Source organism: Heterodontus francisci, unplaced genomic scaffold (genome assembly GCF_036365525.1).
Source record: "Heterodontus francisci isolate sHetFra1 unplaced genomic scaffold, sHetFra1.hap1 HAP1_SCAFFOLD_786, whole genome shotgun sequence".
Lineage (NCBI taxonomy): Eukaryota > Metazoa > Chordata > Chondrichthyes > Heterodontiformes > Heterodontidae > Heterodontus > Heterodontus francisci.
The window spans coordinates 95,241-166,700 of record NW_027142184.1 but is presented as its reverse complement, the minus strand read 5'-3'; the positions used below and the strand labels follow the sequence as shown (position 1 = coordinate 166,700).

The following is a 71,460-nucleotide window of genomic DNA, read 5'->3' as shown; positions in this document are numbered from 1 at the left end:
TTTGTCAAGATGCCTCTTAAACGTCGCTATCGTACCTGCTTCCACCACCTCCCCCGGCAACACATTCCAGGCACTCACCACCCTCTGTGTAAAGAACTTGCCTCGCACATCCCCTCTAAACTTTGCCCCTCTCACTTTAACCCTATGTCCCCTAGTAACTGACTCTTCCACCCTGGGAAAAAGCTTCTGACTATCCACTCTGTCCATGCCACTCATAACTTTGTAAACCTCTATCATGTCGCCCCTCCACCTCCGTCGTTCCAGTGAAAACAATCCGAGTTTATCCAACCTCTCCTCATAGCTAATGCCCTCCAGACCAGGCAACATCCTAGTAAACCTCCTCTGTACCCTCTCCAAAGCCTCCACGTCCTTCTGGTAGTGTGGCGACCAGAGTTGCACGCAATATTCTTAAGTATGCTCTAACTAAAATTCTGTACAGCTGCAGCATGACTTGCCAATTTTTATACTCTATGCCCCGACCGATGAAGGCAAGCATGCCGTATGCCTTCTTGACTACCTTATCCACATATGTTGCCACTTTCAGTGACCTGTGGACCTGTACGCCCAGATCTCTCTAAGGGTTCTGCCATTTACTGTATACTTCCCACCTGCATTCGACCTTCCAAAATGTATTACCTCACATTTGTCCAGAATAAACTCCATCTGCCATTTCTCCGCCCAAGTCTCCAACCGATCTATATCCTGCTGTATCCTCTGACAATCCTCATCATTATCTGCAACTCCACCAACCTTTATGTCGTCCGCAAACTTACTAATCAGACCAGCTACATTTTCCTCCAAATCATTTATATATACTACAAACAGCAAAGGTCCCAGCACTGATCCCTGCGGAACACCACTAGTCACATCCCTCCATTCAGAAAAACACCCTTCCACTGCTACCCTCTGTCTTCTGTGACTGAGCCAGTTCTGTATCCATCTTGCCAGCTCACCTCTGATCCCATGTGACTTCACTTTTTGTACCAGTCTGCCATGCAGGACCTTGTCAAAGGCTTTACTGAAGTCCATATATCCACTGCCCTTCCTTCATCAATCATCTTCGTCACTTCCTCAAAAAACTCAATCAACTTAGTAAGACACGACCTCCCCTTCACAAAACCATGCTGTCTCTCGCTAATAAGTCCATTTGTTTCCAAATGGGAGTAAATCCTGTCCCGAAGAATCCTCTCTAATAATTTGCCTACCACTGACATAAGGCTCTCCGGCCTATAATTTCCTGGATTATCCTTGCTACCCTTCTTAAACAAAGGAACAACATTGGCTAAAATAAAAGCAAAATACTGCGGATGCTGGAAATCTGAAACAGAAGAAGGGTCAGTGACCCGAAACGTTAACTCTGCTTCTCTTTCCACAGTTGCTGCCAGACCTGCTGAGTGATTCCAGCATTTCTTGTTTCTGAACAACATTGGCTATTCTCCAGTTCTCTGGGACCTCACCTGTAGCCAATGAGGATGCAAAGATTTCTGTCAAGGCCCCAGCAATTTCTTCCCTTGCCTCCCTCAGTATTCTAGGGTAGATCCCATCAGGCCCTGGGGACTTATCTACCTTAATGCTTTGCAAGACACCCAACACCTCCTCCTTTTTGATAATGAGATGACTGAGACTATCTACACTCCCTTCCCCAGGCTCATCATCCACCAAGTCCTTCTCTTTGGTGAATACTGATGCAAAGTACTCATTTAGTACCTCGCCCATTTCCTCTGGCTTCACACATAGATTCCCTCCTCTGTCCTTGAGTGGGCCAACCCTTTCCCTGGTTACCCTCTTGCTCTTTATATACGTATAAAAAGCCTTGGGATTTTCCTTAATCCTGTTTGCTAATGACTTCTCATAACCCCTTTTAGCCCTGCTGACTCCTTGCTTAAGTTCCTTCCTACTGTCTTTATATTCCTCAAGGGATTCGTCTGTTCCTCGCCTTCCAGCCCTTAGGAATGCTTCCTTTTTCTTTTTGACGAGGCTCACAATATCCCGCGTTATCCAAGCTTCCCGAAACTTGCCAAACTTATCAAGTTCATGAAAATTACCAATTCTATTTTAAATAATGTTAGGAAGGTGCAGAAGTTCATTGAAGAAGATCGAAAGGAAAGAAGGTGAGAGATTGTTCACACTGGTCCGGGAATCGGGGACACAGTCACAGGGATAAGGGGCTGATCGTTCAGGACTGAGATGAGGACAAATTACTTCACTCAAATGGCTGTGAATTTTTGGAATTATCTATTCCAGAAGCTCTGGATTCGCCGTCAATGAATATATTTAAGGCTGGGATAGATAGATCTTTGGTCTCACAATTTGGGAGAGGGCGGGAAAGTGGAGTTGAAACCCAAGATGGGGAAACCCAATGGGGAGAACTGGAGGAGGGGAAACAGTAATTGGGAGAGAACACCAGAAAATGGGGGGATAGGGGGAGAGGAATGAGAAAATGGGGTGTATTGGGGGAGGGGAACCAGTAAATGGGGGGACTGGGGGAGGGGAATGAGAATGTGGGGGGGATTGGGGGAGGGGAACGAGTAAGTAGAGGGGATTGGGGGGAAGGGCACCAGAAAATGGGGGAATTGGGTAGGAGAACCAGAAAATGGGGGAATTGGGGGAAGGGAACCAGTAAATGGAGGAATTGGGGGAAGGGCACCAGTAAATGGAGGGATTGGGGGAGGGGAAACAGTAAATAGAGGGATTGGGGGAAGGGCCCCAGTAATTGGGGGAATTGGGGCAAGGGCACCAGTAAATGGGGGAATTAGGAGAAGGGCACCAGTAAATGGGGGAATTGGGGGAAGGGCACCAGTAAATGGGGGAATTGGGGGAAGGGCATCAGTGATTGGGGGAATTGGGGGAAGGGCACCAGTAAATGGGGGGATTGGGGGAAGGGCACCAGTAAATGGGGGAATTGGGGGAAGGGCACCAGTAAATGGGGGAATTGGGGGAAGGGCACCAGTAAATGGGGGAATTGGGGGAAGGGCACCAGTAAATGGGGGGATTGGGGGAAGGGCACCAGTAAATGGGGGGATTGGGGGAAGGGCACCAGTAAATGGGGGAATTGGGGGAAGGGCATCAGTAAATGGGGGAATTAGGGGAAGTGCATCAGTGATTGGGGGAATTGGGGGAAGGGCACCAGTAAATGGGGGGATTGGGGGAAGGGCACCAGTAAATGGGGGAATTGGGGGAAGGGCATCAGTAAATGGGGGAATTGGGAGAAGGGCACCAGTAAATGGGGGAATTGGGGGAAGGGCACCGGTAAATGGATTGGGGGAAGGGCATCAGTAAATGGTGGAATTGGGGCAAGGGCACCAGTAAATGGGGGAATTGGGGGAAGGGCACCAGTAAATGGGGCAATTGGGGGAAGGGCATCAGTAAATGGGGGAATTGGGGGAAGGGCACCAGTAAATGGAGAGATTGGGGGGAAGGTCACCAGTAAATGGGGGAATTGGGGGAAGGGCACCAGTAAATGGGGGAATTGGGGGAAGGGCACCAGTAAATGGAGGGATTGGGGGAAGGGCATCAGTAAATGGCGGAATTGGGGGAAGGGCACCAGTAAATGGGGGGATTGGGGGAAGGGCACCAGTAAATGGAGGGATTGGGGGAAGGGCACCAGTAAATGGGGGAATTGAGTGAAGGGCACCAGTAAATGGGAGAATTGGGGGAAGGGCACCAGTAAATGGGGCAATTGGGGGCAGGGCATCAGTAAATGGGGGAATTGGAGGAAGGGCATCAGTAAATGGGAGAATTAGGGGAAGGGCACCAGTAAATGGAGAGATTGGGGGGAAGGGCACCAGTAAATGGGGGAATTGGGGGAAGGGCACAGTAAATGGGGGATTGAAGGGCACCAGTAATTGGGGGAATTGGGGGAAGGGCATCAGTAAATGGAGAGATTGGGGGGAAGGGCACCAGTAAATGGAGGGATTTGGGGAAGGGCACCAGTAATTGGGGGAAGGGCACCAGTAAATGGAGAGATTGTGGGGAAGGGCACCAGTAATTGGGGGAATTGGGGCAAGGGCACAGTAAATGGGGGAATTGGGGGAAGGGCATCAGTAAATGGGGGGATTGGAGGAAGGGCACCAGTAAATGGAGAGATTGGGGTGAAGGGCACCAGTAAATGGAGGGATTGGGGGAGGGGAACCAGTAAATGGGGGAATTGGGGGAAGGGTATCAGTAAATGGAGGAATTGGGGGAAGGGCACAGTAAATAGGGGAATTGGGGGAAGGGCACCAGTAAATGGGGGAATTGGGGGAAGAGCATCAGTAAATGGGGGAATTGGGGGAAGGACACCAGTAATTGGGGTTATTGGGGGAAGGGCATCAGTAAATGGGGGAATTGGGGGAAGGGCATCAGTAATTGGGGGAATTGGGGGAAAGGCACCAGTAATTGGGGGAATTGGGAGAAGGGCATCAGTAAATGGGGGAATTGGGGGAAGGGCACCAGTAAATGGGGCAATTGGGAGAAGGGCATCAGTAAATGGGGAAATTGGAGGAAGGGCATCAGTGATTGGGGGAATTGGGGGAAGGGCACCAGTAAATGGGGGGATTGGGGGAAGGGCACCAGTAAATGGGGGAATTGGGGGAAGGGCATCAGTAAATGGGGGAATTGGGAGAAGGGCACCAGTAAATGGGGGAATTGGGGGAAGGGCACCGGTAAATGGAGGGATTGGGGGAAGGGCATCAGTAAATGGTGGAATTGGGGGAAGGGCACTAGTAAATGGGGCAATTGGGGGAAGGGCACCTGTAAATGGGGGAATTGGGGGAATGGCATCAGTAAATGGGGGAATTGGGGGAAGGACACCAGTAATTGGGGTTATTGGGGGAAGGGCATCAGTAAATGGGGGAATTGGGGGAAGGACACCAGTAATTGGGGTTATTGGGGGAAGGGCATCAGTAAATGGGGGAATTGGGGGAAGGGCATCAGTAATTGGGGGAATTGGGGGAAAGGCACCAGTAAATGGAGGGATTGGGGGAAGGGCATCAGTAAATGGGGGAATTGGGCGAAGGGCACCAGTAATTGGGGGAATTGGGAGAAGGGCATCAGTAAATGGGGGAATTGGGGGAAGGGCACCAGTAAATGGAGGGATTGGGGGAAGGGCATCAGTAAATGGGGGAATTGGGGGAAGGGCACCAGTAAATGGGGGAATTGGAGGAAGGGCATCAGTAAATGGGAGAATTAGGGGAAGGGCACCAGTAAATGGAGAGATTGGGGGGAAGGGCACCAGTAAATGGGGGAATTGGGGGAAGGGCATCAGTAAATGGAGAGATTGGGGGGAAGGGCACCAGTAAATGGAGGGATTGGGGGGGAAGGGTACCAGTAAATGGAGGGATTGGGGGGAGGGGAACCAGTAAATGGGAGAATTGGGGGAAGGGCACCAGTAATTGGGGTTGGGCACCAGTAAATGGAGAGATTGTGGGGAAGGGCACCAGGAAATGGAGGGATTGGGGGAGGGGAACCAGTAATTGGGGGAATTGGGGCAAGGGCACAGTAAATGGGGGAATTGGGGGAAGGGCACTAGTAAATGGAGAGATTGGGGGGAAGGGCACCAGTAAATGGAGGGATTGGGGGGAAGGGCACCAGTAAATGGAGGGATTGGGGGAGGGGAACCAGTAAATGGGGGAATTGGGGGAAGGGTATCAGTAAATGGAGGAATTGGGGGAAGGGCACAGTAAATAGGGGAATTGGGGGAAGGGCACCAGTAAATGGGGGAATTGGGGGAAGATCATCAGGAAATGGGGGAATTGGGGGAAGGGCACCAGTAATTGGGGTTATTGGGGGAAGGGCATCAGTAAATGGGGGAATTGGGGGAAGGGCATCAGTAAATGGGGGAATTGGGGGAAAGGCACCAGTAATTGGGGGAATGGGGAGAAGGGCATCAGTAAATGGGGGAATTGGGGGAAGGGCACCAGTAAATGGGGCAATTGGGGGCTGGGCATCAGTAAATGGGGAAATTGGAGGAAGGGCATCAGTGATTGGGGGAATTGGGGGAAGGGCACCAGTAAATGGGGGGATAGGGGGAAGGGCACCAGTAAATGGGGGAATTGGGGGAAGGGCATCAGTAAATGGGGGAATTGGGAGAAGGGCACCAGTAAATGGGGGAATTGGGGGAAGGGCACCGGTAAATGGAGGGATTGGGGGAAGGGCATCAGTAAATGGAGAGATTGGGGGGAAGGGCACCAGTAAATGGAGGGATTTGGGGAAGGGCACCAGTAATTGGGGGAAGGGCACCAGTAAATGGAGAGATTGTGGGGAAGGGCACCAGTAATTGGGGGAATTGGGGCAAGGGCACAGTAAATGGGGGAATTGGGGGAAGGGCATCAGTAAATGGGGGGATTGGAGGAAGGGCACCAGTAAATGGAGAGATTGGGGGGAAGGGCACCAGTAAATGGAGGGATTGGGGGAGGGGAACCAGTAAATGGGGGAATTGGGGGAAGGGTATCAGTAAATGGAGGAATTGGGGGAAGGGCACAGTAAATAGGGGAATTGGGGGAAGGGCACCAGTAAATGGGGGAATTGGGGGAAGAGCATCAGTAAATGGGGGAATTGGGGGAAGGACACCAGTAATTGGGGTTATTGGGGGAAGGGCATCAGTAAATGGGGGAATTGGGGGAAGGGCATCAGTAATTGGGGGAATTGGGGGAAAGGCACCAGTAATTGGGGGAATTGGGAGAAGGGCATCAGTAAATGGGGGAATTGGGGGAAGGGCACCAGTAAATGGGGCAATTGGGAGAAGGGCATCAGTAAATGGGGAAATTGGAGGAAGGGCATCAGTGATTGGGGGAATTGGGGGAAGGGCACCAGTAAATGGGGGGATTGGGGGAAGGGCACCAGTAAATGGGGGAATTGGGGGAAGGGCATCAGTAAATGGGGGAATTGGGAGAAGGGCACCAGTAAATGGGGGAATTGGGGGAAGGGCACCGGTAAATGGAGGGATTGGGGGAAGGGCATCAGTAAATGGTGGAATTGGGGGAAGGGCACTAGTAAATGGGGCAATTGGGGGAAGGGCACCTGTAAATGGGGGAATTGGGGGAATGGCATCAGTAAATGGGGGAATTGGGGGAAGGACACCAGTAATTGGGGTTATTGGGGGAAGGGCATCAGTAAATGGGGGAATTGGGGGAAGGACACCAGTAATTGGGGTTATTGGGGGAAGGGCATCAGTAAATGGGGGAATTGGGGGAAGGGCATCAGTAATTGGGGGAATTGGGGGAAAGGCACCAGTAAATGGAGGGATTGGGGGAAGGGCATCAGTAAATGGGGGAATTGGGCGAAGGGCACCAGTAATTGGGGGAATTGGGAGAAGGGCATCAGTAAATGGGGGAATTGGGGGAAGGGCACCAGTAAATGGAGGGATTGGGGGAAGGGCACCAGTAAATGGGGGAATTGGAGGAAGGGCATCAGTAAATGGGAGAATTAGGGGAAGGGCACCAGTAAATGGAGAGATTGGGGGGAAGGGCACCAGTAAATGGGGGAATTGGGGGAAGGGCATCAGTAAATGGAGAGATTGGGGGGAAGGGCACCAGTAAATGGAGGGATTGGGGGGGAAGGGTACCAGTAAATGGAGGGATTGGGGGGAGGGGAACCAGTAAATGGGAGAATTGGGGGAAGGGCACCAGTAATTGGGGTTGGGCACCAGTAAATGGAGAGATTGTGGGGAAGGGCACCAGGAAATGGAGGGATTGGGGGAGGGGAACCAGTAATTGGGGGAATTGGGGCAAGGGCACAGTAAATGGGGGAATTGGGGGAAGGGCACTAGTAAATGGAGAGATTGGGGGGAAGGGCACCAGTAAATGGAGGGATTGGGGGGAAGGGCACCAGTAAATGGAGGGATTGGGGGAGGGGAACCAGTAAATGGGGGAATTGGGGGAAGGGTATCAGTAAATGGAGGAATTGGGGGAAGGGCACAGTAAATAGGGGAATTGGGGGAAGGGCACCAGTAAATGGGGGAATTGGGGGAAGATCATCAGGAAATGGGGGAATTGGGGGAAGGGCACCAGTAATTGGGGTTATTGGGGGAAGGGCATCAGTAAATGGGGGAATTGGGGGAAGGGCATCAGTAAATGGGGGAATTGGGGGAAAGGCACCAGTAATTGGGGGAATTGGGAGAAGGGCATCAGTAAATGGGGGAATTGGGGGAAGGGCACCAGTAAATGGGGCAATTGGGGGCAGGGCATCAGTAAATGGGGAAATTGGAGGAAGGGCATCAGTGATTGGGGGAATTGGGGGAAGGGCACCAGCAAATGGGGGGATAGGGGGAAGGGCACCAGTAAATGGGGGAATTGGGGGAAGGGCATCAGTAAATGGGGGAATTGGGAGAAGGGCACCAGTAAATGGGGGAATTGGGGGAAGGGCACCGGTAAATGGAGGGATTGGGGGAAGGGCATCAGTAAATGGTGGAATTGGGGCAAGGGCACCAGTAAATGGGGGAATTGGGGGAAGGGCACTAGTAAATGGGGCAATTGGGGGAAGGGCACATGTAAATGGGGGAATTGGGGGAATGGCATCAGTAAATGGGGGAATTGGGGGAAGGGCACCAGTAAATGGAGAGATTGGGGGGAAGGTCACCAGTAAATGGGGGAATTGGGGGAAGGGCACCAGTAAATGGAGGAATTGGGGGAAGGGCACCAGTAAATGGAGGGATTGGGGGAAGGGCATCAGTAAATGGGGGAATTGGGGGAAGGGCACCAGTAAATGGGGGAATTGGGGGAAGGGCACAGTAAATGGGGGAATTGGGGGAAGGGCACCAGTAAATGGTGGAATTGGGGGAAGGGCACAGTAAATGGGGGATTGAAGGGCACCAGTAAATGGGGGAATTGGGGGAAGGGCACCAGTAAATGGAGGGATTGGGGGAAGGGCATCAGTAAATGGGGGAATTGGGGGAAGGGCACAGTAAATGGGGGATTGAAGGGCACCAGTAATTGGGGGAATTGGGGGAAGGGCACCAGTAAATGGAGAGATTGGGGGGGAAGGGTACCAGTAAATGGAGGGATTGGGGGGAGGGGAACCAGTAATTGGGGGAATTGGGGCAAGGGCACAGTAAATGGGGGAATTGGGGGAAGGGCATCAGTAAATGGGGGGATTGGAGGAAGGGCACTAGTAAATGGAGAGATTGGGGGGAAGGGCACCAGTAAATGGAGGGATTGGGGGAAGGGCATCAGTAAATGGAGAGATTGGTGGGGAAGGGTACCAGTAAATGGAGGGATTGGGGGGAGGGGAACCAGTAAATGGGAGAATTGGGGGAAGGGCATCAGTAAATGGAGGAATTGGGGGAAGGGCACAGTAAATGGGGGAATTAATGGAAGGGCATCAGTAAATGGGGGAATTGGGGGAAGGGCACCAGTAATTGGGGGAATGGCATCAGTAAATGGAGAGATTGTGGGGAAGGGCACCAGGAAATGGAGGGATTTGGGGAAGGGCACCAGGAAATGGAGGGATTGGGGGAGGGGAACCAGTAATTGGGGGAATTGGGGCAAGGGCACAGTAAATGGGGGAATTGGGGGAAGGGCATCAGTAAATGGGGGGATTGGAGGAAGGGCACTAGTAAATGGAGAGATTGGGGGGAAGGGCACCAGTAAATGGAGGGATTGGGGGAGGGGAACCAGTAAATGGGGGAATTGGGGGAAGGGTATCAGTAAATGGAGGAATTGGGGGAAGGGCACAGTAAATAGGGGAATTGGGGGAAGGGCACCAGTAATTGGGGGAATTGGGAGAAGGGCATCAGTAAATGGGGGAATTGGGGGAAGGGCACCAGTAAATGGGGCAATTGGGGGCAGGGCATCAGTAAATGGGGAAATTGGAGGAAGGGCATCAGTAATTGGGGGAATTGGGGGAAAGGCACCAGTAAATGGAGGGATTGGGGGAAGGGCATCAGTAAATGGGGGAATTGGGCGAAGGGCACCAGTAATTGGGGGAATTGGGAGAAGGGCATCAGTAAATGGGGGAATTGGGGGAAGGGCACCAGTAAATGGAGGGATTGGGGGAAGGGCACCAGTAAATGGGGGAATTGGAGGAAGGGCATCAGTAAATGGGAGAATTAGGGGAAGGGCACCAGTAAATGGAGAGATTGGGGGGAAGGGCACCAGTAAATGGGGGAATTGGGGGAAGGGCATCAGTAAATGGAGAGATTGGGGGGAAGGGCACCAGTAAATGGAGGGATTGGGGGGGAAGGGTACCAGTAAATGGAGGGATTGGGGGGAGGGGAACCAGTAAATGGGAGAATTGGGGGAAGGGCACCAGTAATTGGGGTTGGGCACCAGTAAATGGAGAGATTGTGGGGAAGGGCACCAGGAAATGGAGGGATTGGGGGAGGGGAACCAGTAATTGGGGGAATTGGGGCAAGGGCACAGTAAATGGGGGAATTGGGGGAAGGGCACTAGTAAATGGAGAGATTGGGGGGAAGGGCACCAGTAAATGGAGGGATTGGGGGGAAGGGCACCAGTAAATGGAGGGATTGGGGGAGGGGAACCAGTAAATGGGGGAATTGGGGGAAGGGTATCAGTAAATGGAGGAATTGGGGGAAGGGCACAGTAAATAGGGGAATTGGGGGAAGGGCACCAGTAAATGGGGGAATTGGGGGAAGATCATCAGGAAATGGGGGAATTGGGGGAAGGGCACCAGTAATTGGGGTTATTGGGGGAAGGGCATCAGTAAATGGGGGAATTGGGGGAAGGGCATCAGTAAATGGGGGAATTGGGGGAAAGGCACCAGTAATTGGGGGAATTGGGAGAAGGGCATCAGTAAATGGGGGAATTGGGGGAAGGGCACCAGTAAATGGGGCAATTGGGGGCAGGGCATCAGTAAATGGGGAAATTGGAGGAAGGGCATCAGTGATTGGGGGAATTGGGGGAAGGGCACCAGCAAATGGGGGGATAGGGGGAAGGGCACCAGTAAATGGGGGAATTGGGGGAAGGGCATCAGTAAATGGGGGAATTGGGAGAAGGGCACCAGTAAATGGGGGAATTGGGGGAAGGGCACCGGTAAATGGAGGGATTGGGGGAAGGGCATCAGTAAATGGTGGAATTGGGGCAAGGGCACCAGTAAATGGGGGAATTGGGGGAAGGGCACTAGTAAATGGGGCAATTGGGGGAAGGGCACATGTAAATGGGGGAATTGGGGGAATGGCATCAGTAAATGGGGGAATTGGGGGAAGGGCACCAGTAAATGGAGAGATTGGGGGGAAGGTCACCAGTAAATGGGGGAATTGGGGGAAGGGCACCAGTAAATGGAGGAATTGGGGGAAGGGCACCAGTAAATGGAGGGATTGGGGGAAGGGCATCAGTAAATGGGGGAATTGGGGGAAGGGCACCAGTAAATGGGGGAATTGGGGGAAGGGCACAGTAAATGGGGGAATTGGGGGAAGGGCACCAGTAAATGGTGGAATTGGGGGAAGGGCACAGTAAATGGGGGATTGAAGGGCACCAGTAAATGGGGGAATTGGGGGAAGGGCACCAGTAAATGGAGGGATTGGGGGAAGGGCATCAGTAAATGGGGGAATTGGGGGAAGGGCACAGTAAATGGGGGATTGAAGGGCACCAGTAATTGGGGGAATTGGGGGAAGGGCACCAGTAAATGGAGAGATTGGGGGGGAAGGGTACCAGTAAATGGAGGGATTGGGGGGAGGGGAACCAGTAATTGGGGGAATTGGGGCAAGGGCACAGTAAATGGGGGAATTGGGGGAAGGGCATCAGTAAATGGGGGGATTGGAGGAAGGGCACTAGTAAATGGAGAGATTGGGGGGAAGGGCACCAGTAAATGGAGGGATTGGGGGAAGGGCATCAGTAAATGGAGAGATTGGTGGGGAAGGGTACCAGTAAATGGAGGGATTGGGGGGAGGGGAACCAGTAAATGGGAGAATTGGGGGAAGGGCATCAGTAAATGGAGGAATTGGGGGAAGGGCACAGTAAATGGGGGAATTAATGGAAGGGCATCAGTAAATGGGGGAATTGGGGGAAGGGCACCAGTAATTGGGGGAATGGCATCAGTAAATGGAGAGATTGTGGGGAAGGGCACCAGGAAATGGAGGGATTTGGGGAAGGGCACCAGGAAATGGAGGGATTGGGGGAGGGGAACCAGTAATTGGGGGAATTGGGGCAAGGGCACAGTAAATGGGGGAATTGGGGGAAGGGCATCAGTAAATGGGGGGATTGGAGGAAGGGCACTAGTAAATGGAGAGATTGGGGGGAAGGGCACCAGTAAATGGAGGGATTGGGGGAGGGGAACCAGTAAATGGGGGAATTGGGGGAAGGGTATCAGTAAATGGAGGAATTGGGGGAAGGGCACAGTAAATAGGGGAATTGGGGGAAGGGCACCAGTAATTGGGGGAATTGGGAGAAGGGCATCAGTAAATGGGGGAATTGGGGGAAGGGCACCAGTAAATGGGGCAATTGGGGGCAGGGCATCAGTAAATGGGGAAATTGGAGGAAGGGCATCAGTAAATGGGGGAATTGGAGGAAGGGCATCAGTAAATGGAGAGATTGGGGGGAAGGGCACCAGTAAATGGGGCAATGGGGGAAGGGCATCAGTAAATGGGGATTGGAGGAAGGGCATCTGTAAATGGAGAGATTGGGGTGAAGTGCACCAGTAAATGGTGGAATTGGGGGAAGCACAGTAAAGAGGGGGATTGGGGGAAGGGCATCAGTAAATGGAGGGATTTGGGAGGGGAACCAGTCAATGGGGGAATTGGGGGAAGGGCAACAGTAAATGGGGGAATTGGGGGAAGGGCACCAGTAAATGGGGCAATTGGGGGAAGGGCAACAGTAAATGGGGGGATTAGGGAGAAGGGCACCAGTAAATGGAGGGATTGGGGGAGGGGAACCAGTAAATGAGGGAATTGGGGGGGAAGGGCACCAGTAAATGGGGGAATTGGGGGAAGGGCACCAGTAATTGGGGGAAGGGCATCAGTAAATGGGGGAATTGGGGGAAGGGCATCAGTAAATAGGGGAATTGGGGGAAGGGCATCAGTAATTGGGGGAATTGGGGGAAGGGCACCAGTATTTGGGGGAATTGGGGGAAGGGCATCAGTAAATGGGGGAATTGGTGGAAGGGCAACAGTAAATGGGGGGATTAGGGAGAAGGGCATCAGTAAGTGGGGGGATTGGAGGAAGGGCACTAGTAAATGGAGAGATTGGGGGGAAGGGCACCAGTAAATGGAGGGATTGGGGGAGGGGAACCAGTAAATGGGGGAATTGGGGGAAGGGTATCAGTAAATGGAGGAATTGGGGGAAGGGCACAGTAAATAGGGGAATTGGGGGAAGGGCACCAGTAAATGGGGGAATTGGGGGAAGAGCATCAGTAAATGGGGGAATTGGGGGAAGAGCATCAGTAAATGGGGGAATTGGGGGAAGGGCACCAGTAATTGGGGTTATTGGGGGAAGGGCATCAGTAAATGGGGAAATTGGGGGAAGGGCATCAGTAATTGGGGGAATTGGGGGAAAGGCACCAGTAATTGGGGGAATTGGGAGAAGGGCATCAGTAAATGGGGGAATTGGGGGAAGGGCACCAGTAAATGGGGCAATTGGGGGCAGGGCATCAGTAAATGGGGAAATTGGAGGAAGGGCATCAGTAAATGGGGGAATTGGAGGAAGGGCATCAGTAAATGGAGGGATTGGGGGGAAGGGCACCAGTAAATGGGGGGATTAGGGAGAAGGGCACCAGTAAATGGAGGGATTGGGGGAGGGGAACCAGTAAATGAGGGAATTGGGGGGGAAGGGCACCAGTAAATGGGGGAATTGGGGGAAGGGCACCAGTAATTGGGGCAATTGGGGGCAGGGCATCAGTAAATGGGGGAATTGGGGGAAGGGCATCAGTAAATAGGGGAATTGGGGGAAGGGCATCAGTAATTGGGGGAATTGGGGGAAGGGCACCAGAATTTGGGGGAATTGGGGGAAGGGCATCAGTAAATGGGGGAATTGGTGGAAGGGCAACAGTAAATGGGGGGATTAGGGAGAAGGGCACCAGTAAATGGGGGGATTGGGGGAGGGGAACCAGTAAATGAGGAAATTGGGGGAAGGGCATCAGTAATTGAGGGAAGGGCACCAGGAATTGGGGGAAGGGCATCAGTAAATGGGGGAACTGGGGGAAGGGCACCAGTAAATGGGGGCAATTGGGGGCAGGGCATCAGTAAATGGGGAAAGTGGAGGAAGGGCATCAGTAAATGGGGGAATTGGAGGAAGGGCATCAGTAAATGGGGGAATTGGGGGAATGGCATCAGTAATTGGGGGAATTGGGGGAAGGGCATCAGTATTTGGGGGAATTGGGGGAAGGGCATCAGTAAATGGGGGAATTGGGGGAAGGGTACCAGTAAATGGGGCAATTGGGGGAAGGGCATCAGTAAACAGAGATTGGGGGGAAGGGCACCAGTAAATGGGGCAATTGGGCGAAGGGCATCAGTAAATGGGGGAATTGGAGGAAGGGCATCAGTAAATGGAGAGATTGGGGGGAAGGGCACCAGTAAATGGGGGAATTGGGGGAAGGGCACAGTAAATGGGGGGATTGGACGAAGGGCACCAGTAATTGGGGGAATTGGGGGAAGGGCATCAGTAAATGGGGGAATTGGGGGAAGGACACAGTAAATAGGGGGATTGGGGGAAGGGCACAGTAAATAGGGGGATTGGGGGAAGGGCATCAGTAAATGGAGGGATTGGGGGAGGGGAACCAGTAAATGGGGGAATTGGGGGAAGGGCACCAGTAATTGGGGGAATTGGGGGAAGGGCATCAGTAAATGGGGGAATTGGGGGAAGGGCATCAGTAAATAGGGGAATTGGGGGAAGGGCATCAGTAATTGGGGGGATTGGGGGAAGGGCACCAGTATTTGGGGGAATTGGGGGAAGGGCATCAGTAAATGGGGGAATTGGGGGAAGGGCAACAGTAAATGGGGGGATCAGGGAGAAGGGCACCAGTAAATGGGGGGATTGGGGGAGGGGAACCAGTAAATGAGGAAATTGGGGGAAGGGCATCAGTAATTGGGGGAAGGGCACCAGGAATTTGGGGAAGGGCATCAGTAAATGGGGGAACTGGGGGAAGGGCACCAGTAAATGGGGGCAATTGGGGGCAGGGCATCAGTAAATGGGGAAATTGGAGGAAGGGCATCAGTAAATGGGGGAATTGGAGGAAGGCCATCAGTAAATGGGGGAATTGGGGGAAGGGCATCAGTAATTGGGGGAATTGGGGGAAGGGCATCAGTAAATGGGGGAATTGGGGGAAGGGCACCAGTAAATGGGGGAATTGGGGGAAGGGTACAGTAAATGGGGGGATTGGACGAAGGGCACCAGTAATTGGGGGAATTGGGGGAAGGACACAGTAAATAGGGGGATTGGGGGAAGGGCACAGTAAATAGGGGGATTGGGGGAAGGGCATCAGTAAATGGAGGGATTGGGGGAGGGGAACCAGTAAATGGGGGAATTGGGGGAAGGGCACCAGTAAATGGGGGAATTGGGGGAAGGGCACAGTAAATGGGGGGATTGGACGAAGGGCACCAGTAATTGGGGGAATTGGGGGAAGGGCATCAGTAAATGGGGGAATTGGGGGAAGGACACAGTAAATAGGGGGATTGGGGGAAGGGCACAGTAAATAGGGGGATTGGGGGAAGGGCATCAGTAAATGGATGGATTGGGGGAGGGGAACCAGTAAATGGGGGAATTGGGGGAAGGGCAACAGTAAATGGGGGAATTGGGGGAAGGGCACCAGTAAATGGGGGAATTGGGGGAAGGGCAACAGTAAATGGGGAAAGTGGAGGAAGGGCATCAGTAAATGGGGGAATTGGAGGAAGGGCATCAGTAAATGGGGGAATTGGGGGAATGGCATCAGTAATTGGGGGAATTGGGGGAAGGGCATCAGTATTTGGGGGAATTGGGGGAAGGGCATCAGTAAATGGGGGAATTGGGGGAAGGGTACCAGTAAATGGGGCAATTGGGGGAAGGGCATCAGTAAACAGAGATTGGGGGGAAGGGCACCAGTAAATGGGGCAATTGGGCGAAGGGCATCAGTAAATGGGGGAATTGGAGGAAGGGCATCAGTAAATGGAGAGATTGGGGGGAAGGGCACCAGTAAATGGGGGAATTGGGGGAAGGGCACAGTAAATGGGGGGATTGGACGAAGGGCACCAGTAATTGGGGGAATTGGGGGAAGGGCATCAGTAAATGGGGGAATTGGGGGAAGGACACAGTAAATAGGGGGATTGGGGGAAGGGCACAGTAAATAGGGGGATTGGGGGAAGGGCATCAGTAAATGGAGGGATTGGGGGAGGGGAACCAGTAAATGGGGGAATTGGGGGAAGGGCACCAGTAATTGGGGGAATTGGGGGAAGGGCATCAGTAAATGGGGGAATTGGGGGAAGGGCATCAGTAAATAGGGGAATTGGGGGAAGGGCATCAGTAATTGGGGGGATTGGGGGAAGGGCACCAGTATTTGGGGGAATTGGGGGAAGGGCATCAGTAAATGGGGGAATTGGGGGAAGGGCAACAGTAAATGGGGGGATCAGGGAGAAGGGCACCAGTAAATGGGGGGATTGGGGGAGGGGAACCAGTAAATGAGGAAATTGGGGGAAGGGCATCAGTAATTGGGGGAAGGGCACCAGGAATTTGGGGAAGGGCATCAGTAAATGGGGGAACTGGGGGAAGGGCACCAGTAAATGGGGGCAATTGGGGGCAGGGCATCAGTAAATGGGGAAATTGGAGGAAGGGCATCAGTAAATGGGGGAATTGGAGGAAGGCCATCAGTAAATGGGGGAATTGGGGGAAGGGCATCAGTAATTGGGGGAATTGGGGGAAGGGCATCAGTAAATGGGGGAATTGGGGGAAGGGCACCAGTAAATGGGGGAATTGGGGGAAGGGTACAGTAAATGGGGGGATTGGACGAAGGGCACCAGTAATTGGGGGAATTGGGGGAAGGACACAGTAAATAGGGGGATTGGGGGAAGGGCACAGTAAATAGGGGGATTGGGGGAAGGGCATCAGTAAATGGAGGGATTGGGGGAGGGGAACCAGTAAATGGGGGAATTGGGGGAAGGGCACCAGTAAATGGGGGAATTGGGGGAAGGGCACAGTAAATGGGGGGATTGGACGAAGGGCACCAGTAATTGGGGGAATTGGGGGAAGGGCATCAGTAAATGGGGGAATTGGGGGAAGGACACAGTAAATAGGGGGATTGGGGGAAGGGCACAGTAAATAGGGGGATTGGGGGAAGGGCATCAGTAAATGGATGGATTGGGGGAGGGGAACCAGTAAATGGGGGAATTGGGGGAAGGGCAACAGTAAATGGGGGAATTGGGGGAAGGGCACCAGTAAATGGGGGAATTGGGGGAAGGGCAACAGTAAATGGGGGGATTAGGGAGAAGGGCACCAGTAAATGGAGGGATTGGGGGAGGGGAACCAGTAAATGTGGTGATTGGGGGAGGGCACCAGTAAATGGGGGGATTGGTGGAGGGGAACCAGTAAATGGGGGAATTGGGGGGACGGGCAGCAGTAAATGGGGGGATGGGGGAGGGGAACCAGTAAATGGGGGGATGGGGGAAGGGCACCAGAAAATAGGGGAATTGGGGGAGGGGAACCAGAAAACTGGGGTGTCGGGGGAGTGGAACGAGAATGTGGGGGAATTGGGGCAGGGGAACCAGAAAAAAGGGGAATCAAGGGAAGGGCACAAGTAAATGGGGGGATTGGGGGAAGGGCACAGTAAATAGGGGGATTGGGGAAGGGCACCAGTAAATGGGGGGATTGGGGGAAGGGCATCAGTAAATAGGGGGATTGGGGGAAGGGCATCAGTAAATAGGGGGATTGGGGGAAGGGCACCAGTAAATGGAGGGATTGGGGGAAGGGCATCAGTAAATGGGGGAATTGGGGGAAGGTCATCAGTAAATGGAGGAACTGGAGGAAGGGCATCAGTAAATGGAGGGATTGGGGGAGGGGAACCAGTAAATGGGGAAATTGGGGGAAGGGCATCAGTAAATGGGGGAACTGGAGGAAGGGCATCAGTAAATGGAGGGATTGGGGGAGGGGAACCAGTAAATTCGGAAATTGGGCGAAGGGCATCAGTACATGGGGGAATTGGGGGAAGGGCACAGTAAATAGGGGGATTTGGGTTAGGGCACCAGTAAATGGGGGAATTGGGGGAAGGACATCAGTAAATGGGGGGATTGGGGGAAGGGCACAGTAAATAGGGGGATTGGGGGAAGGGCACCAGTAAATGGGGGATTGAGGGAAGGTCATCAGTAAATGGGGGGATTGGGGGAAGGGCACCAGTAAATGGGGGAATTGGGGGAAGGGCATCATTAACAGGGGGATTGAGTTTAAGAGCCGCGAGGTTATGCTGCAGCTCTATAAGGCCCTGGTTCGACCACACTTGGAATATTGTGTTCAGTTCTGGTCGCCTCATTATAGGAAGGATGTGGAAGCTTTAGAGAGGGTGCAGAGGAGATTTACCAGGATGCTGCCTGGACTGGAGGGCATGTCTTATGAAGAAAGGTTGAGGGAGCTGAGGCTTTTCTCATTGGAGCGAAGAAGGATGAGAGGTGACTTGATCGAGGGGTACAAGATGATGAGAGGCAAAGATAGAGTGGATAGTCAGAGACTTTTTCCCAGGGTGGAAAGGGCTATCACCAGGGGGCATAATTTTAAGGTGATTGGAGGAAGGTTTCGGGGAGATGTCAGAGGTAGGTTCTTTACACAGAGAGTGGTGGGTGCGTGGAATGCACTGTCAGCGGTGGTAGTAGAAGCAGATACATTAGGGACATTTAAGCGACTCTTGGATAGGTACATGGATGATAGTAGAATGAAGGGTAGGTAGTTAGTTTGATATTAGAGTCGGTTAAAGGTTCGGCACAACATCGTGGGCCGAAGGGCCTGTACTGTGCTGTACTGTTCTATGTTCTTCTACGTAAATGGGGGAATTGGGAAAGGGCATCAGTAAATGGGGGAATTGGGAGAAGGGCATCAGTAAATGGGGGAATTGGGGGACGGGCACCAGTAACTGGGGGAATTGGGGGAAGGGCACCAGTAAATGGGGGCATTGGAGGGAAGGGCACCAGTAAATCGGGGGATTGGGGGAGGGGAATGAGTATGTGGGGTAATTAGGGCAGGGGAACCAGAAAAAGGGGGATTGAGGGGAAGGGCACCAGGAAATGGGGGATGGGAACCTGTAAATCGGGGGATTGGGGGAGGGCACCAGTAAATGGGGGGATTGGGGGAGGGGAACCAGTAAATGGGGGAATTGGGGGAAGGGCATCAGTAAATGGGGGAATTGGGGGAAGGGCATCAGTAAATGGGGGAATTAGGAGAAGGGCACCAGTAAATGGGGGGATTGGGGGAAGGGCACCGGTAAATGGGGGGATTGGGGGAAGGGCACAAGTAAATGGGGGAATTGGGGGAAGGGCATCAGTAAATGGGGGAATTAGGAGAAGGGCACCAGTAAATGGGGGGATTGGGGGTAGGGCATCAGTAAATGGGGGAATTGGGGGAAGGGCATCAGTAAATGGGGAATTGGGAGAAAAGGCACCAGTAAGTGGGGGAATTGGAGGAAGGGCACCAGTAAATGGGGGAATTGGGGGATGGGCATCAGTAAATGGGGGTATTGGGGGAAGGGCACCAGTAAAAGGTGGAATTGGGGGAAGGGCATCAGTAAATGGGGGGATTGGGGGTAGGGCATCAGTAAATGGGGGAATTGGGGGATGGGCATCAGTAAATGGGGGTATTGGGGGAAGGGCACCAGTAAAAGGTGGAATTGGGGGAAGGGCATCAGTAAATGGGGGGATTGGGGGTAGGGCATCAGTAAATGGGGGGATTGGGGGTAGGGCACCAATAAATGGGGGGATTGGGGGAAGGGCACCAGTAAATGGAGGGATTGGGGGAGGGGAACCAGTAAATGGGGGGATTGGGGGGGGAAGGGCAGCAGTAAATGGGGGGATTGGGGGAAGGGCACCAGTAAATGGGGGGATTGGGGGGAAGGGCACCAGTAAATTGGGGGATTGGGGGAGGGGAATGAGTATGTGGGATAATTAGGGCAGGGGAACCAGAAAAAGGGGGATTGGGGGGAAGGGCACCAGGAAATGGGGGATGGGAACCTGTAAATGTGGCGATCGGGGGAGGGCACCAGTATTTGGGGGGATTGGGGGAGGAGAACCAGTAAATGGGGGAATTGGGGGGACGGGCAGCAGTAAATGGGGGGATGGGGGAGGGGAACCAGTAAATGGGGGGATTGGGGGAAGGGCACCAGAAAATAGGGGGACTGGGGGAGGGGAACCAGAAAATTGGGGTGTCGGGGGAGTAGAACGAGAATGTGGGGGAATTGGGGCAGGGGAACCAGAAAAAAGGGGAATCGAGGGAAGGGCACAAGTAAATGGGGGGATTGGGGGAAGGGCACCAGTAAATGGGGGGAATTGGGGGGAAGGGCACCAGTAAATGGGGGAATTAGGGGAAGGGCAACAGTAAATGGGGGGATTAGGGAGAAGTGCACCAGTAAATGGGGGAATTGGGGGGAAGGGCACCAGTAAATGGGGGGATTGGGGGGAAGGGCACCAGTAAATGGGGGGATTGGGGGAAGGGCACCAGTAAATGGGGGAATTGGGGGGAAGGGCAACAGTAAATGGTGGGTGGGGAACCAGTAAATGGTGGGATTGGTGGAGGGCACTATTAAATGGGGGGGATTGGGGGGGGAGGGCACAAGTAAATGGGATGGATTGGGGGAGATTACCAGTAAATGGGGGGATTGGGGAAGGGGAACGAGTATGTGGGGTAATTGGGGCAGGGGAACCAGTAAATAGGGGCGGATTTAGGGAGGGGAACGAGTAAATTGGGGGAGGGGGGGAGGGGAACAGGTAAATGGGGAATATTAGAGTCATATTGTTGTACGGTGAGTTTATGTTTTCAGATAAACCATGGTCAAACTCAGCTTTCGGTCTTCAAATTTTTCGGTCTTCAAATTTTTCGGTCTCTCTCTTGTCTCTTGTTCAAAATTCTCTGCCGCACAGTGTCAAAGACAAGATTTCTTTTATCCTGGCAGATTTCCAGTTAACCCTCCCCTCTCCCAATCAGTGATTAGTCTTGTATTAAAGGATGCCTTTCTTAACCAACCAGTTGCTTCTTTTGGATGTACAAGTAGTACCCCTTTGTGTTGACTACTTTATCTCAATGCTTTGACATTTCGAGGATGCCTTTCTCACTGTGATACAAAGCTACACAGAAGCTGTTTTCACTGTCTGCTCTCAAGGTCTCACCCATTTGCTGCAAGTAAGCATTTTAAAACTTGACATAATCTCCATCTATCTTGACATCTTGTCCAGACTGTGCCCTATTTCCTAAGTTTTTCCACTTTGCTGTACTACAAAGAAGGTTTCTAATAAAGCTAAATGTTAGTTGATAATAAGTCAATTGTTAGTTTATGATAGCTAGATTTTAACAATTAGTACACTGGATGCTAACTTTTAGTAACCTAATAGGGCTAAAAGGGGTTATGAAAAGTCACTGGCAAACAGGATTAAGGAAAATCCCAAGGCTATTTATACGTATATAAAGAGCAAGAGGGTAACTAGGGAAAGGGTTGGCCCACTCAAGGACAGAGGAGGGAATCTATGTGTGAAGCCAGAGGAAATGGGCGAGGTACTAAATGAGTACTTTGCATCAGTATTCACCAAAGAGAAGGACTTGGTGGATGATGAGCCTGGGGAAGGGAGTGTAGATAGTCTCAGTCATCTCATTATCAAAAAGGAGGAGGTGTTGGGTGTCTTGCAAAGCGTTAAGGTAGATAAGTCCCCAGGGCCTGATGGGATCTACCCCAGAATACTGAGGGAGGCAAGGGAAGAAATTGCTGGGGCCTTGACAGAAATCTTTGCATCCTCATTGGCTACAGGTGAGGTCCCAGAGGACTGGAGAATAGACAATGTTGTTCAGAAACAAGAAATGCTGGAATCACTCAGCAGGTCTGGCAGCATCTGTGGAAAGAGAAGCAGAGTTAACGTTTCGGGTCACTGACCCTTCTTCTGTTTCAGATTTCCAGCATCCGCAGTATTTTGCTTTTATTTTAGCCAATGTTGTTCCTTTGTTTAAGAAGGGTAGCAAGGATAATCCAGGAAATTATAGGCCGGAGAGCCTTATGTCAGTGGTAGGGAAATTATTAGAGAGGATTCTTCGGGACAGGATTTACTCCCATTTGGAAACAAATGGACTTATTAGCGAGAGACAGCATGGTTTTGTGAAGGGGAGGTCGTGTCTCACTAATTTGATTGAGTTTTTTGAGGAAGTGACAAAGATGATTGATGAAGGAAGGGCAGTGGATGTTATCTATATGGACTTTAGTAAAGCCTTTGACAAGGTCCCTCATGGCAGACTGGTACAAAAGGTGAAGTCACACGGGATCAGAGGTGAGCTGGCAAGATGGATACAGAACTGGCTCGGTCACAGAAGACAGAGGGTAGCAGTGGATGGGTGTTTTTCTGAATGGAGGGATGTGACTAGTGGTGTTCCGCAGGGATCAGTGCTGGGACCTTTGCTGTTTGTTATATATATATAAATGATTTGAAGGAAACTGTAGCTGGTCTGATTAGTAAGTTTGTGGACGACACAAAGGTTGGTGGAGTTGCGGACAGTGATGAGGATTGTCAGAGGATACAGCAGGATATAGATCGGTTGGAGACTTGGGCGGAGAAATGGCAGATGGAGTTTAATCCGGACAAATGTGAGGTAATGCATTTTGGAAGGTCTAATGCAGGTGGGAAGTATACAGTAAATGGCAGAACCCTTAGGAGTATTGACAGGCAGAGAGATCTGGGCGTACAGGTCCACAGGTCACTGAAAGTGGCAACGCAGGTGGATAAGGTAGTCAAGAAGGCATACGGCATGCTTGCCTTCATCGGTCGGGGCATAGAGTATAAAAATTGGCAAGTCATGCTGCAGCTGTACAGAATTTTAGTTAGAGCACACTTAAGAATATTGCGTGCAATTCTGGTCGCCACACTACCAGAAGGACGTGGAGGCTTTGGAGAGGGTACAGAAGAGTTTTACCAGGATGTTGCCTGGTCTGGAGGGCATTAGCTATGAGGAGAGGTTGGATAAACTCGGATTGTTTTCACTGGAACGACGGAGGTGGAGGGGAGACATGATAGAGGTTTACAAAGTTAGGAGCGGCATGGACAGAGTGGAGAGTCAGAAGCTTTTTCCCAGGGTGGAAGAGTCAGTTACTAGGGGACATAGGTTTAAGGTGAGAGGGGCAAAGTTTAGAGGGGATGTGCGAGGCAAGTTCTTTACACAGAGGGTGGTGAGTGCCTGGAACTTGCTGCCGGGGGAGGTGGTGGAAGCAGGTACGATAGCGACGTTTAAGAGGCATCTTGACAAATACATGAATAGGATGGGAATAGAGGGATACGGTCCCCGGAAGTGCAGAAGGTTTTAGTTTAGGCAGGCATCAAGATCGGTGCAGGCTTGGAGGGCCGAATGGCCTGTTCCTGTGCTGTACTGTTCTTTGTTGTAATAATCATGCACTCGCTTTTGGAGTCATAGAGTCGTACAGCATAGAAACAGGCCCTTCGGCCCACCGCATCCATGCCGACCATAATGCCTATCTATACAAATCCCACCTGCCTGCATTAATTCCATATCCCTCTATGCCTTGCTCAGTCACGTACCTGTCCAGATGCCTCTTAAATGTCACTACTGTTCCTGCCTCCACCACCTCCTCAGGCAGCTCATTCCAGATACCCACTATTCTTTGTGTGAAAAATTTACCCCTTTGATCCCCTTTAAACCTCCTCCCTCTCACCTTAAATCTATGCCCTCTAGTTTTAGTCACCCCTACCATGGGAAACAGACTCTGGCTATCTACCCTATCTAAGCCTCTCATAATTTTATATACCTCTATCATGTCCCCTCTCAGCCTCCTTCACTCCAGGGAAAACAGACCCAGCCTATCCAATCTCTCTTTATAACTCAAGGCCTCCAAACCAGGCAACATCCTTGTGAATCTTTTCTGCACCCTCTCCAGCTTAATCATATCTTTCCTGTAGTGCGGCGACCAGAACTGCACACAGTACTCCAAATGCGGCCTAACCAACGTTCTGTACAACTGTAACATGACGTCCCAACTCTTGTACTCAATGCCTCGGCCAATGAAGGCAGGCATGCCATATGCCTTCTTCACCACCCTGTCTACCTGTGTTGCCACTTTCAGGGAACTATGTACTTGCACCCCAAGGTCTCTCTGCTCAACAACACTCCCCAGGGCCCTGCCATTTACTGTATATGTCATGCCCTGGTTTAACTTCCCAAAATGCATCACTTCACACTTGTCTGCGTTAAATTCCATTTGCCAATCCCTTGCCCACTTTCCCAGTTGATTTATATCCTTTTGTAACCTTAGACAACCTTCTTCACTGTCCACTATACCACCAATTTTGGTGTCATCTGCAAACTTACTAATCATGCCCCTTACATTCACATCCAAGTCATTAATATATATGACAAACAACAGAGGGCCCAGCACTGATCCCTGCGGCACACCACTGGTCACCGGCCTCCAATCAGAAAAACAACCCTCCACTACCACCCTCTGCCTCCTATCACCAAGCCAATTTTGTATCCAATTTGCTAGCTCACCCTGGCCCCATGTGTTCGAACCTTCTGGACCAGCCTACCATGCGGGACCTTGTCAAAGGCCTTGCTAAAGTCCATGTAGACAACGTCCATCGCCCTGCCCTAGTCAATCCTCTTGGTCACCTCCTCGAAAAACTCAATCAAATTCGTGAGACATGATTTTCCACGCACAAAGCCATGCTGACTATCCCTATTCAGACCATGCCTTTCCAAATGCATATAAATCCTGTCTCTCAGAATCCCTTCCAACAACTTTCCCACCACTGATGTAAGGCTCACTGGCCTGTAGTTCCCTGGCTTATCCCTGCTGCCCTTCTTAAATAAAAGCACAACATTAGCTATCCTCCAGTCTTCCGGTACCTCACCCGTGGCTAACGATGATACAAAAATCTCTGCCAGGACCCCAGCAATCTCCTCCCTTGCTTCACAGAGCATCCTAGGATACACCTGGTCAGGGCCTGGGGATTTATCCACCTTCAAAACCTCCAACACCTCCTCCTTTGTAATGTTGATATGCTCCAGAATATCGGTGTTCCCTCCCTTGAACTCACTAGCTTCCATGACCTTCTCCACGGTAAATACAGATGAGAAATATTCATTTAAGACCTCGCCCATTTCCCATGGCTCCACACAAAGATTGCCACACTGATCCTTAAGGGGACCTACTCTCTCCCTCGCTACCCTTTTACTATTGTCACCCCACCCACTCCCCCCTCCCTCACAAACCCCCCCAACACGACATGAAACACACCCACCCTGCCCCCTGATGTTCCGTTTTGGAAAGCCAGTTGATGAAGGATACTACTTGAGGCAATCATTATTCGCTTACATTTATTTACAGACTGAAATATTACAAGCATACACCTCCTAGCTCAAGCACACCACAGTTTCAGCAAGTGTCTCTTTATTTGGAACTCAGGTGAAAGACCAGTTCATACCCGCCACCTGTATATAATTAAGCATAATTAATTTACAAATCATAGATTCCCTTCTTTCTCTTTAAATAAAAATTAGAGTCAATAAACAGAAGCAAAATTTCAAACAAAGTCAATCAAACACCTCCAAACTTTGTCCAATGCATTGCATTGAAAAACGTCCCTCCTCCAGCACCCCTAATAATTTCTTTGACTCGCATTTCTCTTAGTGAAACAATCAGAATGCTGATGACTTGCATCGACCTGTTAAAGTTTGGACATTTCCTTTCTCTCCAGCATTTGTTTCAATTCAGCGAGGTCAATATGTAGTCTTTTCTCATTCACATTTTTTGTAGAGTGTACATTGTCCCACAAAGAACAATTATCCACAGAACATTCAATGGGTATCCTATCTTCAGTATGTCCCTTGTTCAGAATTTCACCCAAAATATTTGACAAATAGGACCCCACATCCACTGCCTCCACAAGGCCCAGTGTTTCCGCAGCTAACGTGCTTTTAACAATCCGTTTTATTTTCTTCACCTCCCAGGCTAAAGGGCAACATTTCCTGAGTATGGCTGAAAATAGAGACATGTTGTCAAAGCTTTTCGTCTTGCACTCATCAGGACAATCCATAAGAATAACCATGTAGGGGAAAACAACAACTTATACTGCATGAGAAGGGAGTGTTGATTGGTAGAGGCATTGCCATGGAGAATGCACCAGTTTACGGTGACTGACAGTTAACTGCCAAGCTTTGTTCGAAATTTAAACCAAGCAGTTTGACCCTGATTGGTCAAGGCATTGCCCTGAGGAATGAACCAGCGAATGGCTGTCACTTACTTTGTTTCGCTGAAACAGGCACAATGTTTGTACATGTTCTTTCCGTCTGCAAAGAACAGGGTCCTGTGTATTAATATGTGTAGCTTCCAGTACATGCAAATGCGCCACACTGCGAGCCCTACTGACAATCTTAAATTGGTCATCAGCGTAATTCTTAGCACAATGAGGATTATTTAGCAAACGTTGTCCAATTGCAGAATCACATCTAATGTTGGACACGGGCTGGTTGGGTACGGTCTGTACCTTACCCATTTCAAACAGCAGAAGGGACATGTTGTTTGATATGATCCGTCAGTCTTTGGGATTTACGGCCTATATACCGAGCATCACACTGACATTGAAATTCATGTATCACATTACTCATTTGTGTGATAGGCAGGACATCTTTTTGTTATTTTCCCTTACATTGGTTATTCTTTCGGATTGTCCTGATGAGTGCAAGGTGAAAAGCTTCGACAGCACGTCTCTATTTTCAGCAGTACTCAAGCTCTGTACTACTAAATGACTGACAACATTTCCCATATTCACCCATCACAAATATTATGAAGCCAGCTGCACCCATCAGCAAGATTAGCTTGTGAAGCATCACTAAAAATTATTCACTTCATGTTCTTTGGGTCACCTAAGGGTGGGAACTTCAGTACACAGTTCTCCAGATTTAGTTTTTTTCAATGTTTTATTTGCTCTTTCAACAATCTCAACTTTTGGATGTTTCATCATCGTGCTTAACTCCAGCACATCAAAACGAGCATCAGGCCTAGTCTGAGAGTCCAGCAAGTTTAATTGACCCACCAGACTTCACAATTGTTCAATCTCTGCTTTAGATCGATCATTATCTTTCTGTGATGACCGAACACGATTAACCGGGTTGGGAGTAACACTCTCTAAATAGGATTGTTGATTCAAACTTATTCCAGACTTAGTCAGCTTAATATCTAAACCAATATATTTAAAGGCCCCACAAGCCTGATTCACAATCTTAAATTCTACCTTAATAACATATTTCTCAAAATCCCCAGTACCATCCCATTCAAAATAATTAACATGCATCATGAAGATGCTTGAACATTTCCCTTTCTGATATCAATAAAACATTGCAGGATCTTCTTTTAGTTGAACAGATTTCAACAAAACAGATCTCACTGAGAAATACAACACCCTGGAAACATCATTAAGACCAAAGACATTTCTTCAGTTTCCAGAGTTTTCCTTCTGTATCTGCTGCCTCTTTAGGTGGTTTCAGAAACATTTCTCTCTGCAAAGTATCACCTTACAGAAATGCAGCTTTTATATTAAAGGATCGACATTCCCATCTTCCTCCAAGTCATTAATATAGATTGGAAATAGCTGAGACCCCCAGCACTGATTCTTGTAGCACTCCACTATTCACTGCCTGCCAATTTGAAAATGCCCTATTTATGCCCACTCTCTGCTTCCTGTCTGTTAACCAATCATCTATCCACGCTAATATCTTACCCCCAACTCCATGAGCCCTTATTTTGCCGATTAATCTTCTGTGTGGCACTTTATCAAATGCATTTTGAAAACCCAGGTATACTACATCTACTGGTTCCCCTTTATCTGCCCTACTAGTTACATCCTCAAAAAACTCTAATAAATTTGTCAAACAGGATTTCCCTTTAGTAAAACCATGCTGACTTGTTCTAATCATACTGTGCTTTTCTAGGTGCTTTGTTAAGACTTCTTTAATAACAGTTTCCAACATTTTCCCAATGACTGATGTCAGACTAACTGGTCTGTCATTCCCTGTTTTCTCTCTCCCTCCTTTCTTGAAAAGCGGCATAGCATTTGCCAACTTCCAATCTGACGGGACTGTTGCCGAATCGAAGAAATTCTGGAAAATCCCAGCTCGTGCACTCACTATCTCTGCAGCTATCTCTTTTAGAACCCCTAGGATGTCGGCCTGGGGATTTGTCAGATTTTAGTCCTTGGAGTTTCTCCAATACTTTTTCTCTGCTGATATGAATTTCCTCACTCTTTTTAGGCCCCAGCTTCCTGCCCATTTCTAATATTGACCTTGTGTCTTCTACTGTGAAGACAGACACAAACTATTTGTTCAATGTCTCTGCCATTTCTTCATTCCCCATGATAATTTCTCCTGTCTCTGCTTCTAAGGGACCAACATTTACTTTAGCTACTCTCCTCCTTTTGATATACCTATAAAAGCTCTTACAATCTGCTTTTATGGTACTGGCTAGTTTACTCTCATTCTATTTTTTACCTTTTTATCAACTTTTTGGTGACCCTTTGCTAGTTTCTAAAACACTCCCAATCCTCAGACTTGCTACTATTTTTTTGCAACATAGTAAGCTTCTTCTTTGAATCTATTTGTTCAATGCCTCAGAGCTCTCCGAATTTTTTCAGAGACCTCAGCCTTGATGAAAGCCCGTCTCCCTGCATGTAAAGCATTCAAATGTACAGAAAAAATGGAACTAATTGTAGTACCTTCTTGAGCAGGAGGATTGTCACACAGAACAGAAGGCAATTTGGGATTCTGCCCATAGACCAATTGATTGGAATTGTATCCTCCAACAATCTGAAGCAAATTCCTTGCATGAACCGCCCAAAACAGAGCGGTCGTCAACTTGCAGTTTGGCTGGTCAGCTAAGATTTTATGTAATATTTTATCAACCACTGGGTGATTCCTTTCACAAAGCCCATTGCTGAAAGGACTTTCAGCTGCAGTATTCATAACCATAATGTTGATTTTTTTCACACATGTCTCAACACGTCTTTGGCAAATTCTTCTTCATTATCAGTCAGAAACTTAGCCGGTGTCTCAATCCCAGACCCTAACCATTTCTACATGATATTCTCTGGAGTTACCCTTTGTTCCGGACTAAGTATTATTGTCGAAAGACTAAATTTGGTGGACAGGTCTATAAAATGTAGAATGAAAATATTTCTGTCTTTGTCCCAGACCTTTAGATCCATGGCAACTAAGTCATGTGCCAATGGAAGTCTGACAATAGGACCTGGCAATATCCTCTGATACTTTTGACAGATTTCATACTTCTCACTACACACGTCTATTATCCTTGTCTACCCTTCATCAACCAAACCTGCATCTATTAGTCGGGTCTTTGACAACGAGGGTGAGCACATTTTCTGAATAACTTGAAGACAATTTGCTTTGTCCCTCTCTGATGCCATTAATACTTGTTTAACACTCTGGTGAAACATCAGGTTATATAAATGTTCTGACTGGGTAAACTGCAGATCCACTGACTTTCCAACAATTATTACCTTATCATGCTTAAGATTCATTTGTCACAGAAGGTTTACTCAACAGTAAAGGTATCTCACTCCAGACACATCAGTACTGATAAAGTGGCTTACTCCATATATCTTACATGGAATTACTACTCTCTTCAGTGACCTCAATGTGTTGTCGTCACCAAACCTAAAGCAAGTCTTACTTTTCATATTCCTTAATCTTACGTCAATCCTCACTGTTGAGTGAATCATGATAACATTTTAACCAAACGAGCACAGGCACTACTAAACAAATCCACGAGTAACACATCCATCACAGGATTAAAATTCCTTGTGACGAGTACAATTTGTTCAAATTCATCATTATCTTACTCTTGGTGTCATGTGCCATTTCGAGGACCCTGTCACTCTGCTTTGGGCAGTTCATTACAATGGATACAGAACTGGCTGAGTGACAGGAGACAGAGAGTAGTGGTTAATGGATGTTTTTCAGGCTGGAGGAAGGTTTGTAGTGGAGTTTCCCCAGGGATCAGTGTTGGGATCCTTGTTTTTCCTGATATATATTAATGACCTAGACCGTGGTGTACAGGGCACAATTTCAAAATTTGCAGATGATATGAAACCTGGAAGCATTGTGAACTGCGAGGAGGATAGTGTAGAACTTCAAAAGAACATAGACAAGTTGGTGGAATGGGCAGACAGGTGGCAGATGAAGTTCAATGCAGAGAAATGTGAAGTGACTCATTTTGGTAGGAAGAACAAGGAGAGACAATATAGAATAAAGGATACAATTCTAAAGGGGGTGCAGGAGCAGAGGGACCCGGGTGTATATGTGTATAAGTCTTTGAAGGTGGCAGGACAGGTTGAGAGAGCAGTTAATAAAGCATACAGCATCCTGGGCTTTATAAATAGGGGCAGAGAGTACAAGAGCAAGGAAGTTATGTTGAACTTGTATAAGACACTAGTTCAGCCTCAGCTGGAGTACTGCGTCCCGCACGTGAGGAATGATGTGAGGGCATTGGAAAGAGTACAGAAAAGATAAGGAGAATGGTTCCAGGGATGAGGAATTTCAGTTATGAAGATAGATCAGGGAAGTTAGGACTGTTTTCCTTGGAGAAGAGAAGGCTGAGAGGTGATTTGATAGAGGTATTCAAAATCATGAGGGGTCTGGACAGAGTAGACAGAGAGAGAAACTGTTCCCACTGGTGAAAGGATCGAGAACGAGAGGGCACAGATTGAAAGTATTTGGTAAAAGAAGCAAAAGTGACATGAGGAAAAACTTTTTCACACAGCAAGTGGTTAAGGTCTGGAATGCGCTGCCTGAGAACGTGGTGGAGGCAGGTTCAATTGAATCATTCAAAAGGGAATTAGACAGTTATATGTTAAGGAATAATGTGCAGGGTTACGGGGAGTAGAGGCACTAGGTGAATTGCTCAGAGAGTTGGTGCAGGCACAATGGGCAGAATCGCCTCCTGTGCTGTTACAATTCTGAGAGTCACACCTGAAGTACTGACTAACTTCCTTGGGAATTCCCAGGATTCGTTTGCTTATGATTGCTGTTCCAATTCTGTCTTCCAATCTAATAGCCAGATCTGCTCAAGATATTTTCATCCTTATTCCTCCTGTTTTTAACTCTTCCATCGTATTAACACCTGCACCCAGTATCTGGATCATTCGGAATGAGTTCTCTATTCTGTCACTGTGGAATGTCCCACCAAGGCTGCAGGAAATGACTGTTTCCCAGCAATTTTTTGAAGGCAACAGGGAATCTCTTCCACTAGCTGAGCCCCAAGTATGAACCAGGAGCCTGTCCGTGTGTGATACCTTAGCACAAACAAGCAATTTTAAATGCTTGCACTGGGCATCGAGCATCCTCAATCGTTTTATACAGTCTGTTAAAGTCTCTGATTGCTGCATTGAATAATCTTTTCCAAAATCTATTAAACTGTAGCCTCCCTTGCACTCCCCCCTCACCCCCCACACTTTCCCTTCCATCAGTCTGCCTATCTCACAGCTTGGTGTAGGCCTGGCACAGTCTGTGGTCCCTCACATCTCCCCAGCCCCCGTTTTTTGTATGAGGCCTGTTGGGCGTGGCATCCTGGTTAAGCCCAATGTCCAGAGAGCTGGGGAAGAGGTAGCTCTGGGCAGAGGCCAGGACACTGGCCATCCTCTTGGCCGCAGTATTGGGCTCACACTGCTGCTGCATGCCGCAGTCGCTGGTCTGGTAAATGCGAGGCAACCTGGGTACCATGACCTTGAGAGGCCTGGGTAGGCAGTGAGCAGAGATATACTGCAGACTCCAGTCCCAGTTATAGTCATCATAGGTACAGAACTCCTTGAGGCAGTGGGCAATGCTGCTGAACACCTCCCTCTTCATCCCAATCCCCATGTTGTGCTTGCCCGCCGTCCATCCAACCAGGTCAATCCTCCTGGCCACCTCCTTGTCATGCTCCAGTGTCTGATGGGTTCCCAGGCTCAGCAGCTGGCAGTCCTGGTACTCACTGCTCTGTAGCTGATTCATCAACTGATAAAAGTGGTAAAAGTCAGGAAGGAGATAGCTGTCTTCTTCAATGAAGAGCACTGACCCACGATAGTTCCTGATAGACAGAACCTTCTCCCACACAAAGTGCAGCATCCATGCCCAGTGATGCTTGGCTTGTGTGAACTGAGCTTCTCTATAATGCCCATATGAGTCGGGGTACTCTGCGTTCTTGCACCTTCTCCTGAGAGCCTCCTCTTTGGAAAGGTCCCTGGGACAGTCTAGTGGATCCTGGCCTGGGAACTCTTCAGGATAGAGCTGTAGGCTGTACGGGAAGATAATCTGTATCCCCTGGCAGAAGTCGACAGACCGGACAATGTCAATGATCTCCTGAGAGAGGTGTGTGAGGCTAAAGATAAGCAGCACTCTCTGGATGTCCGGAGATTGCTGAAGGGACTCGATCAGCAGTCGAAGGTATTGGGTCTTGTGCTGAACCTGTATCACCAAGACCAACTCCGGGTCCTGGCGGAAAGTGGCTGCGTTCAGAAGCAGCTGTTCCAGGTTGTTTTGGTAGACAGCACGTCTCAGTAAACCAGGGTTATTGTAGGGCAACCGCGTGGGATCCCAGGAAGATGCACTGATTCGCTTCACTCCATCCCCATTCAAGTGGGTCGGCTTCAGATCGAGCGTCAATTTAATCCAACTCCACCCCAGCAACAAGATGAATGAAAGAGTCAGAGTGAGAATCAGCATTTTCCTCTTGTAAATACAAAACCTCATCTTAATCAAATAGGCAGCAAACTGGTACAATCCCGGGGAAATCCTGGTACAATCCTGGTACAGTCCCAGTTCAATCCTGGGGTAATCCCGGTACAACCCTGGTGCAATCCTGATCCAATCCCAGTGTAATTCCTGCGTACTCCTGGTACAATCCCAGGATAATCCAGGTACAATCCCAGGGTAATCCAGGTACAATCTTGGGTAAACCTTATGTACTCCTGGTACAATCCCAGTGTAATCCAGGTACAATCCCAATGTAATCCCAGTACAAATCCCAGGTAATCCAGGTACAATCCCAGGGTAATCCTGGTACAATCCCAGTACAATCCTAGTGTAATCCCTGTACAAACCTGGTATAATCCCAGTACAATCCCAGTGTAATGCTGGGTAATCTCAGGGTAATCCCAGTAGAATCCTGGAGTAATCTCAGTACAATCGCAGTGTAATCTGGGTACAATCTTGAGTAATCCCTATGCACTCCTGGTACAATCCCAGGGTAATCCAGGTACAATCCCAATGTAATCCCAGTACTATCCCAGGTAATCCAGGTACAATCCCAGTACAATCCTGGGTAATCTCAGAGTAATCCCGGTACAATCCTGGAGTAATCCCAGTACAGTCCTGAAGTAATACCAGTACAATTGCAGTGTAATCTGGGTACAATCCCAGGGTAATCCGGGTACAATCCTAGGTACAATCCTGGTACATTCCCAGGTAATCCTGGTACAATCCCGGCGTAATCCTGGTACAATCTTGGGTAATCCCTATGTACTACTGGTACAATCCCAGTGTAATCCCAGGGTAATCCAGGTACAATCCCAGAGTAATCCCAGTGTAATGCTGGTGTAACTGCAGTCCAGTCTTGATACAATCCAGTGAGATCAGGGTGCACTGTCCATATACAATGCGGCTGGAATTATCAGGCAGTGCCAGTGATTTCCGGTGTGATTCCTGTGCAATTCCAATTCAATCCAAGTCTAGGTCTGGATCAGGATGGGATTTTGAGCTCCGTTTCCTGTACGGGCAGCATGGTGAGCCCCCACACCCGGTGCTCCCGTTCCCAGTGCTCCTGTTCCCGGTGCTGCTCCCACTCCCGGTGCTGCTCCCACTCCCGGTGCTGCTCCCGGTGCTGCTCCCACTCCCGGTTCTGCTCCCACTCCCGGTGCTGCTCCCACTCCCGGTGCTGCTCCCGGTGCTGCTCCCACTCCCGGTGCTGCTCCCACTCCCGGTGCTGCTCCCGGTGCTGCTCCCACTCCCGGTTCTGCTCCCACTCCCGGTTCTGCTCCCACTCCCGGTGCTGCTCCCACTCCCGGTGCTGCTCCCGGTGCTGCTCCCACTCCCGGTTCTGCTCCCACTCCCGGTGCTGTTCCCGGTGCTGCTCCCACTCCCGGTGCTGCTCCCACTCCCGGTGCTGCTCCCACTCCCGGTTCTGCTCCCACTCCCGGTGCTGCTCCCGGTGCTGCTCCCACTCCCGGTCAGTCTGGGACACGGAAGTTGAACTGGGAGCGGCTGCTCCGCCTGGAGTAAGTACAAAGTGAAGCTGGGAGTGGGGCTGGGGGAATTTGTGCCAGTTACCTCTGACCAGCACTGGTTATGCTAGTTAGAGACAGCTCACAGTCCAGTAACTCCACGGTCACGTGTCCCGAAACTTCACCAGGAAGTGCACTGGAAACTTTCTTTCCTGCCTTTCACGCCATTGGCTGCCGCTCCGGTGACGTCTCATTCTCCACAAAGATAAATAACTTGAAATGACGTCCAATTAATAACTCAATCCCATTGGAGTGTTCGGAGTCAATGGGGACCAATGGGAGTCAGTGGGGATGAAGGGGAATCAGTCAGAGATCGTGGGATCATTGCTCATGACTGGGGGTCAATGGGAGTCAGTGGGGGTCACAGGGAGTCAGTGGGCGTCAATGGGAGTCAGTGGGGTCAATGGAAGTCAGTGGGCGTTAATGGGGGTCAATGGGAGTCAGTGGGCATCAATTGATGTCAATTGCAGTCAGTGGGGGGAAATGGCAGTTAGTGGGGGTCATTTGGAGTCAGTCAGGGTCAATGGCAGTCAATGGGGGTCAATGGGAGTCAGTGGGCGTTAATGGGGGTCAATGGGAGTCAGTGGGCATCAATTGATGTCAATTGCAGTCAGGGGGGAAATGGCAGTTAGTGGGGGTCAATTGGAGTTAGTCGGGGTCAATGGCAGTCAGTGGGGGTCAATGGGACACAGTGGGGGTCAATGGCAGTTAGTGGGGGTCAATGGGAGTCAGTCGGGGTCAATGGCAGTCAGTGGGGATCAATGGGAGTCAGTGGGGGGTCAATGGGAGTCAGTGGGGGGTCAATGGGAGTCAGTGGGGGTCAATGGCAGTCAGTGGGCGTCAATGGGAGTCTGGGCGTCAATGGGAGTCAGTGGGCGTCAATGGGAGTCTGGGCGTCAGTGGGAGTCAGTGGGCGTCAATGACAGGCAATGGGGGTCAATGGGAGTCAGTGGGGGGTCAATGGGAGTCAGTGGGCGTCAATGGGAGTCAGTGGGGGGTCAATGGGAGTCAGTGAGGGTCTTTAGTAGTCAGAGGGCGTCAATGTCAGTCAGTGGGGGTCAATGGGAGTCTGTGGGCGTCAATGGGAGTCAGTGGGCATCAATGGGAGTCAGTGGGGGTCAAGGGGAGTCAGTGGGGGGTCAATGGGAGTCAGTGGGTGTCAATAGCAGTCAGTGGGGGTCAATGGGAGTCAGTGGGCGTCAATGGCAGTCAGTGGGCGTCATTGGGAGTCAGTGGGGGTCAATGGGAGTCAGTGGGGGTCAAGGGGAGTCAGTGGGGGGTCAATGGGAGTCAGTGGGCGTCAATAGCAGTCAGTGGGCGTCAATGGCAGTCAGTGGGCGTCAATGGGAGTCAGTGAGGGTCAATGGGAGTCTGTGGGGGTCAGTGGGCGTCAATGGGAGTCAGTGGGGGTCAATGGGAGTCAGTGGGGTTCAATGGGAGTCAGTGGGCGTCAATGGGAGTCAGTGGGGGTCAATATGAGTCAGTGGGGTTCAATGGGTGTCAGTGGGCGTCAAAGGGAGTCAGTGGGGGTCAATGGGAGTCGGTGGGGGGTCAATGGGAGTCAGTGGGTGTTAATGGGGGTCAATGGGAATCAGTGGCGGGTCAATGGGAGTCAGTAGGCGTTAATGGCGGTCAATGGGAGTCACTGGGCATCAATGGGAGTCAGTGGCTGTCAATGGGAGTCCGTGGGTGTCAATGGGAGTCAGTGGGGGTCAATGGGAGTCAGTGGGGGTCAATGGGAGTCAGTGCGGGGCCAATGGGAGTCAGTGGGTGTCAATGGGAGTCAGTGGGGGGACAATGGGAGGCAGTGGGCGTTAATGGCAGTCAGTGGGGGTCAATGGGAGTCAGTGGGGGTCAATGGGAGTCAGTGGGCGTCAATGGGAGTCAGTGGGCGTCAATGGGAGTCAGTGGGGGTCAATAGAAGTTAGTGGGGGTCAATGGCAGTGAATGGGTGTCAATGGTAGTCAGTGGGGGTCAATAGGAGTCAGTGAGGGTCAATGGGAGTAGGTGGGCGTCAATGGGAGTCAATGGGGGTCAATAGGAGTCAGTGGGGGTCAATGGGAGTCAGTGGGTGTCAATGGCAGTCAGTGGGGGTCAATAGGAGTCAGTGGTGGTCAATGGGAGTCAGTGGGCGTCAATGGCAGTCAGTGAGGGTCAATAGGAGTCAGTGGGGGTCAATGGGAGTCAGTGCGCGTCAATGGGAGACAGTGGGGGTCAATGGGAGTCAGTGGGCATCACTGGGAGTCAGTGGGTGTCAATGGTAGTCAGTGAGGGTCAATGGAAGTCAGTGGGGGTCAATGGCAGTCAGTGGGCGTCAATGGCAGTCAGTGGGCGTCAATGGGAATCAGTGAGGGTCAATGGGAGTCAATGGGAGTCAGTGGGCGTCAATGGGAGTCAGTGGGGTCAATGGAAGTTAGTGGGCGTTAATGGGGGTCAATGGGAGTCAGTGAGCATCAATTGATGTCAATTGCAGTCAGGGGGGAAATGGCAGTTAGTGGGGGTCAATTGGAGTTAGTCGGGGTCAATGGCAGTCAGTGGGGGTCAATGGGAGTCAGTGGGGGTCAATGGCAGTTAGTGGGGGTCAATGGGAGTCAGTCGGGGTCAATGGGAGTCAGTCGGGGTCAATGGGAGTCAGTGGGGGTCAATGGGAGTCAGTGGGGGGTCAATGGGAGTCAGTGGGGGTCAATGGCAGTCAGTGGGCGTCAATGGGAGTCTGGGCGTCAATGGGAGTCAGTGGGCGTCAATGGGAGTCTGGGCGTCAATGGGAGTCAGTGGGCGTCAATGACAGGCAATGGGGGTCAATGGGAGTCAGTGGGGGGTCAATGGGAGTCAGTGGGCGTCAATGGGAGTCAGTGGGGGGTCAATGGGAGTCAGTGAGGGTCTTTAGTAGTCAGAGGGCGTCAATTCAGTCAGTGGGGGTCAATGGGAGTCTGTGGGCGTCAATGGGAGTCAGTGGGCGTCAATGGGAGTCAGTGGGGATCAAGGGGAGTCAGTGGGGAGTCAGTGGGTGTCAATAGCAGTCAGTGGGGGTCAATGGAGTCAGTGGGCGTCAATGGCAGTCAGTGGGCGTCAATGGGAGTCAGTGGGGGTCAGTGGGCGTCAATGGGAGTCAGTGGGGGTCAAGGGGAGTCAGTGGGGGGTCAATGGGAGTCAGTGGGCGTCAATAGCAGTCAGTGGGCGTCAATGGCAGTCAGTGGGCGTCAATGGGAGTCAGTGGGGGTCAATGGGAGTCTGTGGGGGTCAGTGGGCGTCAATGGGAGTCAGTGGGGGTCAATGGGAGTCAGTGGGGTTCAATGGGAGTCAGTGGGCGTCAATGGGAGTCAATATGAGTCAGTGGGGTTCAATGGGAGTCAGTGGGCGTCAAAGGGAGTCAGTGGGGGTCAATGGGAGTCGGTGGGGGGGTCAATGGGAGTCAGTGGGTGTTAATGGGGGTCAATGGGAATCAGTGGCGGGTCAATGGGAGTCAGTAGGCGTTAATGGCGGTCAATGGGAGTCACTGGGCATCAATGGGAATCAGTGGCTGTCAATGGGAGTCCGTGGGAGTCAATGGGAGTCAGTGGGGGTCAATGGGAGTCAGTGGGGGTCAATGGGAGTCAGTGTGGGGCCAATGGGAGTCAGTGGGTGTCAATGGGAGTCAGTGGGGGGACAATGGGAGTCAGTGGGGGTCAATGGGAGTCAGTGGGCGTTAATGGCAGTCAGTGGGGGTCAATGGGAGTCAGTGGGGGTCAATGGGAGTCAGTGGGCTTCAATGGGAGACAGTGGGCGTCAATGGGAGTCAGTGGGGGTCAATAGAAGTTAGTGGGGGTCAATGGCAGTGAATGGGTGTCAATGGTAGTAAGTGGGGGTCAATAGGAGTCATTGAGGGTCAATGGGAGTAGGTGGGCGTCAATGGGAGTCAATGGGGGTCAATAGGAGTCAGTGGGCTTCAATGGGAGTCAGTGGGCGTCAATGGCAGTCAGTGGGGGTCAATAAGAGTCATTGAGGGTCAATGGGAGTAGGTGGGCGTCAATGGGAGTCAATGGGGGTCAATAGGAGTCAGTGGTGGTCAATGGGAGTCAGTGGGCGTCAATGGCAGTCAGTGGTGGTCAATAGGAGTCAGTGGGGGTCAATGGGAGTCAGTGGGCGTCAATGGGAGTCAGTGGGCGTCATTGGGAGTCAGTGGGCTTCAATGGGAGTCAGTGGGCGTCAATGGCAGTCAGTGGGGGTCAATAAGAGTCATTGAGGGTCAATGGGAGTAGGTGGGCGTCAATGGGAGTCAATGGGGGTCAATAGGAGTCAGTGGTGGTCAATGGGAGTCAGTGGGCGTCAATGGCAGTCAGTGGTGGTCAATAGGAGTCAGTGGGGGTCAATGGGAGTCAGTGGGCGTCAATGGGAGTCAGTGGGCGTCATTGGGAGTCAGTGGGTGTCAATGGTAGTCAGTGAGGGTCAATGGGAGTCAGTGCGGGTCAATGGCAGTCAGTGGGCGTCAATGGCAGTCAGTGGGCGTCAATGGGAATCAGTGGGGGTCAATGGGAGTCAGTGGGCGTCAATGGGAGTCAGGGCGTCAATGAGAGTCAGTGGGGGTCAATGGGAGTCAGTGGGGATCAATGGGAGTCAGTGGGCGTCAATGGGAGTCAGTGGGGTCAATGGAAGTTAGTGGGCGTTAATGGGGGTCAATGGGAGTCAGTGGGCATCAATTGATGTCAATTGCAGTCAGGGGGGAAATGGCAGTTAGTGGGGGTCAATTGGAGTTAGTCGGGGTCAATGGCAGTCAGTGGGGGTCAATGGGAGTAAGTGGGGGTCAATGGCAGTTAGTGGGTGTCAATGGGAGTCAGTCGGGGTCAATGGCAGTCAGTGGGGGTCAATGGGAGTCAGTGGGGGGTCAATGGGAGTCAGTGGGGGTCAATGGCAGTCAGTGGGCGTCAATGGGAGTCTGGGCGTCAATGGGAGTCAGTGGGCGTCAATGGGAGTCTGGGCGTCAATGGGAGTCAGTGGGCGTCAATGACAGGCAATGGGGGTCAATGGGAGTCAGTGGGGGGTCAATGGGAGTCAGTGGGCGTCAATGGGAGTCAGTGGGGGGTCAATGGGAGTCAGTGAGGGTCTTTAGTAGTCAGAGGGCGTCAATGTCAGTCAGTGGGGGTCAATGGGAGTCTGTGGGCGTCAATGGGAGTCAGTGGGCGTCAATGGGAGTCAGTGGGGGTCAATGGGAGTCAGTGGGGGGTCAATGGGAGTCAGTGGGTGTCAATAGCAGTCAGTGGGGGTCAATGGGAGTTAGTGGGCGTCAATGGCAGTCAGTGGGCGTCAATGGGAGTCAGTGGGGGTCAATGGGAGTCAGTGGGCGTCAATGGGAGTCAGTGGGGGTCAAGGGGAGTCAGTGGGGGGTCAATGGGAGTCAGTGGGCGTCAATAGCAGTCAGTGGGCGTCAATGGCAGTCAGTGGGCGTCAATGGGAGTCAGTGGGGGTCAATGGGAGTCTGTGGGGGTCAGTGGGCGTCAATGGGAGTCAGTGGGGGTCAATGGGAGTCAGTGGGGTTCAATGGGAGTCAGTGGGCGTCAATGGGAGTCAGTGGGGGTCAATATGAGTCAGTGGGGTTCAATGGGAGTCAGTGGGCGTCAAAGGGAGTCAGTGGGGGTCAATGGGAGTCGGTGGGGGGGTCAATGGGAGTCAGTGGGTGTTAATGGGGGTCAATGGGAATCAGTGGCGGGTCAATGGGAGTCAGTAGGCGTTAATGGCGGTCAATGGGAGTCACTGGGCATCAATGGGAGTCAGTGGCTGTCAATGGGAGTCCGTGGGTGTCAATGGGAGTCAGTGGGGTCAATGGGAGTCAGTGGGGGTCAATGGGAGTCAGTGCGGGGCCAATGGGAGTCAGTGGGTGTCAATGGGAGTCAGTGGGGGGACAATGGGAGTCAGTGGGGGTCAATGGGAGTCAGTGGGCGTTAATGGCAGTCAGTGGGGGTCAATGGGAGTCAGTGGGGGTCAATAGGAGTCAGTGGGCGTCAATGGGAGTCAGTGGGCGTCAATGGGAGTCAGTGGGGGTCAATAGAAGTTAGTGGGGGTCAATGGCAGTGAATGGGTGTCAATGGTAGTCAGTGGGGGTCAATAGGAGTCAGTGAGGGTCAATGGGAGTAGGTGGGCGTCAATGGGAGTCAATGGGGGTCAATAGGAGTCAGTGGGGGTTAATGGGAGTCAGTGGGTGTCAATGGCAGTCAGTGGGGGTCAATAGGAGTCAGTGGTGGTCAATGGGAGTCAGTGGGCGTCAATGGCAGTCAGTGGGGGTCAATAGGAGTCAGTGGGGGTCAATGGGAGTCAGTGGGCGTCAATGGGAGTCAGTGGGGGTCAATGGGAGTCAGTGGGCGTCACTGGGAGTCAGTGGGTGTCAATGGTAGTCAGTGAGGGTCAATGGGAGTCAGTGGGGGTCAATGGCAGTCAGTGGGCATCAATGGCAGTCAGTGGGCGTCAATGGGAATCAGTGGGGGTCAATGGGAGTCAGTGGGCGTCAATGGGAGTCAGGGCGTCAATGAGAGTCAGTGGGGGTCAATGGGAGTCAGTGGGGGTCAATGGGAGTCAGTGGGCGTCAATGGGAGTCAATGGGAGTCAGTGGGCGTCAATGGGAGTCAGTGGGCGTCAATGGAAGTCAGTGGGCGTTAGTGGGGGTCAATGGGAGTCCGGGGGCATCAATTGATGTCAATGGGAGTCAGTGGGCGTCAATGGCAGTCAGTGGGGGTCAATGGGAGTCAGTGGGGGACAATGGGAGTCAGTGGGCGTCAATGGGAGTCAGTGGGGGTCAATGGGAGACAGTGGGCGTCAAAGGGAGTCAGTGGGCGTCAATGGTAGTCAGTGGGGGTCAGTGGGGGTCAATGGGAGTCAGTGGGGGTCAATGGCAGTCAGTGGGCGTCAATGGCAGTCAGTGGGCGTCAATTGGAGTCAGTGGGGGTCAATGGGAGTCAGTGGGCGTCAATGGGAGTCAGTGGGGGTCAATAGGAGTCAGTGGGCGTCAATGGGAGTCAGTGGGCATCAATGGGAGTCGGTGGGCGTCAATGGGAGTCAGTGGGGGTCAAGGGGAGTCAGTGGGGGGTCAATGGGAGTCAGTGGGCGTCAATAGCAGCCAGTGGGCGTCAATGGCAGTCAGTGGGCGTCAATGGGAGTCAGTGGGGGTCAATGGGAGTCTGTGGGGGTCAGTGGGCGTCAATGGGAGTCAGTGGGCGTCAATGGGAGTCAGTGGGGTTCAATGGGAGTCAGTGGGCGTTAATGGGAGTCAGTGGGGGTCAATATGAGTCAGTGGGGTTCATTGGGAGTCAGTGGGCGTCAAAGGGAGTCAGTGGGGGTCAATGGGAGTCGGTGGGGGGGTCAATGGGAGTCAGTGGGTGTTAATGGGGTTCAATGGGAATCAGTGGCGGGTCAATGGGAGTCAGTAGGCGTTAATGGCGGTCAATGGGAGTCACTGGGCATCAATGGGAGTCAGTGGCTGTCAATGGGAGTCCGTGGGTGTCAATGGGAGTCAGTGGGGGTCAATGGGAGTCAGTGGGTGTCAATGGGAGTCAGTGGGGGGACAATGGGAGTCAGTGGGGGTCAATGGGAGTCAGTGGGCGTTAATGGCAGTCAGTGGGGGTCAATGGGAGTCAGTGGGGGTCAATGGGAGTCAGTGGGCGTCAATGGGAGTCAGTGGGCGTCAATGGGAGTCAGTGGGGGTCAATAGAAGTTAGTGGGGGTCAATGGCAGTGAATGGGTGTCAATGGTAGTCAGTGGGGGTCAATAGGAGTCAGTGAGGGTCAATGGGAGTAGGTGGGCGTCAATGGGAGTCAATGGGGGTCAATAGGAGTCAGTGGGGGTCAATGGGAGTCAATGGGTGTCAAAGGCAGTCAGTGGGGGTCAATAGGAGTCAGTGGTGGTCAATGGGAGTCAGTGGGCGTCAATGGCAGTCAGTGGGGGTCAATAGGAGTCAGTGGGGGTCAATGGGAGTCAGTGGGCGTCAATGGGAGTCAGTGGGGGTCAATGGGAGTCAGTGGGCGTCAATGGGAGTCAGTGGGTGTCAATGGTAGTCAGTGAGGGTCAATGGGAGTCAGTGGGCGTCAATGGCAGTCAGTGGGCGTCAATGGGAATCAGTGGGCGTCAATGGGAGTCAGGGCGTCAATGAGAGTCAGTGGGGGTCAATGGGAGTCAGTGGGGGTCAATGGGAGTCAGTGGGCGTCAATGGGAGTCAATGGGAGTCAGTGGGCGTCAATGGGAGTCAGTGGGCGTCAATGGAAGTCAGTGGGCGTTAGTGGGGGTCAATGGGAGTCCGGGGGCATCAATTGATGTCAATGGGAGTCAGTGGGCGTCAATGGCAGTCAGTGGGGGTCAATGGGAGTCAGTGGGGGACAATGGGAGTCAGTGGGCGTCAATGGGAGTCAGTGGGCGTCAATGGGAGTCAGTGGGCGTCAATGGTAGTCAGTGGGGGTCAGTGGGGGTCAATGGGAGTCAGTGGGGGTCAATGGCAGTCAGTGGGCGTCAATGGCAGTCAGTGGGCGTCAATGGTAGTTAGTGGGGGTCAATGGGAGTCAGTGGGCGTCAATGGGAGTCAGTGGGGGTCAATAGGAGTCAGTGGGCGTCAATGGGAGTCAGTGGGCATCAATGGGAGTCAGTGGGGATCAATGGGAGTCAGTGGGCGTCAATGGGAGTGAGTGGGGGTCAATGGGAGACAGTGGGGGTCAATGGGAGTCAGTGGGCGTCAATGGGAGTCAGTGGGGGTTAATGGGAGTCAGTGGGCGTCAATGGGAGTCAGTGGGCGTCAATGGAAGTCAGTGGGCATTAGTGGGGGCCAATGGGAGTCCGGGGGCATCAATTGATGTCAATGGGAGTCAGTGGGCGTCAATGGCAGTCAGTGGGGGTCAATGGGAGTCAGTGGGGGTCAATGGGAGTCAGTGGGCGTCAATGGGAGTCAGTGGGGGTCAATGGGAGTCAGTGGGCGTCAATGGGAGTCAGTGGGGGTCAATAGGAGTCAGTGGGCGTCAATGGGAGTCAGTGGGCATCAATGGGAGTCAGTGGGCGTCAATGGGAGTCAGTGGGGGTCAAGGGAGGTCAGTGGGGGGTCAATGGGAGTCAGTGGGCGTCAATAGCAGTCAGTGGGCGTCAATGGCAGTCAGTGGGCGTCAATGGGAGTCAGTGGGGGTCAATGGGAGTCTGTGGGGCTCAGTGGGCATCAATGGGAGTCAGTGGGGGTCAATGGGAGTCAGTGGAGTTCAATGGGAGTCAGTGGGCGTCAATGGGAGTCAATGGGGGTCAATATGAGTCAATGGGGTTCAATGGGAGTCAGTGGGCGTCAAAGGGAGTCAATGGGGGTCAATGGGAGTCGGTGGGGGGGTCAATGGGAGTCGGTGGGTGTTAATGGGGGTCAATGGGATTCAGTGGCGGGTCAATGGGAGTCAGTAGGCGTTAATGGCGGTCAATGGGAGTCACTGGGCATCAATGGGAGTCAGTGGCTGTCAATGGGAGTTCGTGGGTGTCAATGAGAGTCAGTGGGGTCAATGGGAGTCAGTGGGGGTCAATGGGAGTCAGTGCGGGGCCAATGGGAGTCAGTGGGTGTCAATGGGAGTCAGTGGGGGGACAATGGGAGTCAGTGGGGGTCAGTGGGAGTCAGTGGGCGTTAATGGCAGTCAGTGGGGGTCAATGGGAGTCAGTGGGGGTCAATGGGAGTCAGTGGGCGTCAATGGGAGTCAGTGGGCGTCAATGGGAGTCAATGGGGGTCAATAGAAGTTAGTGGGGGTCAATGGCAGTGAATGGGTGTCAATGGTAGTCAGTGGGGGTCAATAGGAGTCAGTGAGGGTCAATGGGAGTAGGTGGGCGTCAATGGGGGTCAATAGGAGTCAGTGGGGGTCAATGGGAGTCAGTGGGTGTCAATGGGGGTCAATAGGAGTCAGTGGGGGTCAATGGGAGTCAGTGGGTGTCAATGGCAGTCAGTGGGGGTCAATAGGAGTCAGTGGTGGTCAATGGGAGTCAGTGGGCGTCAATGGGAGTCAGTGGGGGTCAATATGAGTCAGTGGGGTTCATTGGGAGTCAGTGGGCGTCAAAGGGAGTCAGTGGGGGTCAATGGGAGTCGGTGGGGGGGTCAATGGGAGTCAGTGGGTGTTAATGGGGGTCAATGGGAATCTGTGGCGAGTCAATGGGAGTCAGTAGGCGTTAATGGCGGTCAATGGGAGTCACTGGGCATCAATGGGAGTCAGTGGCTGTCAATGGGAGTCCGTGGGTGTCAATGGGAGTCAGTGGGGGTCAATGGGAGTCAGTGGGGGTCAATGGGAGTCAGTGCGGGGCCAATGGGAGTCAGTGGGTGTCAATGGGAGTCAGTGGGGGGACAATGGGAGTCAGTGGGGGTCAATGGGAGTCAGTGGGCGTTAATGGCAGTCAGTGGGGGTCAATGGGAGTCAGTGGGGGTCAATGGGAGTCAGTGGGCGTCAATGGGAGTCAGTGGGCGTCAATGGGAGTCAGTGGGGGTCAATAGAAGTTAGTGGGGGTCAATGGCAGTGAATGGGTGTCAATGGTAGTCAGTGGGGGTCAATAGGAGTCAGTGAGGGTCAATGGGAGTAGGTGGGCGTCAGTGGGAGTCAATGGGGGTCAATAGGAGTCAGTGGGGGTCAATGGGAGTCAGTGGGTGTCAATGGCAGTCAGTGGGGGTCAATAGGAGTCAGTGGTGGTCAATGGGAGTCAGTGGGCGTCAATGGCAGTCAGTGGGGGTCAATAGGAGTCAGTGGGGGTCAATGGGAGTCAGTGGGCGTCAATGGGAGTCAGTGGGGGTCAATGGGAGTCAGTGGGCGTCACTGGGAGTCAGTGGGTGTCAATGGTAGTCAGTGAGGGTCAATGGGAATCAGTGGGGGTCAATGGGAGTCAGTGGGCGTCAATGGGAGTCAGGGCGTCAATGAGAGTCAGTGGGGGTCAATGGGAGTCAGTGGGGGTCAATGGGAGTCAGTGGGCGTCAATGGGAGTCAATGGGAGTCAGTGGGCGTCAATGGGAGTCAGTGGGCGTCAATGGAAGTCAGTGGGCGTTAGTGGGGGTCAATGGGAGTCCGGGGGCATCAACTGATGTCAATGGGAGTCAGTGGGCGTCAATGGCAGTCAGTGGGGGTCAATGGGAGTCAGTGGGGGTCAATGGGAGTGAGTGGGGGTCAATGGGAGTCAGTGGGGGTCAATGGGAGTCAGTGGGCGTCAATGGGAGTCAGTGGGGGTTAATGGGAGTCAGTGGGGGTTAATATGAGTCAGTGGGCGTCAATGGGAGTCAATGGGCGTCAATGGGAGTCAGTGGGCAATAGTGGGGGCCAATGGGAGTCCGGGGGCATCAATTGATGTCAATGGGAGTCAGTGGGCGTCAATGGCAGTCAGTGGGGGTCAATGGGAGTCAGTGGGGGTCAATGGGAGACAGTGGGCGTCAATGGGAGTCAGTGGGGGTCAATGGGAGACAGTGGGCGTCAATGGGAGTCAGTGGGTATCAATGGTAGTGAGTCGGGGTCAGTGGGGGTCAATGGGAGTCAGTGGGGGTCAATGGCAGTCAGTGGGCGTCAATGGGAGTCAGTGGGGGTCAATGGGAGTCAGTGGACGTCAATGGGAGTCAAAAGGTGTCAATGGTAGTCAGTGGGGGTCAGTGGTGGTCAATGGCAGTCAGTGGGCGTCAATGGGAGTCAGTGGGGGTCAATGGGAGTCAGTGGGCGTCAATGGTAGTCAGTGGGCGTCAATGGGAGTCAGTGTGGGTCAATGGGAGTCAGTGGGCGTCAATGTGAGTCAGTGGGGGTCAATGGGAGTCAGTGGGGGTCAATGGGAGTCAGTGGGCGTCAATGGGAGTCAGTGGGGGTAAATGGGAGTCAGTGGGCGTCAATGGGAGTCAGTGGGCGTCAATGTAAGTCAGTGGGCTTTAGTGGGGGGTCAATGGGAGTCCGGGGGCATCAATTGATGTCAATGGGTGTCAGTGGGCGTCAATGGCAGTCAGTGGGGGTCAATGGGAGTCAGTGGGGGTCAATGGGAGTCAGTGGGCGTCAATGGGAGTCAGTGGCTGTCAATGGTAGTCAGTGGGGGTCAGTGGGGGTCAATGGGAGTCAGTGGGGGTCAATGGCAGTCAGTGGGCGTCAATGGCAGTCAGTGGGGGTCAATGGGAGTCAGTGGGCGTCAATGGCAGTCAGTGGGGGTCAATGGGAGTCAGTCCGGGTCAATGGGAGTCAGTGGGCGTCAATGGGAGTCAGTGGGGGTCAATGGGAGTCAGTGGGCGTCAATGGGAGTCAGTGGGGGTCAATGGCAGTCAGTGGGTGTCAATGGCAGTCAGTGCCCGTCAATGGCAGTCAGTGGGGGTCAATGGGAGTCAGTGGGCGTCAATGGGCGTCTGTGGGCGTCAATGGCAGTCAGTGGGGGTCAATGGGAGTCAGTGGGGGTCAATGGGAGTCAGTGGGCGTTAATGGGAGTCAGTGGGGGTCAATGGGAGTTAGTGGGCGTCAATGGGAGTCAGTAGGTGGTCAATGGGAGTCAGTGGGCGTCAATGGGAGTCAGTGAGGTGTCAATGGCAGTCAGTGGGGGTCAATGGGAGTCAGTGGGGGTCAATGGGAGTCAGTGGGCGTCAATGGCAGTCAGTGGGGGGGGTCAATGGAAGTCAGTGGGGGTCAATGGGAGTCAGTCGGCGTCAATGGCAGTCAGTGGGGGTCAATGGCAGTCAGTGGGGGTCAATGGGAATCAGTGGGAGGTCAATGGGAGTCAGTGGGGGTCAATAGACTGCCATTGACGCCCACTGACTCCCATTGACCCCCACTGACTCCCATTGACCCCCACTGACGCCCACTGACTCCCATTGACCCTCACTGACTGCCATTGACGCCCACTGACTCCCATTGACGCCCACTGACTGCCATTGACACCCCACTGACTCCTATTGACCACCCACTGACTCCCATTGACGCCCACTGACTCCCATTGACGCCCACTGACTGCCATTGACACCCCACTGACTCCTATTGACCACCCACTGACTGCCATTGACGCCCACTGACTCCCATTGACGCCCACTGACTGCCATTGACACCCCACTGACTCCTATTGACCACCCACTGATTCCCATTGACGCCCACTGACTCCCATTGACGCCCACTGACTGCCATTGACACCCCACTGACTCCTATTGACCACCCACTGACTGCCATTGACGCCCACTGACTCCCATTGACGCCCACTGACTGCCATTGACACCCCACTGACTCCTATTGACCACCCACTGACTGCCATTGACGCCCACTGACTCCCATTGACGCCCACTGACTGCCATTGACACCCCACTGACTCCTATTGACCACCCACTGACTCCCATTGACGCCCACTGACTCCCATTGACGCCCAGTGACTCCATTTGACGCCCACTGACTCCCATTGACGCCCACTGACTCCCATTGACCCCCACTGACTCCCATTGACGCCCACTGACTGCCATTGGCCCCCACTGACTCCCATTGATGCCCACTGACTGCCATTGACGCCCACTGACTGCCATTGACCCCCACTGACTCCCATTGACCCCCACTGACTGCCATTGACCCCCACTGACTCCCATTGACTCCCACTGACTGCCATTGACGCCCACTGACACCCACTGGCCCCCATTGACCCCCACTGACTGCCATTGACGCCCACTGACTCCCATTGACCCCCCACTGACTCCCATTGACCCCCACTGACTGCCATTGACCCCCACTGACTCCCATTGACCCCCACTGACTGCCATTGACCCCCACTGACTCCCATTGACCCCCACTAACTCCCATTGGCGGGCAGCCATAAAGAAGGGGCTAAAATGTGGCGAGTCGAAAAGACTTAATAGTTGGCAGGAAAAAAGGGGAGAGCCAACTGTGTAACAGCCCCGACAAACAAATTTATCTGCAGCATCTGTGGAAGAGCCTGTCACTCTAGAATTGGCCTTTATAGCCACTCCAGGCGCTGCATCACAAACCACTGACCACCTCCAGGCGCATATCCATTGTCTCTCGAGATAAGGAGGCCAAAGATAGAAGATAGACTCCCATTGACACCCCACTGACTCCCATTGACACTCCACTGACTCCCATTGACCCCCACTGACACACATTGACACCCCACTGACTCCCATTGACACTCCACTGACTCCCATTGACCCCCACTGTCTCCCATTGACACCCCACTGACTCCCATTGACCCCCACTGACTCCCATTGACGCCCACTGACTCCCATTGACCCCCACCGACTCCCATTGACACCCCACTGACTCCCATTGACCCCCACTGACTCCCATTGACACCCCACTGACTTCCATTGACCCCCACTGACTCCCATTGACGCCCACTGACTGCCATTGACCCCCACTGACTCCCATTGACACCCCACTGACTCCCATTGACACCCCACTGACTCCCATTGACCCCCACTGACACACATTGACACCCCACTGACTCCCATTGACCCCCACTGTCTCCCATTGACACCCCACTGACTCCCATTGACCCCCACTGAATCCCATTGACACCCCACTGACTCCCATTGACCCCCACTGACTCCCATTGACGCCCACTGACTCCCATTGACCCCCACTGACTCCCATTGACACCCCACTGACTCCCATTGACCCCCACTGACTCCCATTGACACCCCACTGACTCCCATTGACCCCCACTGACTCCCATTGACGCCCACTGACTCCCATTGACCGCCACTGACTCCCATTGATCCCCACTGACTGCCATTGACGCCCATTGACTGCCATTGACGCCCACTGACTCCCATTGACCCCCACAGACTCCCATTGACCCCCACTGACTCCCATTGAACCCCACTGACTGCTATTGACACCCACTGACTCCCATTGACCCCCCACTGACTCCCCGTGAACCCCACTGAACCCCACTGACTCCCATTGACGCCCCACCGACTCCCATTGACCCCCACTGACTCCCATTGACCCCCACTGACTCCCATTGACGCCCACTGACAGCCATTGACGCCCACTGACTCCCATTGACCCCCAACTGACTCTCCTTGACCCCCACTGACCCCCACTGACTCCCCACTAACTCCCATTGACGCGCACTGACTCCAATTGACCCCCCACTGACTCCCATTGACGCCCACTGACTCCCATTGACCCCCCACTGACTCCCATTGACCCCCACTGACTCCCATTGACACCCACTGACTCCCATTGACAGCCACTGACTCCCATTGATGCCCACTGACTCCCATTGACCGCCATTAACGCCCACTGACACCCATTGACCCGCCACTGATTCGCATTGACCCCCATTAACACCCACTGACTCCCATTGACCCCCCACCGACTCCCATTGACCCCCACTGACTCCCATTGACGCCCACTGACTCCCATTGACGCCCACTGACTGCCATTGACCCCCACTGACTCCCATTGACGCCCACTGACTCACATTGACCCCCACTGAATCCCATTGACCGCCATTAACGCCCACTGACACCCATTGACCCGCCACTGATTCGCATTGACCCCCATTAACACCCACTGACTCCCATTGACCCCCCACCGACTCCCATTGACCCCCACTGACTCCCATTGACGCCCACTGACTCCCATTGAACCCCACTGACTCATATTGACCCCCACTGACTCCCATTGTCGCCCACGGACTCCCATTGAACCCCACTGACTCCCATTGACCCCCACTGACTCCCATTGACCCCCACAGACTCCCATTGACCCCCACTGACTCCCATTGACGCCCACTGACTGCCATTGACCCCCACTGACTCCCATTGACGCCCACTGACTCACATTGACCCCCACTGACTCCCATTGACACCCCACTGACTCCCATTGACCCCCACTGACTCCCATTGACACCCCACTGACTCCCATTGACCACCACTGACTCCCATTGACGCCCACTGACTCCCATTGACCGCCACTGACTCCCATTGATCCCCACTGACTGCCATTGACGCCCATTGACTGCCATTGACGCCCACTGACTCCCATTGACCCCCACAGACTCCCATTGAACCCCACTGACTCCCATTGAACCCCACTGACTGCTATTGACACCCACTGACTCCCATTGACCCCCCACTGACTCCCCATGAACCCCACTGAACCCCACTGACTCCCATTGACGCCCCACCGACTCCCATTGACCCCCACCGACTCCCATTGACCCCCACTGACTCCCATTGACGCCCACTGACAGCCATTGACGCCCACTGACTCCCATTGACCCCCAACTGACTCTCCTTGACCCCCACTGACCCCCAGTGACTCCCCACTAACTCCCATTGATGCCCACTGACTCCCATTGAACCCCCACTGACACCCATTGATGCCCACTGACTCCCCTTGACCCCCCACTGACTCCCATTGACCCCCACTGACTCCCATTGACACCCACTGACTCACATTGACAGCCACTGACTCCCATTGATGCCCACTGACTCCCATTGACCGCCATTAACGCCCACTGACACCCATTGACCCGCCACTGATTCGCATTGACCCCCATTAACACCCACTGACTCCCATTGACCCCCCACCGACTCCCATTGACCCCCACTGACTCCCATTGACGCCCACTGACTCCCATTGAACCCCACTGACTCATATTGACCCCCACTGACTCCCATTGACGCCCACTGACTCCCATTGATCCCCACTGACTCCCATTGACACCCACTGACTCCCATTGACCCCCACTGACTCCCATTGACGCCCACTGACTGCCATTGACCCCCACTGACTCCCATTGACGCCCACTGACTCACATTGTCCCCCAATGACTCCCATTGACACCCCACTAACTCCCATTGACCCCCACTGACTCCCATTTACACCCCACTGACTCCCATTGACCTCCACTGACTCCCATTGACGCCCACTGACTCCCATTGACCCCCACTGACTCCCATTGATCCCCACTGACTGCCATTGACGCCCATTGACTGCCATTGACGCCCACTGACTCCCATTGACCCCCACAGACTCCCATTGAACCCCACTGACTCCCATTGAACCCCACTGACTGCTATTGACACCCACTGACTCCCATTGACCCCCCCACTGACTCCCCGTGAACCCCACTGAACCTCACTGACTCCCATTGATGCCCCACTGACTCCCATTGACCCCCACTGACTCCCATTGACCCCCACTGACTCCCATTGACACCCACTGACAGCCATTGACGCCCACTGACTCCCATTGACCCCCAACTGACTCTCCTTGACCCCCACGGACCCCCACTGACTCCCCACTAACTCCCATTGACGCCCACTGACTCCCATTGACCCCCCACTGACTCCCATTGATGCCCACTGACTCCCATTGACCCCCCACTGACTCCCATTGACCCCCACTGACTCCCATTGACACCCACTGACTCCCATTGACAGCCACTGACTCCCATTGATGCCCACTGACTCCCATTGACCGCCATTAACGCCCACTGACACCCATTGACCCGCCACTGATTCGCATTGACCCCCATTAACACCCACTAACTCCCATTGACCCCCCACCGACTCCCATTGACCCCCACTGACTCCCATTGAACCCCACTGACTCATATTGACCCCCACTGACTCCCATTGACGCCCACTGACTCCCATTGAACCACACTGACTCCCATTGACCCCCACTGACTGCCATTGACCCCCACTGACTCCCATTGACCCCCACTGACTCCCATTGACGCCCACTGACTGCCATTGATGCCCACTGACTCCCATTGACCCCCACTGACTGCTATTGACACCCACTGACTCCCATTGACCCCCACTGACTCCCCTTGACCCCCACTGACTCCCATTGATGCCCCACCGACTCCCATTGACCCCCACAGACTCCCATTGACCCCCACTGACTCCCATTGACGCCCACTGACTGCCATTGACGCCCAGTGACTCCCATTGACCCCCACTGACTGCTATTGACACCCACTGACTCCCATTGAACCCCCACTGACTCCCCTTGACCCCCACCGACTCCCATTGACCCCCACTGACTCCCATTGACCCCCACTGACTCCCATTGACGCCCACTGACTGCCATTGACGCCCACTGACTGCCATTGACCCCCACTGACTGCTATTGACACCCACTGACTCCCATTGACCCCCCACTGACTCCCCTTGACCCCCACTGACCCCCACTGATTCCCCTTGACCCCCACTGACTGACATTGACCCCCACTGACTACTATTGACACTCACTGACTGCCATTGACGCCCACTGACTCCCATTGACCCCCCACTGACTCCCATTGACGCCCACTGACTCCCATTGACCCCCCCACTGACTGCCATTGACCCCCACTGACTCCCATTGACGCCCACTGACTCCCATTGATACCCACTGACTCCCATTGACCGCCATTAACGCCCACTGACTCCCATTTTTCCGCCACTGATTCCCATTGACCCCCATTAACACCCACTGACTCCCATTGACCCCCCACCAACTCCCATTGACCCCCACTGACTCCCATTGACGCCCACTGACTCCCATTGAACCCCACTGACTCATATTGACCCCCACTGACTCCCATTGACGCCCACTGACTCCCATTGAGCCCCACTGACTCCCATTAACCCCCACTGACTCCCATTGACGCCCACTGACTCCCATTGACCCCCACAGACTCCCATTGACCCCCACTGACTCCCATTGACCCCCACTGACTGCTATTGACGCCCACTGACTCCCATTGACCCCCCACTGACTCCCCTTGACCGCCACTGACTCCCACTGACTCCCATTGACGCCCACCGACTCCCATTGACCCCCACAGACTCCCATTGACCCCCACTGACGCCCACTGACTGCCATTGACGCCCACTGACTCCCATTGACCCCCACTGACTGCCATTGACACCCACTGACTCCCATTGACCCCCCACTGACTCCCCTTGACCCCCACTGACCCCCACCAACTCCCATTGACGCCCCACCGACTCCCATTGACCCCCACAGACTCCCATTGACCCCCACTGACTCCCATTGACGCCCACTGACTGCCATTGACGCCCAGTGACTCCCATTGACCCCCACTGACTGCTATTGACACCCACTGACTCCCCTTGAACCCCACTGACCCCCACTGACTCCCATTGACGCCCACTGACTCCCATTGACCCCCACTGACTCCCATTGACCCCCACTGACTGACATTGACGCCCACTGACTACTAAAGACCCTCACTGACTGCAATTGACATCAATTGATGCCCACTGACTCCCATTGACCCCCATTAACTCCCACTGACTTCCATTGACCCCACTGACTCCCATTGACTCCCTGTGACCCCCACCGACTCCCATTGACCCCACCCCACTGACTCCCATTGACCCCCAGTAATGAGCAATGATCCCACGATCTCTGACTGATTCCCCTTCATCCCCACTGACTCCCATTGGTCCCCATTGACTCCGAACACTCCAATGGGATTGAGTTATTAATTGGACGTCATTTCAAGTTATTTATCTTTGTGGAGAATGAGACGTCACTGGAGCGGCAGCCAATGGCGTGAAAGGCAGGAAAGAAAGTTTCCAGTGCACTTCCTGGTGAAGTTTCGGGACACGTGACCGTGGAGTTACTGGACTGTGAGCTGTCTCTAACTAGCATAACCAGTGCTGGTCAGAGGTAACTGGCACAAATTCCCCCAGCCCCACTCCCAGCTTCACTTTGTACTTACTCCAGGCGGAGCAGCCGCTCCCAGTTCAACTTCCGTGTCCCAGACTGACCGGGAGTGGGAGCAGCACCGGGAGCAGCACCGGGAGTGGGAGCAGAACCGGGAGTGGGAGCAGCACCGGGAGTGGGAGCAGAACCGGGAGTGGGAGCAGCACCGGGAGTGGGAGCAGCACCGGGAGTGGGAGCAGAACCGGGAGTGGGAGCAGCACTGGGAGTGGGAGCAGAACCGGGAGTGGGAGCAGCACCGGGAGTGGGAGCAGCACCGGGAGTGGGAGCAGCACCGGGAACAGCACCGGGAGCAGCACTGGGAACAGCACCGGGAGTGGGAGCAGAACCGGGAGTGGGAGCAGCACCGGGAACAGCACCGGGAGTGGGAGCAGCACCGGGAGTGGGAGCAGCACCGGGAACGGGAGCAGCACCGGGAGTGGGAGCAGCACCGGGAACGGGAACAGCACCGGGAGTGGGAGCAGCACCGGGAACGGGAGCAGCACCGGGAACGGGAACAGCACCGGGAGTGGGAGCAGCAACGGGAACGGGATCAGCACCGGGAGTGGGAGCAGCACCGGGAGTGGGAGCAGCACCGGGAACGGGAGCAGCACCGGGAGTGGGAGCAGCACCGGGAACGGGAACAGCACCGGGAACGGGAGCAGCACCGGGAACGGGATCAGCACTGGGAACGGGAGCAGCACTGGGAGTGGGAGCAGCACCGGGAGTGGGAGCAGCACCGGGAACGGGAGCAGCACCGGGAACGGGATCAGCACTGGGAACGGGAGCAGCACTGGGAGTGGGAGCAGCACCGGGAGTGGGAGCAGCACCGGGAACGGGAACAGCACCGGGGGTGGGAGCAGCACCGGGAACGGGATCAGCACCGGGAGTGGGAGCAGCACCGGGAACGGGAACAGCACCGGGGGTGGGAGCAGCACCGGGAACGGGAACAGCACGGGGGGTGGGAGCAGGAATGGGAGCAGGAGCAGCACCGGGAGTGGGAGCAGGAACGGGAACAGCACCGGGGGTGGGAGCAGCACCGGGAATGGGAGCAGCACCAGGAGTGGGAGCACCGGGAACAGGAGCAGCACCGGGAACAGCACCGGGAACGGGAGCAGCACTGGGAGTGGGAGCAGCACCGGGAATGTGAGCACCGGGAACAGGAGCAGCACCGGGAGTGGGAGCACCGGGAACAGGAGCACTGGGAACGGGAGCACCGGGTGTGGGGGCTCACCATGCTGCCCATACAGGAAACGGAGCTCAAAATCCCATCCTGATCCAGACCTAGACTTGGATTGAATTGGAATTGCACAGGAATCACACCGGGAATCACTGGCACTGCCTCCTCAAATACTGAAGCAGTCTGTGTAGAAATGCAGCAAGACCTGGACAATATCCAGGCTTGGGCTGATAAGTGGCAAGTAACATTCACACCACACAAGTGCCAGGCAATGACCATCTCCAACAAGAGAGAATCTAACCATCTCCCCTTGACATTCAATAGCATTACCGTCGCTGAATCCCCCACTATCAACATCCTGGGGTTACCATTGACCAGAAACTGAACTGGAGTAGCCATATAAATACCGTGGCTACAAGAGCAGGTCAGAGGCGAGGAATCCTGAGGCGAGTAACTCACCTCCTGACTCCCCAAAGCCTGTCCACCATCTACAAGGCACAAGTCAGGAGTGTGATGGAATACTCTCCACTTGCCTGGATGGGTGCAGCTCCAACAACACTCAAGAAGCTCGACACCATCCAGGACAAAGCAGCCTGCTTGATTGACACCCCATCCACAAACATTCACTCCCTCGAACACCGACGCACAGTGGCAGCAGTGTCTACCATCTACAAGATGCAATGCACCAAGGCTGCTTCGACAGCACCTTCCAAACTCGCGACCTCTACCAACTAGAAGGACAAGGGCAGCAGATGCAAGGGAACACCACCACCTGCAAGTTCCTCTCCAAGTCACACACCATCCTGACTTGGAACTATACCGCCGTTCCTTCACTGTCACTGGGTCAAAATCCTGGAACTCCCTTCCTAACAGCACTGTGGGTGTACCGACCCCACATGGACTGCAGCGGTTCAAGAAGGCAGCTCACCACCACCTTCTCAAGGGCAACTAGGGATGGACAATAAATGCTGGCCTTGCCAGTGACACCCACATCCCATGAATGAATACAAAAAAGTAGGCAAATCTCTGAGAAGTGCAAGAACAATAGGGCAGTAAGAGTAGGGGATTTTAATTACCTCATTATTAACTGGGATAGTTTTAGTGTGAAAGGAATTGAGGGAACAGAATTCTTGAGGTTCATTCAGGAGAACTTTTTTCCCCAGTATGTAACAAGTCCAACAAGAGAGGGTGCAGTTTTAGACTTATTTTTAGGAAATGAAGATGGGCAGGTGGAAGGAGTGGCAGTGGGAGTGCATTTTGGTGATAGTGATCATAATTCAGTCAGTTTTAACATAATTATGGAAAAGGACAGAGATAGAACAGGAGTTAGAGTTTTCAATTGGGGCAAGGCCAATTTTACTAAACTGAGGAGTGATTTAGTGAAACTGGACGGGAAACAGTTACTTGAAGGTAAATCAGTCAGAACAGTGAGAGGCATTCAAAGGGGAGATTCAACGGGTTCAGAATAAACACGTTCCCACAAAGAAAAAGGATGAGACGGCCAAATCTAGAGCCCCATGGATGTCAAGGAGCCTACAGGCAGAAAAGGAAAGCTTATGCCCGACATCGAAAACTCAATACTACAGAAAGCCGAGAGGAGCATAGAAAGTGGAGGGGTAAAATCAAAAAGAAAATTAGGAAAGCAAAGAGAGGGCATGAAAGAATATTGGCAAGCAAAATCAAGGTTACCCAAAGATGTTTTATCAATACATTAAGAGTAAGAGGATAAGTTAGCGATAGTCAGCACGGTTTAGTGACGGGTAGGTCGTGCCTCACAAACCTTATTGAGTTTTTCGAGAAGGTGACCAAACAGGTGGATGAGGGTAAAGCAGTGGATGTGGTGTATATGGATTTCAGTAAGGCGTTTGATAAGGTTCCCCACGGTAGGCTATTGCAGAAAATACGGAAGTATGGGGTTGAAGGTGATTTAGAGCTTTGGATCAGAAATTGGCTAGCTGAAAGAAGACAGAGGGTGGTGGTTGATGGCAAATGTTCATCCTGGAGTTCAGTTACTAGTGGTGTACCGCAAGGATCTGTTTTGGGGCCACTGCTGTTTTTCATTTTTATAAATGACCTGGAAGAGGGTGTAGAAGGGTGGGTTAGTAAATTTGCAGATGACACTAAAGTCGGTGGAGTTGTGGATAGTGCCGAAGGATGTTGTAGGTTACAGAGGGACATAGATAGGCTGCAGAGCTGGGCTGAGAGATGGCAAATGGAGTTTAATGCGGAAAAGTGTGAGGTGATTCACTTTGGAAGGAGTAACAGGAATGCAGAGTACTGGGCTAATGGGAAGATTCTTGGTAGTGTAGATGAGCAAAGAGATCTTGGTGTCCAGGTACATAAATCCCTGAAAGTTGCTACCCAGGTTAATAGGGCTGTTAAGAAGGCATATGGTGTGTTAGCTTTTATTAGTAGGGGGATCGAGTTTCGGAGCCACGAGGTCATGCTGCAGCTGTACAAAACTCTGGTGAGACCGCACCTGGAGTATTGCGTGCAGTTCTGGTCACCGCATTATAGGAAGGATGTGGAAGCTTTGGAAAGGGTGCAGAGGAGATTTACTAGGATGTTGCCTGGTATGGAGGGAAGGTCTTACGAGGAAAGGCTGAGGGACTTGAGGTTGTTTTCGTTGGAGAGAAGGAGGAGGAGAGGTGACTTAATAGAGACATATAATCAGAGGGTTAGATAGGGTGGATAGTGAGAGTCTTTTTCCTCGGATGGTGATGGCAAACACGAGGGGACATAGCTTTAGGTTGAGGGGTGATAGATATAGGACAGATGTTAGAGGTAGTTTCTTTACTCAGAGAGTAGTAAGGGCGTGGAACGCCCTGCCTGCAACAGTAGTAGACTCGCCAACTTTAAGGGCATTTAAGTGGTCATTGGATAGACATATGGATGAAAATAGAATAGTGTAGGTCAGATGGTTTCACAGGTCGGCGCAACATCGAGGGCTGAAGGGCCTGTACTGCGCTCTAATGTTCTAATGTTCTAAAAATAAGGAGAGAGTAGGGCCCATAAAAGATCAAAAAGGTAACCTATGTGTAGGAGTGGAAGATATTGGTATGGTTCTTAATGAATACTTTGCGTCTGTCTTCACAAAAGAGGGGGATGATGCAGATATTGTAGTTAAGGAGGAAGAGTGTGAAGTATTGGATGTGATAAACATAGGGAGAGAGGAAATATTAATGGGATTAGCATCCTTGAATGTTGATAAATCACCAGGGCTGGATGAAATGTACCCATCTGTTAAAAGAAGCAAGAGAGGAAATAGCAGAGGGTCTGACCATCATTTTCTAGTCCTCACTGGATACAGGTGTGGTGCTGGAGGACTGGAGAATTGCTAACATTGTACCTCTGTTTAAAAAGGGAGCGAGGGATAGACCGAATAATTACAGGCCAGTCAGTCTAACCTCAGTAGTGGGCAAATTATTGGAATCTATTCTGAGAGACAGAATAAACTGTCACTTAGAAAGGCACAGGTTAATCAATGATAGTCAGCATGGATTTGTTAAGGGAAGATCTTGTCTGACCAACTTGATTGAATTTTTTGAAGAAGTAACAAGGAAGATAGATGAGGGTAGTGGAGTTGATGTGGTCTACATGGATTTTAGCAAAGCTTTTGACAAGGTCCCACAAGGCAGACTGGTTAAAAAAATAAATTCCCATGGGATCCAAGTAAATGCAGCAAGGTGGATACAAAATTGGCTCAGTGTTCGGAAACAAAGGGTAATTGTTGACGGGTGTTTTCGCGACTGGAGGGCTGTTTCCAGTGGCGTTCTGCAGGGCTCAGTACTGGGTCCCCTGTTTTTTGTAGCATTTATTAACTATTTAGACGTAAATGTAGGGGGAATGATCAAGAAGTTTGCAGACGACACAAAGATTGGCCGTGTGGTAGATAGTGAGGAGGATAGCTGTCGGCTGCAGGAAGATATTGATGGTCTGGTCAGATGGGCAGAAAAGTGGCAAAATGGAATTCAACTTAGAGATGTGTGAGGTGATGCATTTGGGGAGGTTAAACAAGGCAAAGGAATACACGATTAATGGGATAATATAGAGATGTGTAGAGGAAGTGAGGGACCTTGGAGTGAATGTCCACAGATCCCTGAAGGTAGCAGGACAGGTCGATAAGGTGGTTAAGAAGGCATATGGAATCCTTTCCTTTATTAACCGAGGTATAGAATACAAGAGCAGGGAGGTTATGCTGGAACTGTATAACTCATTGGTTAGGCCACAACTTGAGTACTGTGTGCAGTTCTGGTCACCTCATTACAGAAAGGATGTAATTGCACTGGAGAGGGTACAGAGGAGATTTACGGGAATTTGCCAGGACTGGAAAAATGCAGCAATGAGGAAAGATTGGATAGGCTGGGGTTGTTCTCCTTGGAACAGAGAAGGCTGAGGGGAGATCTGATTGAAATGTACAAAATTGTGAAGGGCCTGGATAGAGTGGAGGTGAAGGGTCTATTCACCTTAGCAGAGAGGTCAGGGACAAGGGAGCATGGATTTAAAGTGATTGATAGAATGATTAGAGGGAGATGAGGAAAAACCTTTTCACCCAGAGGGTGGTGATGGTCTGGAACTCACTGCCTGAAAGGGTATTTGAGGCAGAAACCCTCAACTCATTCAAAAGGAGTCTGGATATGAACCTCAAGTGCTGTAATCTGCAGGGCTACGGACCAAATGCTGGAAGGTGGGATTAGAATAGGTGGTTTATTTGTTTTTCGGCTGGCACAGACACGATGGGCCAAGTGGCCTCTTTCTGTGCTGTCAACTTTCTATGATTGTATTCTAATTTTGTCCAGCCTGCAGCCCATCCCACATCACTGCTGTTCCCTCAGCCTGTGACTGACTGGTTCAACTGGTTTATCAGCTACCGTTGGCTCCTGGCCAGAAATTACACACACATTACAGACACGATGGACCAAGGGCAGCACAGTGGCGCAGTGGTTAGCACCGCAGCCTCACAGCTCCAGTGACCCAGGTTCAATTCTGGGTACTGTCTGTGTGGAGTTTGCAAGTTCTCACTGTGTCGGTTTCCTCCGGGTGCTCCGGTTTCCTCCACAACCAAAGACTTGCAGGTTGATAGGTTAATTGGCCATTATAAATTGCTCCTAGTGTAGGTAGGTGACAGGAGAATGGTGGGGATGCGGTAGAGAATATGGGATTAATGTCGGATTAGTATAAATGGGCGGTTGTTGGTCGGCACAGACTCGGTGGGCGAAGGGCCTGTTTCAGTGCTGTATCGATAAATAAAAAAATAAGTGGCCTCTTTCTGTGCCTTAAACTTTCTATGATTCTAAAAGGAACAAAGTGATTAATGGGGATTAATGGGAGTCAGTGAAGATTAATGGGAGTCAGTGGAGATTAATGGGAGTCAGTGGGGATTAATGAGAGTCAGTGGAGATTAATGAGAGTCAATGGAGATTAATGAGAGTCAGTGGAGATTAATGAGAGTCAGTGGAGATTAATGGGAGTCAGTGGGGATTAATGAGAGTCAGTGGAGATTAATGAGAGTCAGTGGGGATTAATGAGAGTCAGTGGGGATTAATGAGAGTCAGTGGAGATTAATGAGAGTCAGTGGAGATTAATGAGAGTCAGTGGGGATTAATGAGAGTCAGTGGGGATTAATGGGAGTCAGTGAAGATTAATGAGAGTCAGTGGAGATTAATGAGAGTCAGTGGAGATTAATGGGAGTCAGTGGGGATTAATGAGAGTCAGTGGAGATTAATGAGAGTCAGTGGTGATTAATGAGAGTCAGTGGAGATTAATGAGAGTCAGTGGGGATTAATGAGAGTCAGTGGAGATTAATGAGAGTCAGTGGAGATTAATGAGAGTCAGTGGAGATTAATGAGAGTCAGTGGAGATTAATGAGAGTCAGTGGGGATTAATGAGAGTCAGTGGAGATTAATGAGAGTCAGTGGAGATTAATGAGAGTCTGTGGTGATTAATGAGAGTCAGTGAAGATTAATGAGAGTCAGTGGGGATTAATGAGAGTCAGTGGAGATTAATGAGAGTCAGTGAAGATTAATGAGAGTCAGTGGAGATTAATGAGAGTCAGTGAAGATTAATGAGAGTCAGTGGAGATTAATGAGAGTCAGTGGGGATTAATGAGAGTCAGTGGAGATTAATGAGAGTCAGTGGAGATTAATGAGAGTCAGTGAAGATTAATGAGAGTCAGTGGTGATTAATGGGAGTCAGTGAAGATTAATGAGAGTCAGTGGGGATTAATGAGAGTCAGTGGAGATTAATGAGAGTCAGTGAAGATTAATGAGAGTCAGTGGAGATTAATGAGAGTCAGTGAAGATTAATGAGAGTCAGTGGAGATTAATGAGAGTCAGTGGAGATTAATGAGAGTCAGTGAAGATTAATGAGAGTCAGTGGAGATTAATGAGAGTCAGTGGGGATTAATGAGAGTCAGTGGAGATTAATGAGAGTCAGTGGAGATTAATGAGAGTCAATGGAGATTAATGGGAGTCAGTGGGGATTAATGAGAGTCAGTGGAGATTAATGAGAGTCAGTGGGGATTAATGAGAGTCAGTGGGGATTAATGAGAGTCAGTGGAGATTAATGAGAGTCAGTGGAGATTAATGAGAGTCAGTGGGGATTAATGAGAGTCAGTGGGGATTAATGGGAGTCAGTGAAGATTAATGAGAGTCAGTGGAGATTAATGAGAGTCAGTGGAGATTAATGGGAGTCAGTGGGGATTAATGAGAGTCAGTGGAGATTAATGAGAGTCAGTGGGGATTAATGAGAGTCAGTGGAGATTAATGAGAGTCAGTGGAGATTAATGAGAGTCAGTGGGGATTAATGAGAGTCAGTGGAGATTAATGAGAGTCAGTGGAGATTAATGAGAGTCAGTGGAGATTAATGAGAGTCAGTGGAGATTAATGAGAGTCAGTGGGGATTAATGAGAGTCAGTGGAGATTAATGAGAGTCAGTGGAGATTAATGAGAGTCTGTGGTGATTAATGAGAGTCAGTGAAGATTAATGAGAGTCAGTGGGGATTAATGAGAGTCAGTGGAGATTAATGAGAGTCAGTGGAGATTAATGAGAGTCAGTGGAGATTAATGAGAGTCAGTGGAGATTAATGAGAGTCAGTGAAGATTAATGAGAGTCAGTGGAGATTAATGAGAGTCAGTGGGGATTAATGAGAGTCAGTGGAGATTAATGAGAGTCAGTGGAGATTAATGAGAGTCAGTGAAGATTAATGAGAGTCAGTGGTGATTAATGGGAGTCAGTGAAGATTAATGAGAGTCAGTGGGGATTAATGAGAGTCAGTGGAGATTAATGAGAGTCAGTGAAGATTAATGAGAGTCAGTGGAGATTAATGAGAGTCAGTGAAGATTAATGAGAGTCAGTGGAGATTAATGAGAGTCAGTGAAGATTAATGAGAGTCAGTGGAGATTAATGAGAGTCAGTGGGGATTAATGAGAGTCAGTGGAGATTAATGAGAGTCAGTGGAGATTAATGAGAGTCAGTGGTGATTAATGAGAGTCAGTGAAGATTAATGAGAGTCAGTGGTGATTAATGGGAGTCAGTGAAGATTAATGAGAGTCAGTGGAGATTAATGAGAGTCAGTGGAGATTAATGAGAGTCAGTGAAGATTAATGAGAGTCAGTGGTGATTAATGAGAGTCAGTGGGGATTAATGAGAGTCAGTGAAGATTAATGAGAGTCAGTGGAGATTAATGAGAGTCAGTGGAGATTAATGAGAGTCAGTGGGGATTAATGAGAGTCAGTGAAGATTAATGAGAGTCAGTGAAGATTAATGAGAGTCAGTGGAGATTAATGAGAGTCAGTGAAGATTAATGAGAGTCAGTGGAGATTAATGAGAGTCAGTGAAGATTAATGAGAGTCAGTGGGGATTAATGAGAGTCAGTGAAGATTAATGAGAGTCAGTGGGGATTAATGAGAGTCAGTGGAGATTAATGAGAGTCAGTGGAGATTAATGAGAGTCAGTGGGGATTAATGAGAGTCAGTGAAGATTAATGAGAGTCAGTGGAGATTAATGAGAGTCAGTGGGGATTAATGAGAGTCAGTGAAGATTAATGAGAGTCAGTGGGGATTAATGAGAGTCAGTGGAGATTAATGAGAGTCAGTGAAGATTAATGAGAGTCAGTGGAGATTAATGAGAGTCAGTGGAGATTAATGAGAGTCAGTGAAGATTAATGAGAGTCAGTGGAGATTAATGAGAGTCAGTGGGGATTAATGAGAGTCAGTGGAGATTAATGAGAGTCAGTGGAGATTAATGAGAGTCAGTGGAGATTAATGAGAGTCAGTGGGGATTAATGAGAGTCAGTGAAGATTAATGAGAGTCAGTGGGGATTAATGAGAGTCAGTGGAGATTAATGAGAGTCAGTGAAGATTAATGAGAGTCAGTGGAGATTAATGAGAGTCAGTGGAGATTAATGAGAGTCAGTGAAGATTAATGAGAGTCAGTGGAGATTAATGAGAGTCAGTGGGGATTAATGAGAGTCAGTGGAGATTAATGAGAGTCAGTGGAGATTAATGAGAGTCAGTGAAGATTAATGAGAGTCAGTGGTGATTAATGGGAGTCAGTGAAGATTAATGAGAGTCAGTGGGGATTAATGAGAGTCAGTGGAGATTAATGAGAGTCAGTGAAGATTAATGAGAGTCAGTGGAGATTAATGAGAGTCAGTGAAGATTAATGAGAGTCAGTGGAGATTAATGAGAGTCAGTGGAGATTAATGAGAGTCAGTGAAGATTAATGAGAGTCAGTGGAGATTAATGAGAGTCAGTGGGGATTAATGAGAGTCAGTGGAGATTAATGAGAGTCAGTGGAGATTAATGAGAGTCAGTGGTGATTAATGAGAGTCAGTGAAGATTAATGAGAGTCAGTGGTGATTAATGGGAGTCAGTGAAGATTAATGAGAGTCAGTGGAGATTAATGAGAGTCAGTGGAGATTAATGAGAGTCAGTGAAGATTAATGAGAGTCAGTGGTGATTAATGAGAGTCAGTGGGGATTAATGAGAGTCAGTGGAGATTAATGAGAGTCAGTGGAGATTAATGAGAGTCAGTGGGGATTAATGAGAGTCAGTGAAGATTAATGAGAGTCAGTGGAGATTAATGAGAGTCAGTGAAGATTAATGAGAGTCAGTGGAGATTAATGAGAGTCAGTGAAGATTAATGAGAGTCAGTGGAGATTAATGAGAGTCAGTGGGGATTAATGAGAGTCAGTGGAGATTAATGAGAGTCAGTGGAGATTAATGAGAGTCAGTGGTGATTAATGAGAGTCAGTGGAGATTAATGAGAGTCAGTGAAGATTAATGAGAGTCAGTGGTGATTAATGGGAGTCAGTGGAGATTAATGAGAGTCAGTGGTGATTAATGAGAGTCAGTGGTGATTAATGGGAGTCAGTGGAGATTAATGAGAGTCAGTGGAGATTAATGAGAGTCAGTGGAGATTAATGAGAGTCAGTGGTGATTAATGAGAGTCAATGGGGATTAATGAGAGTCAGTGGATATTAATGAGAGTCAGTGAAGATTAATGAGAGTCAGTGGAGATTAATGAGAGTCAGTGGGGATTAATGAGTGTCAGTGAAGATTAATGAGAGTCAGTGGTGATTAATGAGAGTCAGTGGAGATTAATGAGAGTCAGTGGAGATCAATGAGAGTCAGTGGAGATTAATGAGAGACAGTGGAGATTAATGAGAGTCAGTGGAGATTAATGAGAGTCAGTGGAGATTAATGAGACTCAGTGGAGATTAATGAGAGTCAGTGGGGATTAATGAGAGTCAGTGGGGATTAATGAGAGTCAGTGGGGATTAATGAGAGTCAGTGGAGATTCATGAGAGTCAGTGGAGATTAATGAGAGTCAGTGGAGATTAATGAGAGTCAGTGGAGATTAATGAGAGTCAGTGGTGATTAATGAGAGTCAGTGGAGATTAATGAGAGTCAGTGAAGATTAATGAGAGTCAGTGGTGATTAATGGGAGTCAGTGGAGATTAATGAGAGTCAGTAGTGATTAATGAGAGTCAGTGGTGATTAATGGGAGTCAGTGGAGATTAATGAGAGTCAGTGGAGATTAATGGGAGTCAGTGAAGATTAATGAGAGTCAGTGGGGATTAATGAGAGTCAGTGGGGATTAATGAGTGTCAGTGGTGATTAATGGGAGTCAGTGGAGATTAATGAGAGTCAGTGGTGATTAATGAGAGTCAATGGGGATTAATGAGAGTCAGTGGAGATTAATGAGAGTCAGTGAAGATTAATGAGAGTCAGTGGAGATTAATGAGAGTCAGTGGGGATTAATGAGTGTCAGTGAAGATTAATGAGAGTCAGTGGTGATTAATGAGAGTCAGTGGAGATTAATGAGAGTCAGTGGAGATTAATGAGAGACAGTGGAGATTAATGAGAGTCAGTGGAGATTAATGAGAGTCAGTGGGGATTAATGAGAGTCAGTGGAGATTAATGAGAGTCAGTGGGGATTAATGAGAGTCAGTGGTGATTAATGAGAGTCAGTGGGGATTAATGAGAGTCAGTGGTGATTAATGAGAGTCAGTGGGGATTAATGAGAGTCAGTGGTGATTAATGAGAGTCAGTGGAGATTAATGAGAGTCAGTTAAGATTAATGAGAGTCAGTGGTGATTAATGAGAGTCAGTGAAGATTAATGAGAGTCAGTGGTGATTAATGAGAGTCAGTGGGGATTAATGAGAGTCAGTGGTGATTAATGAGAGTCAGTGGAGATTAATGAGAGTCAGTGAAGATTAATGAGAGTCAGTGGAGATTAATGAGAGTCAGTGGTGATTAATGAGAGTCAGTGAAGATTAATGAGAGTCAGTGGAGATTAATGAGAGTCAGTGAAGATTAATGAGAGTCAGTGGAGATTAATGAGAGTCAGTGGTGATTAATGAGAGTCAGTGAAGATTAATGAGAGTCAGTGGTGATTAATGGGAGTCAGTGAAGATTAATGAGAGTCAGTGGTGATTAATGAGAGTCAGTGGAGATTAATGAGAGTCAGTGGTGATTAATGAGAGTCAGTGGTGATAAATGAGAGTCAGTGGAGATTAATGAGAGTCAGTGGGGATTAATGAGAGTCAGTGGTGATTAATGAGAGTCAGTGGAGATTAATGGGAGTCAGTGGAGATTAATGAGAGTCAGTGGTGATTAATGAGAGTCAGTGGAGATTAATGAGAGTCAGTGGAGATTAATGAGAGTCAGTGGTGATTAATGAGAGTCAGTGGAGATTAATGAGAGTCAGTGGAGATTAATGAGAGTCAGTGGTGATTAATGAGAGTCAGTGGTGATTAATGAGAGTCAGTGGAGATTAATGAGAGTCAGTGGAGATTAATGAGAGTCAGTGGTGATTAATGGGAGTCAGTGGAGATTTATGAGAGTCAGTGGGGATTAATGAGAGTCAGTGGAGATTAATGAGAGTCAGTGGAGATTAATGAGAGTCAGTGGAGATTAATGAGAGTCAGTGGTGATTAATGGGAGTCAGTGGAGATTTATGAGAGTCAGTGGGGATTAATGAGAGTCAGTGGAGATTAATGAGAGTCAGTGGAGATTAATGAGAGTCAGTGAAGTTTAATGAGAGTCAGTGGAGATTAATGAGAGTCAGTGGAGATTAATGAGAGTCAGTGGTGATTAATGAGAGTCAGTGGAGATTAATGAGAGTCAGTGGAGATTAATGAGAGTCAGTGGAGATTAATGAGAGTCAGTGAAGATTAATGGGAGTCAGTGGAGATTAATGAGAGTCAGTGGTGATTAATGAGAGTCAGTGAAGATTAATGAGAGTCAGTGGGGATTAATGAGAGTCAGTGGTGATTCATGAGAGTCAGTGAAGATTAATGAGAGTCAGTAGAGATTAATGAGAGTCAGTGAAGATTAATGAGAGTCAGTGAAGATTAATGAGAGTCAGTGGAGATTAATGAGAGTCAGTGGTGATTAATGGGAGTCAGTGGAGATTAATGAGAGTCAGTGGTGATTAATGAGAGTCAGTGAAGATTAATGAGAGTCAGTGGAGATTAATGAGAGTCAGTGGTGATTAATGAGAGTCAGTGGAGATTAATGAGAGTCAGTGGAGATTAATGAGAGTTAGTGAAGATTAATGAGAGTCAGTGGAGATTAATGAGAGTCAGTGGAGATTAATGAGAGTCAGTGGTGATTAATGAGAGTCAGTGGTGATTAATGAGAGTCAGTGGTGATTAATGAGAGTCAGTGGAGATTAATGAGAGTCAGTGGTGATTAATGGGAGTCAGTGGAGATTTATGAGAGTCAGTGGGGATTAATGAGAGTCAGTGGAGATTAATGAGAGTCAGTGGAGATTAATGAGAGTCAGTGGAGATTAATGAGAGTCAGTGAAGATTAATGAGAGTCAGTGGAGATTAATGAGAGTCAGTGGAGATTAATGAGAGTCAGTGGTGATTAATGAGAGTCAGTGAAGATTAATGAGAGTCAGTGGAGATTAATGAGAGTCAGTGAAGATTAATGAGAGTCAGTGAAGATTAATGAGAGTCAGTGGAGATTAATGAGAGTCAGTGGTGATTAATGAGAGTCAGTGAAGATTAATGAGAGTCAGTGGAGATTAATGAGAGTCAGTGAAGATTAATGAGAGTCAGTGAAGATTAATGAGAGTCAGTGGAGATTAATGAGAGTCAGTGGTGATTAATGGGAGTCAGTGGAGATTAATGAGAGTCAGTGGTGATTAATGAGAGTCAGTGAAGATTAATGAGAGTCAGTGGAGATTAATGAGAGTCAGTGGTGATTAATGAGAGTCAGTGGAGATTAATGAGAGTCAGTGGAGTTTAATGAGAGTTAGTGAAGATTAATGAGAGTCAGTGGAGATTCATGAGAGTCAGTGGAGATTAATGAGAGTCAGTGGTGATTAATGAGAGTCAGTGGGGATTAATGAGAGTCAGTGGAGATTAATGAGAGTCAGTGGAGATTAATGAGAGTCTGTGGAGATTAATGAGAGTCAGTGGTGATTAATGAGAGTCAGTGGAGATTAATGAGAGTCAGTGGTGATTAATGAGAGTCAGTGGAGATTAATGAGAGTCAGTGGAGATTAATGAGAGTCAGTGGAGATTAATGAGAGTCAGTGAAGATTAATGAGAGTCAGTGGGGATTAATGAGAGTCAGTGGTGATTAATGAGAGTCAGTGAAGATTAATGAGAGTCAGTGGAGATTAATGAGAGTCAGTGGAGTTTAATGAGAGTCAGTGGAGATTAATGAGAGTCAGTGGTGATTAATGAGAGTCAGTGGTGATTAATGAGAGTCAGTGGAGATTAATGAGAGTCAGTGGAGATTAATGAGAGTCAGTGAAGATTAATGAGAGTCAGTGGGGATTAATGAGAGTCAGTGGAGATTAATGAGAGTCAGTGGAGATTAATGAGAGTCAGTGAAGATTAATGAGAGTCAGTGGGGATTAATGAGAGTCAGTGGAGATTAATGAGAGTCAGTGAAGATTAATGAGAGTCAGTGGGGATTAATGAGAGTCAGTGGAGATTAATGAGAGTCAGTGGAGATTAATGAGAGTCAGTGAAGATTAATGAGAGTCAGTGGAGATTAATGAGAGTCAGTGGAGATTAATGAGAGTCAGTGGTGATTAATGAGAGTCAGTGGTGATTAATGAGAGTCAGTGAAGATTAATGAGAGTCAGTGGAGATTAATGAGAGTCAGTGGTGATTAATGAGAGTCAGTGGAGATTAATGAGAGTCAGTGGAGATTAATGAGAGTCAGGGGGATTAATGAGAGACAGTGGAGATTAATGAGAGTCAGTGGAGATTAATGAGAGTCAGTGGGGATTAATGAGAGTCAGTGGAGATTAATGAGAGTCAGTGGAGATTAATGAGAGTCAGTGGAGATTAATGAGAGTCACTGGGGATTAATGAGAGACAGTGGAGATTAATGAGAGTCAGTGGAGATTAATGAGAGTCAGTGGGGATTAATGAGAGTCAGTGGGGATTAATGAGAGTCAGTGGAGATTAATGAGAGTCAGTGGAGATTAATGAGAGTCAGTGGTGATTAATGAGAGTCAGTGGAGATTCATGAGAGTCAGTGGGGATTAATGAGAGTCAGTGGAGATTAATGGGAGTCAGTGGTGATTAATGGGAGTCAGTGGAGATTAATGAGAGTCAGTGGGGATTAATGAGAGTCAGTGGGGATTAATGAGAGTCAGTGGTGATTAATGAGAGTCAGTGGAGATTAATGAGAGTCAGTGGAGATTCATGAGAGTCAGTGGTGATTAATGAGAGTCAGTGGAGATTAATGGGAGTCAGTGGTGATTAATGGGAGTCAGTGGAGATTAATGAGAGTCAGTGGGGATTAATGAGAGTCAGTGGTGATTAATGAGAGTCAGTGGAGATTAATGAGAGTCAGTGGAGATTAATGGGAGTCAGTGGAGATTAAAGGGAGTCAGTGGAGATTAATGAGAGTCAGTGGGGATTAATGAGAGTCAGTGGGGATTAATGAGAGTCAGTGGAGATTAATGAGAGTCAGTGGAGATTAATGAGAGTCAGTGGAGATTAATGAGAGTCAGTGGAGATTAATGAGAGTCAGTGGAGATTAATGAGAGTCAGTGAAGATTAATGAGAGTCAGTGGAGATTAATGAGAGTCAGTGGGGATTAATGAGAGTCAGTGGAGATTAATGAGAGTCAGTGGAGATTAATGAGAGTCAGTGAAGATTAATGAGTGTCAGTGGAGATTAATGAGAGTCAGTGGAGATTAATGGGAGTCAGTGGAGATTAATGAGAGTCAGTGGAGATTAATGAGAGTCAGTGAAGATTAATGAGAGTCAGTGGAGATTAATGAGAGTCAGTGAAGATTAATGGTAGTCAGTGGGGATTAATGAGAGTCAGTGGAGATTAATGAGAGTCAGTGAAGATTAATGAGAGTCAGTGGGGATTAATGAGAGTCAGTGGAGATTCATGAGAGTCAGTGGAGATTAATGAGAGTCAGTGAAGATTAATGAGAGTCAGTGGGGATTAATGAGAGTCAGTGGAGATTAATGAGAGTCAGTGGGGATTAATGAGAGTCAGTGGAGATTAATGAGAGTCAGTGAAGATTAATGAGAGTCAGTGGGGATTAATGAGAGTCAGTGGAGATTAATGAGAGTCAGTGAAGATTAATGAGAGTCAGTGGGGATTAATGAGAGTCAGTGGAGATTAATGAGAGTCAGTGGGGATTAATGAGAGTCAGTGGAGATTAATGAGAGTCAGTGAAGATTAATGGGAGTCAGTGGGGATTAATGAGAGTCAGTGGAGATTAATGAGAGTCAGTGAAGATTAATGAGAGTCAGTGGGGATTAATGAGAGTCAGTGGTGATTCATGAGAGTCAGTGAAGATTAATGAGAGTCAGTAGAGATTAATGAGAGTCAGTGAAGATTAATGAGAGTCAGTGAAGATTAATGAGAGTCAGTGGAGATTAATGTGAGTCAGTGGTGATTAATGGGAGTCAGTGGAGATTAATGAGAGTCAGTGGTGATTAATGAGAGTCAGTGAAGATTAATGAGAGTCAGTGGAGATTAATGAGAGTCAGTGGTGATTAATGAGAGTCAGTGGAGATTAATGAGAGTCAGTGGAGATTAATGAGAGTTAGTGAAGATTAATGAGAGTCAGTGGAGATTAATGAGAGTCAGTGGAGATTAATGAGAGTCAGTGGTGATTAATGAGAGTCAGTGGGGATTAATGAGAGTCAGTGGAGATTAATGAGAGTCAGTGGAGATTAATGAGAGTCAGTGGAGATTAATGAGAGTCTGTGGAGATTAATGAGAGTCAGTGGTGATTAATGAGAGTCAGTGGAGATTAATGAGAGTCAGTGGTGATTAATGAGAGTCAGTGGAGATTAATGAGAGTCAGTGGAGATTAATGAGAGTCAGTGGGGATTAATGAGAGTCAGTGGTGATTAATGAGAGTCAGTGAAGATTAATGAGAGTCAGTGGAGATTAATGAGAGTCAGTGGAGTTTAATGAGAGTCAGTGGAGATTAATGAGAGTCAGTGGTGATTAATGAGAGTCAGTGGTGATTAATGAGAGTCAGTGGAGATTAATGAGAGTCAGTGGAGATTAATGAGAGTCAGTGAAGATTAATGAGAGTCAGTGGGGATTAATGAGAGTCAGTGGAGATTAATGAGAGTCAGTGGAGATTAATGAGAGTCAGTGAAGATTAATGAGAGTCAGTGGGGATTAATGAGAGTCAGTGGAGATTAATGAGAGTCAGTGAAGATTAATGAGAGTCAGTGGGGATTAATGAGAGTCAGTGGAGATTAATGAGAGTCAGTGGAGATTAATGAGAGTCAGTGGAGATTAATGAGAGTCAGTGGTGATTAATGAGAGTCAGTGAAGAT

The 71,460-nt window shown here is 50.5% G+C and overlaps 2 protein-coding genes across 2 annotated transcripts; one reads left to right on the top strand and one right to left on the bottom strand.

Annotated features, from left to right (window-relative positions):
- Nucleotides 1-25,390: 25,390 nt before the first annotated feature.
- On the bottom strand, nt 25,391-34,460 carry LOC137366720 (alpha-1,6-mannosyl-glycoprotein 2-beta-N-acetylglucosaminyltransferase-like). The gene has a single exon (XM_068028385.1). The coding sequence runs from the start codon at nt 32,811-32,813 to the stop codon at nt 31,563-31,565; it is 1,251 nt and encodes a 416-aa protein (XP_067884486.1). The 5' UTR covers nt 32,814-34,460; the 3' UTR covers nt 25,391-31,562.
- A 19,338-nt stretch (nt 34,461-53,798) lies between these two features.
- LOC137366721 (putative per-hexamer repeat protein 5) lies at nt 53,799-55,278 on the top strand. Its single transcript, XM_068028386.1, has 2 exons — nt 53,799-53,867; nt 54,004-55,278. The coding sequence occupies exons 1-2, from the start codon at nt 53,799-53,801 to the stop codon at nt 55,276-55,278; spliced, it is 1,344 nt and encodes a 447-aa protein (XP_067884487.1).
- Nucleotides 55,279-71,460: the final 16,182 nt, after the last annotated feature.

What these genes read in the sequence shown, in the direction of transcription:
- LOC137366720 (XM_068028385.1), bottom strand. Translation starts at nt 32,813, where the DNA reads ATGAGGTTTTGTATTTACAAGAGGAAAATGCTGATTCTCACTCTGACT.
- LOC137366721 (XM_068028386.1), top strand. Translation starts at nt 53,799, where the DNA reads ATGAGACGTCACTGGAGCGGCAGCCAATGGCGTGAAAGGCAGGAAAGA. An exon ending in AGTTTCCAGTGCACTTCCTG is followed by an intron (nt 53,868 to 54,003) that starts GTGAAGTTTCGG and finishes TACTTACTCCAG; the next exon opens with GCGGAGCAGCCGCTCCCAGT.